Below are 72,089 nucleotides of genomic sequence, written 5' to 3' on the forward strand. Positions count from 1 at the left end.
AGGGTGAGGTAGAGAGAGAGGAACACTAACCACCATCACTTTCAGCCCCACACTCTGTCAGTCTCAGAGCCCTGGGAACAGCATAGCTGATAATAGCATAGCATAACTATTAAAGCTCTCTGGTTACATGGTCTTCATGTTCAACTAGAATCATGTTTCACTCATCTGCACTTGTAAGATTTTCTCATCATGTCTCAAAGTAAAGGCTTTAAGAAAGAAAGAACGGCCAACAGAAACATGAAAAGAGGCTCAAGACCGCTAATTATTATAGAAATGCAAATAAAAACTACAGTGAGGTACCACTTCACACCAGTCAGAATGGCTATCATCAAAAAGTCTACAACAGTAAAAGCTGGAGATAGTATGAGAAAAGGGAACTCTCCTACACTGTTGGTGGGAATGAAAATTGGTGCAGCCATTATGGAGAACAGTATAAAGGTTCTTTAAAATCTAAAAATAATTACCATAGTATATGGCAATTCCACTGCGGGGCATATATTTGGAGAACACTAATTAGAATAAATACATGCACCCCTATGTTCATAGCTAAGACATGGAAGCAGCCTAAGTGTCCATTGACAAATAAGTGGTTAAAGAAGATGTGGTACATATATAAAATGGAATATTATTCAGTCATAAAAACGAATGAAAAAATACCATTTGTAGAAAACTGGATGCAACTAGAGATTATCATACTAACTTAGGAAGTCAGAAAGAGAAAGACAAATACTATATGATATCATTTATACATAGATTATTAAAAATGATAGAAATAAATTTATTTATAAAACAGAAACTGACTCACAGACATAAAAAACTAGTTTATGGTTAACAAAGGGGAAAGTGGAGAGTGGAGGGATAAATTGAGAGTTTGGGATCAGCAGATACAAACTACTATATATAAAATAGGTAAAAAACAAGGTCCTACTATATAGCACAGGGGATTCCACACTATTCAATCAATATCTCATAATAACCTACAACGGGAAAGAATCTGAAAAAGAATATATGTGTATATATATATATATATATATATATGAACCACTTTGTTGTACACCTGAAACTAACACAACTTTCTAAATCTACACTTCAACTTTAAAAAGTAGATTTAAGAAAAAGAATGAAAAAATTTGCCTAGCACAGTACCCATTTCTCCTTTCTTGCCTGCTCCTGGGCTATGACTTCTCACAGCTGAGGGCTCTTCATGTTCTGCCCAACCCTCCTTCCTTGCTGGATACCTGCTGGGAGACTCCTCTTGGGACTTAGGGCTGGGAGGCTCCCTTTGGGGACTGGGTAGGGGGGTTGTATGAGTCTGTGACAGAGGTTCCAGCACAACCTGTTCCCTCCCATGGGCAGCTCTCCAGGGTCCTGAACAGAAGTCTGATTAGGCAGGGGATAGCAGGGGAAATGAACCCCCACCCCCATTCTCCCTGCAATTTCCCTTCACTACAGGTCCATAGCTGGATTTGGGGGCTGTGCCATATTCAGGGAACCTTAGTTTCTGAAAGATCTGAGGTCATTTGAAAAATCTAACCTGCTTCCTGTGAACATCTCAGCGATGTCCTCAGGGTCGGGACGAAAGGGGATTAACTGTACAAGTTGTAGTGGTTCAGAGAGCGGGGATGGAGAAACCACAGAGCCTGGGACCTGGAAGAGAGGTGTGGCCACTCATGATACATATACGTGAAAGAGAGAGAGAGAGACAGAGACAGAGAAAGAAAGACAGACAGACACACACAGACTGAAATATTCCATGGGTGCTCAGAGGTCTCACCATGACAGCCTTCGCCCCCGGAGACCAGACAACTTGCCTCGACCCCAACCTCTCATTAAGCATCAACTAGACATCTTATTCGGAGAAGGCAATGGCAAGCCACTCCAGTACTCTTGCCTAGAAAATCGCATGGACAGAGGAGCCTGGTGGGCTGCAGTCCATGGGGTCGCACAGAGTCGGACATGACTGAAGCGACTTAGCAGCAGCAGCAGACATCTTATTGAATCAGTGGATTATACAGATTTCTGTACAGATGTCTTTGATGGAGCCACTGGAAAGAAATAATAAATTACAGCAAAGTAACTTGCAAACATGAAAATGTGCTTAAGCGATTAATAAGGGACATACAGGTTCTTTGTTATTTCCTGGACTCTCTAGGACCCAGAAGAAAATGTTTGAATAACGGTTAAGCTGCTCTTGTCTCTGGCTGTTACGATCCATCCTCGGGCCAGGTTCCCCAGAGATTCTGTGGTGTTTTATTTCTGTGTGTTGCCCCCTCTCTTCCCTGGGTCCATCTGGTTTCCCCTGGTGCGCACACCTCGCCGTGGTGGGATGATCACGTTTGCTGTGACTTTGGGAGATGAAGGGCCCTAGACTCCAGCCCCACGTCAGTGCTCAAGTAAGGGGAGATAAGCTGTCAGCGCAATACACCTGGTGTGTCAAGAAAATCCAAAACAGAAGCTGACCGGCTCCCTCACTCTGCTTCACAAGTTCTACTCTTGCTCCTGGAATCCTGGTTGGAGCTGCCTCCACATTCTACTGCCCATCAGAAAAGCTCCAGGTGAGGCAGTGCGATGTGAATATCATGAGCATTTCATCAAGTTAGCATCTCTCTGTTAGAACTGCCCATAAGCTACTTATACCAGGTGTGGAATAAATCACTGGAGGAATGATTCAGGGATTGCATTGTAACTCTAGATCAAAATGAAGATCCCGCTGCTTTGGGATGCTGGCACATTGATAAAATATGGCATTTCTATCTGATCTGGTTATTTAAACTAGAAAGGATTCTAGTTTTTTGTTTTGTTTTCTCAGCTTATCAAAAGTTGCTTTCAAAATTGTGTTTAGAATTATGGTTTATGCTTAGAAAGGTGGTGATCAGAAAAAGACTGTAGCTCCCACCCAGATACTATGGAAAAAAGCCAGACAGACTGCAAAGCAACAGCTTTTCCTGACTTCCTTAGAGAGTTGAGCTTGCACAGCAAACAACTCACCTGAAATGGAGAAGGACAGACAGATAGACAGACACTTTCAGAGAGAAGAGGGGCCAGCACTTGCTGAACTGGATGCCACCAAAGGAAGCTGGTAGGAAGATTAAAGTCAAAATTTCCCAAATAGCCAAGAGTTGAGCCTGGAAAATTTGAAACGCCTAACAAAACACTGCATGGGGGATAGCAGAGAGGTTCCAGGGATACATTGCCACACAGTCCTCACACTTCAAGGGAAGCTATATGTTCTTATTCGAAGGTGGACTCATTATTTAAAAGTGAAAATTACAAACCATAGTTCAATATTTTAAAATGAGGTATTGAAATGAAGCAGGACTCTGTGATCCTTCCCGACCATGTCCTCAGCCTGCCTTTCGTCTATGGAAAGCTTCAGCCAAAGAATAAGTTTAATCGGAGAAGGGAGAACATAGAGAAACAAAGGAAAACAGTCAAAAGAGACAAAATAATAATAATATGCTCATTAAGCATGGTCAAGGATATTTAGTTCCTTCTCAAGGGCTATAAGATAATATTCTGAGCCATAGTCTGTGAACTGCTTTATAGATACTGAAACCCCAACCAGGTGGGAGAAGTCAACTACATGATGACCAGACTGTAACCATGACATAAGCTGCCACAATTCCAAGAACTGGCTTCAAAAAATGGAAACAAACTGATTCTTGAATGAAAGCTTGTACCTAAAACAATCAATGCTGATCAGACAACTGGTGACCAATTTCAAGATGACTGTCAGAGCTGACAGTGCTCTTTCTGCATGTAGCCCCCTCCCTCCATCTATAAAAGCTCTTGCTCCCTGACTGTTGGTGGAGGGGTCAGCCTTTGGACATACATCTGGTCCTCCCCTTCACTCTGGCTGCCAGCATCCAAAATAAAGCAAAGTTTCCTTTCCATTAAACTGGCCTCTTTATCAGCTTTTGAGCAGTGAGCAGCCAGACTCTGCTTTTGGTAATAGTACGTCAACTGAGGAAATAAAATGGGATAATAACAAAAGTTCAATTAAACTCAAGAAAAGGCAAAAAAGAGGGAAAAAGAAAGAATAAGGGGAACAGATAGAGAACAACCAGCAAGACGGCCGATATGAATCCCATTCCATCAATTGTCATTTTAATGTTGAGTGGTCGAAACTCATCAGTTAGCACCCAGAGATCATCAGATTGGATGAAAATAAGCAATAACTGGCTATAAATGGTAAAAAATAAACCCACCTTAAAGATAAAAACATGTCTTTGTTAGGAGTCAAAGGAATGAGGAAAGAATACCATGCAGATAGCAAACAAAAGAAAGCTGGAGTAAATATCCTGATTTCAGGCAAAGTGGACTTCAGGACAGGATGACATCTGGGGATGAGTGGGCTGCTCAGTTCAGTTCAGTCACTCGGTGCTGTCTGACTCTTTGTGACCTATGGACTGCAGCATGCCAGGCCTCCTTGTCCATCACCAGCTCCCAGAGTTTACTCAAACTCATGTCCATTCTATCAGTGATGCCATCCAACCATCTCATCCTCAGAATCCACCTGCAATGCGGGAGATCTGGGTTTGATCCCTGGGTTGGGAAGATCCCCTGGAGAAGGGAAAGGCTACCCACTCCAATATTCTGGCCTAGAGAATTCCAAGGACTGGGGTCACAAACAGTTGGACATGACTGAGTGGGCTGTTACAGGATGATAAAAGGGAATGTGCACCCAGAAAATGCAACAGTCCTAAATAGCTGTGCGCCTAACAACACAACTTCAAATTACACCAATTAAAAACCAATAGAACTGAAAGGAAAAACTGGCAGCTCCACAGTTAGGTGAGGAGACTTCATCAATCCAATCCCAGCCACCATCAAGCAAGGATAAGCAAATCAGTAAGGATATTGATGACTCAAACAGAGACTACCAAGAGACTCAACTTAAGGACGATCTAGAACACTCTGCACAGTGACAGCAGGACACAGTCGTTCTCAGGCACGTGCAGAACTTTCACTAATTTAGACCATATCCGGGCCATAAAAGCTGGACTGTTAATCATGAAGGTACATTCTTGAATCATTATGGAATTAAACTAGAAATCAATATCTGGAAATTATTCCTGAATGCCTGAATATTTGGAAATTGAACAACACATTTCTAAATAAGCCATGAGTCAAAGAGAAAGTCTCAGGAAGATTAAATCCATACAGACAGATTATCACACACACAAGTCTATGAATCATAAACACACAAGTGAAAGTGAAGATATATCAGTGAGGTGAGCTACATTTACAGCAGTACTTGGGGAGTTCAGACCATCACATGCACGCAGGGAAAAGAAGAAACTGCAAACTCTGGAGGGCGTCAGCCCTGGGGTCTCTGCAGGGAGAGTAAAATGCTGGGGGGTGGGCACATGAGTGCCTTTTGTTATTCATCCTTAAGCTGCTCACCGAGAGTCCCTGTGCTTAGTGTCCAGACCCTGGATGAGGATGACACGCGTCTCTGCCGGTGGGAGGCCATCAGATTGTGAGGTCTTCCTGCTGACCCCTCCACAGAGGAGCCCAGGGCAGCTGTCCCAGGTGATGGGTTAACCCCTTGTGAGCAGATGGGGGGGACTAAAGGTAACACCCCCTCAGGAAGGATAGCAGGGCTCCAATGAGCCCGGAGGACATGGGGTGCGGGGACCCTGCTGAAGCTGGACTCCACGCTGCGGTGGGTGGGGGTGAAGGATCCAGGCAGGGCAGCCTCGGATCCCCGCTGTCACTGACCCAAGTCAGATGAAACACCCAGATTACCAGGGGCATCTGGGAGGGGGCAATGCTGTCGGGCCCTCCAGACCTGGGGGGTTAGGTCAGCACAGAGAGAGAATAGGGGTGGGGGACTTACACATTTAACTATTTCCCTTCCACTCCCACCCACTGTCCATGCTCTGATCAGAAGGATTTAATTATCGGGGGGACTGGAATCTGTCTGAGCCTGTGTATCCATCTGAGTGACAAGGTGAAAGGTCCTCCCTGACCCCAGGAGCAGGAGGGGAGTGCTTCCCACCCTACTTAGAATTGCTCACGGGGACCTCTGTCATCCTGTGAAAGGCTGGGGGTAACATGACTGCACATGGTCTTCACGCAGCCCTGGGACAGGGGACAGCCTGGACTGAAAGCTCAGGGTCACGTCACCACAATAACGTGCCACCTCCCAAAGCTGAAAGCAATTAACTGAAGAAGCTGGGTCTGTGCTTGGAGGCACAGAGGGGTAGGCGTGGTGGGTTGCTAACCCTTTCTCATACAGCTCCCAGGGTTTCTTAGGGATTGGGGGTGGGGGCTGGCATCAGGCTCCGCCCCTGGGCCGTCATGTGATATGGATCTGGCCAATCACCTGTCCCCATCCCAGCCTCAGTGATTGGCTCTGGCATAGGCACGTGACCCACAGAAGCCAATCAGAACCTGTTCTGTGACTTCCACTGAAACTGCTGAGAGCAGCACCTTCTTCCCCTCTGCACCACACAGGACATCCTGAGATGAAGCCAGTGCGGTATCAATGGGGCCACAAGCCAAGTGGGAGAGGCCGCCTGCTGACATCACTGAGCACATGAAGCCAATCAAGGCCGATTTCCATTTTCTAGGAATGAGCCTTCCCTAGTCAAAGGAGTTCGGAGAAGGCAATGGCAAGCCACTCAGGTACTCTTGCCTAGAAAATCCCATGGACGGAGGAGCCTGGTGGGCTGCAGTCCATGGAGTCGCTACAAGTCAGACATGACTGAGCGACTTCACTTTCACACATTGGAGAAGGAAATGGCAACCCACTCCAGTGTTCTTGCCTGGAGAATCCTAGGGACGGGGGAGCCTGGTGGACTGCCGTCTGTGGGGTCACACAGAGTCGGACACGACTGAAGTGACTTAGCAGCAGCAGCAGCAGCAGCAGTCAAAGGAGTTGGAAATGGTTTGCTCTCATTTAGAAACTCCATCTCTGTAATTTTGTTTTCTCAGCACCATGAACCCAGAAGCAAGTTTCTCTGGGTTGAAATGTCTAGCTTGTTAACTAGCATCACAGGCCTTACAATTTTATCCTTGTTGGTCATGAGGGGGCTGGCGGGCTAACATATTTTGGAGACCCGCACCCCTCTCCCCAAATATGACAGGTACATGTAAAGGGACCAGCAGGCAAGGTGGTCTCTTCCCACGGTCCCTACGCAGTCCTGGGTCCATCTGGTGGATCAGAGGATGCTGTGGGCTGGTACTGAGTAGGAAGTAAAGGTCCTGCCTCTGGGATGTCAGGTAGACCCTTCCTGCTGGTGAGGATGGATCAAGTCCCACCAAGGAGACATGGGGTGCTCACGGGCTTTCAGGAGGGCTTGACCTGTGCTTTCAGTGTCGGCCTACCCGTAAGTGTGTGTAATACACGACCATCCGCGGGTTGGGGTTGGGCTGAGCCTGACTTCCTCATAGCCTGGGAGGAGGTTTGAGTGAGAGCACGTGACCCTCATCATTTCAGACTCTCTGGAGGTAGCAGTCATGCACCCAGAGTAACCGAATCCCTGTCCGTGAATGAATCAACCCACTTCACGTCACAACCATCCCGACTCCCTGAGGCTGTCTGCAGGCTGCTGGCAGCTCCTCTGCATCTCACAGCTGGAGGAAACTGCAGGAGGAGTTGGACGTGTGTCACTCCCTGAGGCAGGTGGCTGTGTCGACTGCTAAAGAGGATTCTGGATGGGGAAGATGGTGGAGGATTTGGTCTGAAACAAAATTGCCCTTGACCTTCGAGAGTTTATGAGACGTGATTCCAGGGGCTCAGACAGGACCGCCAGCCACTCCACTACCTCATTTCTCTCCAGAGCTTCAAAACCGCCAAGAGCCCAGAGGTCCCAAGGACACGTCCACTCCCTGGATCCGGGGACAGCCCCGGGGGTCTGGCACACCCGCCGGGATCTGACCAGGTGCACAGTGCAACCTCACTGACTCAGGAAGTGGTTGCACCTGGTCACTCACTCACATCCACTCACGGAGCACAGCCCCCTTCAGTTCAGTTCAGTTCAGTCGCTCAGTCGTGTCCGACTCTTCGAGACCCCATGAATCACAGCACGCCAGGCCTCCCTGTCCATCACCAACTCCCGGAGTTCACTCAAACTCATGTCCATCGAGTCCGTGATGCCATCCAGCCATCTCATTCTCTGTCGTCCCCGTCTCCTCCCACCCCCAACCTTTCCGAGCATCAGAGTCTTTTCCAGTGAGTCAACTCTTCGCATGAGGTGGCCAAAGTATTGGAGTTTCAGCTTTAGCATCAGTCCTTTCAATGAACACCCAGGATTGATCTCCCTTAGAATGGACTGGTTGGATCTCCTTGAAGTACAAGGGACTCTCAAGAGTCTTCTCCAACACCACAGTTCAAAAGCATCAATTCTTTGGCGATCAGCTTTCTTCACAGTCCAACTCTCACATCCATACATGACCATGGGAAAAACCATAGCCTTGACTAGACGGACCTTGGTTGGCAAAGTAATGTCTCTGCTTTTTAATATACTATCAAGGTTGGTCATAACTTTCCTTCCAAGGAGTAAGCATCTTTTAATTTCGTGGCTGCAATCAGCATCCGCAGTGATTTTGGAGCCCCCCCAAAATAAAGTCTGACACTGTTTCTACTGTTTCCCCATCTATTTCCCATGAATTGATGGGACCAGATGCCATGATCTTTGTTTTCTGAATGTTGAGCTTCAAGCCAACCTTTTCACTCTCCTCTTTTACTTTCATCAAGAGGCTTTTTACTTCCTCTTCACTTTCTGCTATAAGGGTGGTGTCATCTGCATATCTTGATTCCACCTTATGCTTCTTCCAGCCCAGTGTTCCTCATGATGTACTCTGCATATAAGTTAAATAAGTAGGGTGACAATATACAGCCTTGACGTACTCCTTTTCCTATTTGGAACCAGTCTGTTGTTCCATGTCCAGTTCTAACTGTTGCTTCCTGACCTGCATACAGGTTTCTTTTTTTCTTCCATTTTAATTACATGTTTAATAGCTCGTGGTTGCTGTTTCTTTATTTTCCCTCATTCATATGTACCTTTTTTACTTTGCATTGATTTTATTTTTATTTATTTATTTATCTTATTGGAGGAAAATTACTTTACATTAATATATTGGTTGGTTTTGCCATACATTGACACGAATCCGCCCCGGGTGTAGATGTGTTCCCCCTCTTGAACCCACCTCCCACCTCTCTCTTCCCCATATCCTCCCTCCAAGTCATCCCCGTGCACCAGCCCCAAGCATCCTGTATCATACGTTGAACCTGGACTGGTGATTCATTTCACATATGATAATAAACATGCTACAATGCCGTTCTCCCCAATCATCCCACCTTCACCGTCTCCCACAGAGTCCCAGAGACTGTTCTATATACCTATGTCTCTTTTGCTGTCTCGTATACAGGGTTATTGTTATCGTCTTTCTAAATTCCATATATATGCGTTAGTATACTGTACTGATGTTTTTCTTTCAGGCTGACTTCACCCTGTATAATAGGCTCCAATTTCATCCACCTCATTAGAACTGATTCAAATGCATTCTTTTTGATGGCTGAAAAATACTCCATTGTGTATATGTACCAAAGCTTTCTTATCCATTCGTCTGCAGATGGACATCTAGGTTGCTTCCATGTCCTGGCTATTATAAACAGTGCTGCAATGAACATTGGAGTACATGTGTTTCTTTCAATTCTGGTTTCTTCGGTGTGTACGCCCAGGAGTGTGATTGCTGGATCATATGGCAGTTCTATTTCCAGTTTTTTGAGGAATCTCCACACTGTTCTCCATAGTGGCTGTACTAATTTGCATTCCCACCAACAGTGTAAGAGGGTTCCCTTTCCTCCACACCCTCTCCAGCATTTATTGCATGTAGACTTTTGGATAGCAGCCATTCTGACTGGTGTGAAATGGTATCTCATTGTGGTTTTGATTTGCATTTCTCTGATTATGAGGGATGTTGAGCATTTTTTCATGTGTTCGTTAGCCATCTTTGTGTCTTCTTTGGAGAAATGCATACAGGTTTCTCAAGAGGCAGGTCAGGTGGTTTGGTATTCCCATCTCTTTCAGAATTTTCCAGTTTATTGTGATCCACACAGTCAATGGCTTTGGCATAGTCAATGAAGCAGAAATAGATGTTTTTCTGGAACTCTCTTGCTTTCTCCATGATCCAGCGGATGTTGGCAATTTGATCTTTGGTGCCTCTGCCTTTTCTAAAACCTGCTTGAACATCTGGAAGTTCACGGTTCACACACAGTCCCCTTCACAGCTTGGCAAACCCAGGAAACACATCATCCCCTGTAACCCCACAGCGCCCCCAGAGGCAGGCATTGTGATGACACCCACCCAGCAGAGGAGGAGGCTGAAGCCCAGGGAAGTCAGGGGGACCCAAGTCCATGCTCCTGCACGTGCCTTTCTGGCCCCAGTCGTCCCCTGAGACCTCCTGAACCAGGAGACATGAAGTGCCCCAGACACATGACAGCGCCTCTAAGAGGCTCGTTCCCATCTGGAACCCACACCCTGGAGAAGAGCCTCATGTCTGAGGATGGGGCATCTCCCATGGAAACACCTGGCAAGTCCGCTGGTCCCTCTGCAGAGGGGCAGCTCTGACCCACGCTCCCTGAGAGGGTGACATCTGTGCAGGAGGAAGCCCGTGCTTTCCACCGTTGTCGTGCAGTGTTAAGTGGATGAGTGTCCTCAGATCCCCCATCCCCACCAGACACTCAATGACCCTCTGGACACTTGCTGGGGCTGCCTCGCTCCAGGCTAACATCAGACACAGACCCCAGAGTCCAGACACCCACCCCAGAGTCCAGACACCCCTGCTGTGGACAGCCTGTCACCGGCAAGCTCCCCATGGGATAAAACAGAACAAATACAATTGAGATGCATCTGAGGAGAACATTCTTCTTTTACTCAGAGCCTCAACTTTGGAAACCTTCTAGAACTGCAAGGAATGGGCCAGAACAATGGTGGTTTAATCATTCTTGTTTCAGTATGAACTCTGACAGTGCATTTTTTAAATGCTTCATCTTCAGATTATTGTTTCGTTACAGTAGAAAAGGCCAGATTCCTCCTATTTTAGCAATTCAGCTGGTAAATTATCTCATCCTGAAGTTGTAACAATTGTTTGTCTGCCTCTCTTTTAAAAAGCTTTCAATGATGTTTCATCACTGAAAATGTGTCATCATTGTGGCTCACCAGCTTGTCTGAAGAGAGGTATTAACTTCTTAAAGACATTTAGGCAAAACCTTTAAAAAAAGAAGAAGAAAAACAGAAAAATCTTCTGAAAACTTAATTTCTCTGAGTATTGGAAAGAGACCTGGGCCCACAGCACCATTGCATCCCCTTTGTGATCGGCAGACATATGTTATAGTTTCCAGATGGCGGTGGGAGATGTTGAACCACGTTAATTCCCAGCCCATTCTACCCAAACTATGGGAATCCTAAGCCTCACCTGCCTGGGGCACAGCAAGCCAGATTCATTTGACTCATTCACTTGACTGTAGTTTATTCACCACTTATTTGTACCAGTACTGTGCTGACCACCACAAATCAGCGACAGGGTCACAAAATTGTGTGTGACCAGATGTGTGTGCCTGGGAGGAGCTGAACTGAAGCTGGCTCTCAATCTTTCTGGTCCTTACTGCCCAGGGCTTGCAAAAACAAAGCAAAACATACGCACTCAGACCAAAAAACCAGCCTTAATATCCCCTATTCCTCAGACCCTGAGGTGACCTCATCCGTGGCAGTCATCCTCCTGCCTGACCTCACATCCTCTCTGCAGCTGTCCCAGGCAGATGACATAGACTTGATACAGACCAAAACACGAAAACCCACAAAACATCAGAGCAGGAAAGCGTGTGGACTGACTCAGGTTTCTCTTCAGTCAGTCTTCCTTTCATTCTCTAAACACAGACTTGACACTTGACAGATGCAGACACAATGTGCCAAGAGCTGGGGTCACAGAGCACAGTGAGATAAGACACAGCCCTCCCGAGATCTCAGAGTCTAATTGCTTAGATACCACACATGCCCCACGTAAGGATAATGAATGGATGACCAAGTCAGAGCAGATGACCTTGCAGTGAGGGGAGCAGGGAGACCAGCCCATAAGAGGCCCGAGGAAGAAGGAAGGAGCAGACCAGACGATCTGGAGCTTGAGGGGTGATGGGTGTTTGTTGGTGTTGCTGAGTCTACATGTGGTCCACCTCCTTCTAGGAACCGACCTGCATTTTCCTTGATGAACCATCCCCTCCATCATTCCATGTGGTCAGGGGGCTTTTTCCCTTCCTCATCTAAGATGGTGATGTGACCCAAGCCCAGATAACTATATCATCAATTCCCCTGCCAGAGATCACCCCAGGGATGGGCATGGAGCAGTGAGTGGACCAGTTGGATGCAGTTTTCAATTGTTCAGTGAAACTGTTGAGAAAGAAAAATGCTGAGAAGACTCAGATGCTACTGAGACTCAGACCCAGGCAGCTATTTTGGTGCCAGATGCAAAGCGCCAAAGCACACATGGAGAAATCTGATACATGAGATTGAGAAAAGAAGACAAGATCTTGAGACTGTCACTTGAGCCCCTAGATCAAGCCACACCTGAAACCATCACTCTGGATGCTTTTGTTACATAAGGCAGCAAATTCTTGCTTCTGCAGAAGCTACTTCAGCTGTGTTTCTGTCACTTGAGATTGAATAAATGAAGTTTTCCTGGTGTTTTTCAGTTCCATGTTAGAGTCTGTCTGGGGATTGGGAGTTGGAAGAGAGCTCTCATACCAAGAATAAAGTTTTTAAAACTTGCTGTGGATCAGCATTTCCCAGAGCTTCCAGTCATCCCGCAAAGAAAGGGCCCTCTATTCCAAAAGAGCTCTGAGACCTCTGGTCTGACCATAGGGAGCTTTCCTCTTTCTCTTCCAGAGGACGCTGTGCAGCTCAGAAGCTTTTATGAGCTAAAGTGAATCTCAGGGAGACAGAGAGGCAGACAGCAGTGTTCCTGCTCCAGATGTCTGGGGAGTTTGTTTTGGAAAGGACACATCGGAAACTCACCTCCACCCCCAAGCCTCTGTACACCCACATGGATTTCGAGGATCTTGACTGAGAATTTGGCTTATTTTGGAAAACAACCCACTTCTGGCTCCTGGGAAATTGGCAGGTGCATCCCCAGGGTCTTTGGTCTGATCAGTGCCCTGAGCACAGCCTCCCCTCTGCTCCCCTGCAGGGAGAGGGGAGAAGAGACAGCAAAGGGTCCCTTTCCACCCACTGACCCTCCCCTCCAGAGGGTGATCAGGAGGAAGGGGTCCTGACCAGGACACTGCATCTCTCACATCCCTGGAAGGAGGAGGGAGACAAAAGAAACCCCTGAGTCAGTACCTGGGGTTAGTTGTGCCTCAGGGGCCAAGGCTCCTGTCTGCCAGAGGATGTGCTTGGGGAATCACAGCTGGTCTCCTGGCAGGGGGAGGAGGAGAGGGAGGAGGGAAAGGGGAGGGGGAGTAGGGGGGAAGTAGGGGAAGGAGAAGGGGGTGGGTGGGAGAGGGGGAGGGAACAACAGGGAGAGGAAGAAAGGGGGAGGGGGAAGAAAGAGGGAGGGGGAGAGGAAGGAGAGGGGAGGAAGGGAGCTCCTGGCTCCAGGGGCGCTGGTGACAGAGTCAGCTCCATAGGCCCTCCTGACTGTCAGCTTTAACTTACCACCTTCCTGGAGAGCTGGCCTGACTCTGCAAGGCTCCAGATTTACATATAAGACAAGACAACTCATTACAGGAAGTCTGGGGAAGTCAGGAGAAAAATACCCAAAATACCCACCGTGTAGCACACAAAAAATGTCATTTCGTCTATTGCCTCTCAGCACTTTTTTTCCCCCAGTATATGTGTATTTTATGGCTGCAATCTTATTTCCTAAAGTTTGACTGCTGTTCTATCTACTTCACATAGAAGTGTTTTTGATGTTGCATTGTTTTAATAACAGTGATTAACAATGAGCTGATGAGACCTCGGGCTGAACAAGAACAAAGTGAAAAAAACAAACCAAGAGGCCTTTGCATCGTTCGTCCAGTGGGGTCCCCTTCCCCTCCTGCCCCACCAGCGGCATCAAGAAGAACTTGAGATGAAGGCACAGCCCCCTCCCACCTGCTCCATCCAGTCCGCATAAGAGGAAGGGAGGTGAGAGGCAGAAACAATTGCCAACGGCCTGGCCAGAACCTTGCTCTATTCCGGTGGTCCCAGCGCTGCACCCCTTGTTAGTTCAGAGCTGAGAGAGGCCACTGACATGAGGGTCAGAGTCCCCACCCACACTGTGCTGATGAGCGGACAGACGGGTCCAGTTCAGTCATCTCTGAGGACCTGGGGTCCCAGGACCCAGAGATCCAGCTGCTTCCTCTTGGATGAGGACGGAGAGGGGGGATGTGGTGGTCCCTGCCCCTCGCCCTGGAGCAGGTGGATGGTCCTGTGCTCCTGGGAGGCTCGAGGGTGTGGGAATCGCCCTGTCACCTGTGCCTGGGTTCAGAAGAGATGACGAGAGTGTGACGCAGCCAGAGAGAAAGAAGAAGGAAAGATGGAAGGGAATTTTAAAAAGAAGAAAAATAGAAGGAAAATGAAAGACAGGAACCTAGGAACCGCATGATTTCTGTTGGATGCTCTAAGTTCTTCTTACAATAGTCATCAATCTGCTAATTCTCAGAATAAAGGCAATGTGATTCCCAAGATTGTGCTCTTTTGTGGTTTCCTTGACTTCTATTTGATACAAGCCCTCACTGGTTCAATAAATTCCTAACTGCCGAAGGGAACCAGAGCCAGCTTCTGTTGCTTATACCCCCGCCTTCTCTGACACTCATGTCACAGGTTTAAAATCCCTTTGAGATCAGGTGTGTGAGCTCCTTGATGGGACCTAATCATAGCAGCAGTCCACTTACTTAAAACACTGGATCTGTGCCAGGTGCGGTTTTAACGTGTCCAGGTACGAAGCCACCTGATGGACAGCATCCTGCCCGCTGTCTACACTCCTGCCCCATTGCACAAGTGAAGACTGGGGCCACGTCATGGATAGAGGGACTCACCCCAAGTGACAGAGCTGGCACGTGACCAGTTCAGGATTCAAGCCCAGACGTGCTGGGCCCAGAGCCCCACCTTGACCCAATATGTTAAGGTAGGTGGGGAAACCTGAATTTTATTTCTTTTCATTGTCATGGGGGCTGAATTTTCTTAGAAGGCGTCTTGTATCCCTCTTCTCTACATCTGGTACATCAGCGGCTTGCAGTGCACAGCTGTGTACTCAAACACCTGTATCTTTGGCTTTCAGAGAAGTGAAAGGGGCCTGTCAGCCCCCTCAGCTCTGTTAGCTCCAGGGGTCCACAGGATGGGTGGGAAGACCAGTTAGGAACCACATGAGGCTCAGAACAGAGGATGTCTTGGGTACCAAAGCATCCAGAATCCATTCATTTATTTCATTTTAATTTTTTTGGAAAAAATGTAAGAAAGTCTTTTTTGAATTTGTTACAATATTGCTTCTGTTGTTTTTTATGTTTTGGTTTTTTAGCCTTGAGGCATGTGGGCTCTTAACTCCTCAACCAGGGATCAACCCACATTCCCCTGCTTTATAAGGTGAAGTCTTAACCACTGGACTGCCAGGGAAGCCCCCAGAATCCATTTAATGACCTTTTTCAGGAGTGAATGGAGAAGGCAATGGCACCCCACTCCAGTACTCTTGCCTGGAAACTCCCATGGACAGAGGAGCCTCGTAGGCTGCCGTCTATGGGGTCACGCAAAGTTGGACACGACTGAAGTGACTTAGCAGCAGAAGTGAAGGAAGAGGCAGAACAGACATTCCATACACGTGTCACACCCAAATGAGCAAGTTTCCTGCTGAAGAGCGTTCTTCCCCTATCTCAGTTGTTGGAGTAAGGCAAGAAGAACAATATCTGAATACACTTACACCTTTTCAACTTGGCTCCTGAGTTGTGGCTGTTTGCAGTGTCATTTAGCATTTCAAGTTTGTTTTTTCTTCCCTTTACCCTTCTTGTGGAATTAATCAGTGTGTTTTAATTCCATAGGCCCCAATCCATACATGTTTATTTTCTTAGTCATAACTGAACTCTATCCAGATAACACTTACAGAAAATAATTTTCTTATTAAGGAAATTAATCAGATAGGAAAGCAGCCATTGCTAATGGTAGAGTGTCTGGACATATCGATGGCCTGAGGCTAGTTTGAAGGAGTTAAGGTATCAGATAAGTAAAGACTGTCTTCCCCTAATCGATACGTCAAAAAGATGCAGTCTCCAGGGACATGTGTACCAGACAGAGTGGCTGTTAACAGGAGTTAGATAACAAGCCGCTGCCTGAAACTGGCATTGCCAAACTGTCTCAGCCATGCTGTTACTCTGTCACACTGGAAAGGGAGTCAGAACAACAACGTGTAAAGCCACAAAGCCCACCGCACCTCCAGCCATGTGGAATATCCTTTCCGCCCTACCTCTATTTGGAGGGTAAGATGAACGTTCCTTTACTCTTCATGGAGTATTTGGAGTTCTGTTCTGTCAAGTACCTGATCACCAAGTCCAGAGGCAGGGGATGAAACCCAAACACCCAGGACTGGGGGTTAAAACTTCAGTGGGTAAGACACTGCTGTTCTCTGGATTTTGCCCTGCTGTGGGTGCAATTATCAATCCACAGCAAACACAGTTTTCTAGAGCAGCGAGACTGCTAACGTGTGCAAACTCATTTGGCCCCTCAGCACCAGGACCTTCCTCTGCTTGTCTGTGGCTCAGAGTTTCCGTGGGATTCTTGAACCAGGCTCTAGTGGATCTGACCTGCTGACCTCAATACTTCACAGTATATTGAATCCCCACTCTGTCCACCAAGCTTCTCTGTGCCTTGGGGAGGTGAATAGGTCATGAGGGTGGAGCCATTGTGGATGGGCTTAGTGCCCTTATTAAAGATGCCCCAGAGAGTTCCCTGTTCCTTCTGCCATGTGAGGGCACAGCCAGAAGTCAGCAGCCTGCAGCCCAGAAGATGGCCTTCACTGGAGCCTGTCAGGCTGCCACCCTGGTCTTGGACTTCAACCTTCAGGACCATAAGTAATAAATGTTTGTTGCTTGTAGATGCCCTGCCTGTGGGGTTTTGTTACAGTGGTCCAGGGGACTAAGATTCCATCCATGAATCCTTCAAGGCATCTTGGATGGATGCGGTCCATTCCGAGGGCCTGAGAGTGAAGCTCCTGGCACATACCACCTCCATTGAGGGACGGGCTCACCAAGGGAGAGAGCATGGCCAGCTCAGGGCAGTTTCCTTGACTTCAGAACCACTCACATTTTGGTGTCCAGGATGGTGTCTCTTGGTTTCATCCTGCTCCCCCAAGAGTTGGCGTGATCCTGCCTCACTTGGGCCATGCTCTCTCCTGGGTTCACATCCAGACACACGCTGACTTCCCACATACAAGCCGCCCAGAGTCACAGTGACTCTAACATTAGCTCTGACATGAATCCTCAGGCTCGGCCTTCAGTCCCCTGGGTTTCCTTTTCTCCTGTGTTTCTGAGCTCTGGAAGTGACACCCCGTCCCCCGTTGGCTTCCTGAGGTGCCTGCTCTGATCTTAATGTGAAATAAACACTCCAGGTGTAGTCTGGGCGGGAACCCAGGACACAGGTATTCTTCCCAGGGCTCATCCAGGGTCTCTGAGATCCAGGGGTAGATTCCGACCTCCACCCACATCAACAGTATCCCAGAACTGTTGACTCTGGACCTCCTGGATTGTTCTCCAGATGGCTCTTGCCCATGGAATAAATAGATTATGTATCAGTCCTTCCAGACAGCATGGTTGAATTTCTCCAAGGCCTTCTGCAGACCGTGTTTCAGCTTCTTATTCATTCTCCACGTAAGAAGAAAGGAGCTGAGCTTCTAAAATGGTCCTCTTGACCTTTTCACACTGACTTCTCTACCTCGCTCTCTTCCTCCCGAATGGTTGGAGAAAAGCCAGGACCCTAGTGAGGCCGGCTCTGAGCAGTGAGCTTCAGGATGATGTCCTTCATGACAGTAAAAGGTTAGTTGAGTCCCCAGGCACTGATTCTTATCATTTGGGTCTTGTGTCCAGTGGTCCCTCTCAGGAGATACAGATTTTCCATAATTAGAAAAAAACAAACCTGTTTTCTAATTGATTTAACTGTTTTACAGTCTATGTCTAACCAAAGGAGTTTATGATGAATACAGATAAGCTCTCTCTATCTCTCTCTCAGGCTATCTCCAACTGGGTAAAATACTGTTTTAATAGCACACACTACAATAGCAGACCTCTGAACACACCTTCTCGGCTGGAGGATTTGCAACTGATGACTCTCAGCTGGAAAGACTTTATTTTCAGTGAGAGACTTTATGTTCTTGGGCTCCAAAATCACTGCAGATGGTGACTGCAGCCATGAAATTAAAAGATGCTTGCTCCTTGGAAGAAAAGCTATGACTAACCTAGACAACATATTAAAAAGCAGAGACATTACTTTGCCAACAAAGGTCCATCTAGTCAAAGTTATTTGGTTTTTCCAGTAGTCATGTATGGATGTGAGAGTTGAACTATAAAGAAAGCTGAGCACCGAAGAACTGATGCTTTTGAACTGTAGTGTTGGAGAAGACTCTTGGCAGTCCTTTGGACAGCAAGGAGATCCAACCAGTCCATCCTAAAGGAGATCAGTCCTGACTATTCATTGGAAGGACTGATGCTGAAGATAAAACTCCAATACTCTGGCCACCTGATGCGAAGAACTGACTCATTGGAAAAGACCCTGATGCTGGGAAAGATTGAAGGCAGGAGGAGAAGGGGATGACAGAAGATAAGATGGTTGGATGGCATCACTGACTCAATGGACATGAGTTTGAGTAAGGTCTGGGAGTTGGTGATGGACAGGGAGGCCTGGCATGCTGCAGTCCATGGGGTCACAGAGTCAGACATGACTCTCAGCTGGAGGCATGGCCCCCATGGCGATCACACTGCATCCCACAGGAGATGGTATTTTTCTTTCTGTAATAGTTTCATTTCTATCAGGAGGCTGCTGCTGCTGCTAAGTCGCTTCAGTCGTGTCCGACTCTGTGTGACCCCATAGACGGCAGCCCAACAGGTTCCCCCGTCCCTGGGATTTTCCAGGCAAGAACACAGGAGTGGGATGCCATTTCCTTCTCCAATGCATGAAAGTGAAAAGTGAAAGTGAAGTCGCTCAGTCGTGTACGACTCTTAGCGATCCCATGGACTGCAGCCCACCAGGCTCCTCCGTCCATGGGATTTTCCAGGCAAGAGTACTGGAGTGGGTTGCCATTGCCTTCTCCCTATCAGGAGGCAGTAGGCTTTAAAATGCTGTGAAGCGCTAATCTGCCTAACACCTGGCCCGAGGGCTGAGAATGATAACAAGTGCATTTGTGCTCTAACATGTTTCACATTTTGTTTTCCACCAAGACCATCAGTTCCACTCAGAGTGGAAAGGGGGTTTCAGGGGCCTGCCCTCAGCATCCCAGTCTGCCTGGGAGGGTTGTGCCTCTTGAACAGCCGTGACCCTTATCATTATGTTCTGGGTCACGTTTCTGTCCTCTCCTTGGTTCCACACTGTCCCCTGCGAGCTGCTCTAGTGGAGAAGCTCACAAATAAAAGATCAGCGCCTACCTCCCTGGCCCTGGTCACAGGAAAGTCTCAGGGTTCAGCATCCACTGACCTGCTTCCTGGTTCACTGCACCTTGATTTCCCTGTCGGGGTGGTGTCTCCCCTTCATGCGGGTCTGAGCCCACCATGGATGCATCTGTCTCCTGCCACAATGATAGGCTGGCAGTGACGCCATCAGGTCAGAGAAGGGGAGCCTGGGAACCTGGGAGGGGCCCTGCGTGTCCTGCTCGGTGTGAAGGAGGTGTGACGTGACCCGGTGACTGTTGTGGCCACCCCGTCTGAGAGCAGCATCAGTGTGGTGACTTGGAGCTGAGCACGGATTCTGATGGCATCACTTCAGCCCTGATCCAACCTGCCCCTTGCGGGTCAGAGGAGCCTGTGTGTGTCCTCTGTGTATATTGCAGTTTGGGGCAGGTTTGCTTCATGCATGACCAAGAAGTCTTCATATATACAGATGACAGAGAAGGGGAGGGAAGACTCCAGCTCCCTCCCCAGTATCCGCAAGAAGGGCGTGTGTCACTGCTGGAGGAGGAAAACGGGTTCTTCAGAGTCATTGCCACCAGGAAAGCCCAGGAGCCTCCTTGGCTCCTCTGTGATGGTAAACAGGAGCAGTCACTTCGCCTCCAGGAAGACCAGTTCTCCTGCCCACAACAGAAGGTGAGCTGAGTCCAGGTGCGGATGAGAGTCTGCATGGCTGTCGGTGGAGTGCCCCCAGGACAGCTCAGGACCCCGGCCATGCCAGGGCTGAACTTGGTGTGGGGTTTTGGGCCTCCTGTGGCTGCAGCCCCACCCCATCCTCCTCTAGCCCCACAAGCTGACAGCTGTGACTTTGGGGCCTGTCATGAAGACACTGGTCTCCATGGAGATGAAGGGGTCAGGGTTTCCCAGGCTGCTGGGCCATTTGGATCCATGGACAAGGACGTGGTGACTTATGTACATGTCATTCAACAGTGGGAATAAAATGTCACAGACGTAAATCAACCACCAACAGATGGAGTCAAGGAGACCCTCCATTGTGAGAATGCACAAATCGCTCTGAGAACCTGATGCAGGTGAGATGGACATAAGCCTCGATCACACTCAGCACACTGACTGACCTGTGCTTTTCAGCACAAATATTAAAAAAGATTAGACAAATAAGAAGGTGGCAGGTACACTTTAATGTTATAATTTACTCTGCAGGGGTTGTGGTCTGGTGACTCTCCATGTGATCATCCTGCTTTCACAATTATAATTAACTGTGAGAATACAAATTTATGTACATTATATTAATAATTACCACTTCATAAAATTTATGTACACTTGTAACAACTAAAAAGTTCGGTGTGTCAAAAAAATAAGTATTTATTTGCCATGCTCTTACTGTGAATTGCAGTCATTCCCCAATATCCACAGGGGATTGGCTCCAGGACCCCCCGAGGACACCAAAATCCACGGATGCTCAGGTTTTTTATTATATAAACTGGCATAGCATTTGCATACAACCTACTTCCATCCTGCCATGCTTTCAATCACCTCAATTTGTTTATAAAACCTAAAACGAGGTCCATGCTATGTACACAGTTGGAAATACAATTTAAGTGCTGTGTAAAGAGTTGCCAAAGCTATGGTTTTTCCTGTAGTCATGTACGAATGTGGTCCTTCAAATTGGTGGTGCCAGAGAAGACTCTTTATAGTCCCTTGGACTGCAAGGAGATCAAACCAGTCAGTCCTAAGGGAAATCAACCCTGAATATTCATTGGAAGGACTCATGCTGAAGCTGGAGCTCAAATCCTTATAGCCACCTAATGCGAAGAGCTGACTCACTGGAAAAGACCCTGATGCTGGGAAAGATTGAAGGCAGGAGGAGAAGGGGGTGATGGAGGATGAGATGGTTGGATGGCATCACCGACTCAATGGACATGAGTTTGAGCAAGCTCTGGGAGACAGTGAAGGACAGGGAAGCCTGGCGTGCTGCGGTCCATGGGGTGTCAGACACAACTGAGCGACTGAACAGTAACAACAAACAGCTACCTGTGCAGCAAATCCAAGTTCAGCTCTTTGGAAACTTCTGGAATTTTTCCCCTGATATTTTCCACCAAAGGTCAGTTGAATCTGTGGATGCAGAACTCACAGATGTAGAGGGCCCACGATGTATTAATCTTGTTACACATATTCTTCTTAACAGATGATAACAGATAACACAAGTGACTGATCTTCCCAGAAGGTTTATCTTCAAATCTTTTAAAATGAGTGACTGAACCAGCCTGTTTGATGAGTGAATGTCTGTGCTCAGTAAATTACGAGCTCAGCAACACATGGCATTTTCTTCCTGAGCCTGAACAGAAACATGCAGGCTGACACAGCTGAAGTCAAGCCCCTCCTGCAGAGAAACAGTGAAGGAAGGGGTGCAGGAGTATCCACATGGAGCAGCACCTGGGCTCGGGTGTCTCACACCTGGACTTGGTTCCTGCAGCCACTGCAGCCACACCATGTCATTCAGCTCAGTTCAGTCACTCAGTTGTGTCTGACTCTTTGTGACCCCATGGACTGCAGCACAACGGGCTTCCCTGTCCATCACCAACTCTCGGAACTTGCTCAAACTCATGTCCATCAAGTTGCTGATGCCATCCAACCATCTCATCCTCTGTCGTCCCCTTCTCCTCCTGCCTTCAATCTTTCCCAGCATCAGGATCTTTTCAAATGAGTCAGTTCTTCACATCAGGTGGCCAAAGTATTGGAGTTTCATCTTCAGCATCAGTCCTTCCAATGAATATTCAGGACTGATCTCCTTTAGGATGGACTGGTTGAATCTCCTTGCAGTTCAAGGGACTCTCAAGAGTCTTCTCCAACACCACAGTTCAAAAGCATCAATTCTTTGGTGCACAGCTTTCTTTATAGTCCAACTCTCACATCCATACATGACTACTGGAAAAACCATAGCCTTAACTAGACGGACCTCTGTTGGCAAAGTAATGTCTTTGCTTTTTAATATGCTGTCTAGGTTGGTCACAGTTTTTCTTCCAAGGAGCAAGCATCTTTTAATTTCATGGTTGTAGTCACCATCTGCAGTGATTTTGGAGTCCAAAAAAATAAAGTCTCTCACTGTTTCCATTGTTTCCCCATCTATTTGCCATGAAGTGATGGGACCAGATGCCATGATCTTAGTTTTCTGAATGTTGAGTTTTAAGCAAACTTTTTCACTCTCCTCTTTCACTTTCATCAAGAGACTCTTTAGTTCTTTGCTTTCTGCCATAAGGGTGGTATCATCTGTATATCTGAGGTTATCCATATATCTCCCGGCAATCTTGATTCCAGCTTGTGCTTCATCCAGCCAGGCATTTCACATGATGTATTCTGCACATAACTTGAATAAGCAGGGTGACAATATACAGCCTTGACGTACTCCTTTCCCAATTTGGAACCAGTCTATTGTTCCATGTCCAGTTCTAACTGTTAGAACTTCTACGTTAGCCTTTTCAAACTTCTGATTTCCATGTACAGAGGACTATTACCTGCAGTTCATTTTATAGATATGTGTTGAGTTCCTATTGCATGCTGTATGCTGTGCATTGCCTGATGAACCAAAAGCGTGATCTGATAACTTAGCAGAGAAAGCAAACAGGAACTGAGTGACCACAGGAGGCACGTACGTGTCAACAAGGAATGGGGGGCAGCACAGGGATGCCCACTGCTCCAGGAGGGTCACCCTTCTGGGAATGACAACAGAGCTGAGATGTGGTGGTGACCAGCAGTGACCATAAAGGAGAGGAGGGAGAGTGCTTTGGGCTGAGTGAAGAGCATGTGCAAAGGCCCTGTGGCTGAGGCAGAGACAGAAGAGGAAAGTGGTGCAAGAGGACGCTTAGGGAACCATGCTGGGTTTGGAGCCACAGGAATGGGTTTGACTTCACCCCATACGTGACTGGAGCTGGGGAGGACCCACAGCAGAGGAGGCAGATGACCAGATTTCTTTCTTCAAAAAGTCATTCGATCTGCCCCAGGGAGTAAAGAGGGACAGGGGAGTAGCTGTAGAGGTCAGGAGTCCAGTTAGGAGGCTGTGTGGGCACCAGGCAAGAAATGATGCTGTGGGGATGAGGAAAGTGGGATTTCAGGGAAACAATGGACATAAAATCAAATGTTAGTGGTGAGTTGGATACGAGGAGAGTAAAAGAAAGTGAATAAAAGGAATGGGTTGTCTTGAATTTGTATAGTTCTTCTGTGTATTCTTGCTACCTCTTCTTAATATCTTCTGCTTCTGTTAGGGCCATACTGTTTCTGTCCTTTATTGTGTCCATTTTTGCATGAAATGTTCCCTTGGTATCTCTCATTTTCTTGAAGAGATCTCTAGTCTTTACAATTCTATTGTTTTTCTCTATTTCTTTGAAGATCAGTGGGTTGTGCTTCAATTCAGCCAAGTGGAAACCCTGAGTGAGGTCTGGAGAAAGAGGCTGGAGATTATCCTTGGCCTGTGGACGCTGCACTGCCCATGAGACACGCAGATGCAGACATCAATGACAACTGGATTCATGAGTCTAGCACTAAAAGGTAGGGATATTCTAGAGACATGACTTCGGGATCCATTAATGTACAGGCAGTCTTGAAGGCCCGGAGAATGCTAAGATTAACTATAGAAAGAAATACAGTAATGAGAGAAGAGACAGGATGCATTTCTGTGGACTATTTAACATGCAGGTAGGGGAAGTCGAGTGTGAAAGGAAACTGAGAAGGACGGGCCAGCAAGGTGGGAGGAAACCAGGCAGTGGGCTGTTGCGATGTGTAAAGGATGCAGGAAGTGAAACAGCAGGATTCTATGGTCCTCCCTGCCCTGCCCCACCCATATCTCTGTCTGCCTTTTTTCCAGAGAAAAACTTTAACCAAAGAATAAGTTTAATCAGAGAAGTGAGAAAATGCAGAAGCAAAGAAAAACAATCAAATTAGGCCAAAAATAATAGTTTAACCATTAAACAAAGTCAAGGACATTAAGTCTGTCCTGAAAGGCTATAGATAATATTTTGATTCACATCCTGTGAAGTGAAGTGCAAGTGTTAGTCGTTCAGTTGTGTCCGGCCTTTTGTGACCCCATGGATTGTAATCCACCAGGCTCCTCTGTCCGTGGGATTTTCCAGGCAAGAATACTGGAGTGGGTAGCCATTCCCTTCTTCAGTGGATCATCCCAACCCAAGGGTCAAACCCAGGTCTCCTCATTGCAGGCAGATTCTTCACCACCTGAGCCACCAGGGAAGCCCCTATCCTGTAAGCTCTCTGGTAAATACTGGAACCTCCATCAGGAGGAACACGTTAGCTGCATGATGATCAGACCGACCTAAGCTGCCACAATTCTGAGAGCTGTCCTCAAAGAAATGGGAACAAACCAACCTTGGAACTGAGGATTAAGTACTGAAAACAATCAAGATGGTGCTGATCAGACCACTGAGGACCAATTTCAAGATGACTGTCAGAACTGACTATGCTGTTTCTGTATGGAGCACCCTCCCTCCACCTGTGCACCCCTGAAATTCCCCTTTAAAAACTCTTACCCACTGATTGTCAGGGTCAGGGAGGGGTCAGCCTTTGGACAAAAGTCCACCCTCTCTTCCAGTTGCTGGCCTCCAAAATAAAATATAACTTTCCTTTCCACCAACCTTGCCTCTCAAGTGTTGGCTTCTGAGCAGTGAGCAGCTGCATGTCACTTTCAGTGACAAAAGGATGTTGAGAGAAGGAAGTGAGCACCAGTGTTGAATCTGCTGATGGACAAGACACTCAGGGAAAGATGGACTAGTGAGGGGCAGGGTGCCAGGGACCTTCACAAGAAGGGTCTGGCTTGAATGCAAGGAAAGTACCAAATGGAGTGGATTCACTGGCGAGGAGAGGTGGAAATGGATACTTCCAAAGGATACTTCCAATGATACCGGCTGTGAAAGAAGGAAGGAGGCAGTGGCTTCATAGAGGTGTGGGGCCAAAGGAAGGATTTTTCAAGGTCCAGTGCCATTGGGAGATGGTGGTAGGACATACTGGAAAGCAATGGGGTAATTACCACCAAGCAGCAGTGTTCAAGTTCCAGTGATTAAGGAGTCCAGGAAGCTAATAGACCAAGTGAGTGGGCAGGGATGTGGTTCTAGGAACAAGGACTGCATTTAAATGCAGCAGGCACTGCCAGTGGCTCTTGCCAGGGAAATGCAAGATTGATGCTAAAAAAAAAAAAAACCCTCAGATTTTTTTTCAAGAAAAGCTGAGAATCCTGCATTTTTCATTGATTTTTCAATAGGAAAATACACCTGCAAGGCAGCCTGTTGTGTAGCGCCTGGCACCTGGGCTGTGATCACAGGCGGGCATGGGGGGCGGGGGGAGAGGGGGGACCGGGGCTCCTGTGTGGACCACGTGAGGCAGAGCCTCTCCTCCGACCCTTCTAGATGCTTTTGTCCCATGTTTGCTTGTGCTTCTCTGAAGAGTGCTGGATGCTGCTTCTCTGAGTCATTAAGGACACTTATTAAATGTCAAATGTCTTTATAAGTCAAGAACCCCTGCCCGAGATCACAGCCCTGGTGGCAGGCACTACACAACAGGCTGCCTTGCAGATGTATTTTCCTATTGAAAAATCAATGAAAAATGCAGGATTCTCAGCTTTTCTTGAAAAAAATGTATTTACTTTTTTTTTTTTTTAGCATTGATCTTGCATTTCCCTGGCAAGAGCCACCGGCAGTGCCTTCTGCATTCTGTTCACCACAAGCACCAGCAGGTCCTGAAGAGTTTCACCAGCTCCACGGCACCTCAGCCTGGACCACGAAGAACCCGCCAGGAGGAGGAAGCGGTCTGTTCCGCCTCATGCTTTCCCACCAGAACGCATCTTTCTCCAGACACAGGAAATGTGTCCTCAAGACACTAAAGACCCCACCCCCTGGAAATCCTGGAGGGCAAAATCACCGTGAATCACCAATGGACCAAGACCTGTCAGATAAGTGCTTTAGGAGCGGATCTACTCTTCAAGGGCACGGTTCTATTCACGGCATTTGACTTCCCTGCAGGATAGGTCACGGTCCATCTGTGGGGCCCATCTCACGTGTTTTTCCAAAGATGGTGATGAAATAGCCCAGAAGGAACATACCTGAATCAGTGAATACGCTTCACTCCTCTTAAATTCAAAATGGATTTTGATTTGAAAACCTGGGCATGCTGATTGAAGCTTCATTTGATGGTCTGAAGTGAGGCAGGATGGGAAAAAAGACATACCTTTTTCTTCTCTGTCTGATGAAACTGCAAGTTTGAATCTCACTCTTGGTGGAGAGAAAGACCAGACTCGTGGTTCATTATCTGAATGGAGCTTGCCAGTGTTGGTTGCCCTTGTGTCAAATACACTACCGAGGCTGGTGGGTCTGAGCACATTTCTGGAGTTGATGTCTGGAATCTTCCATTTTAATGAGGAAAGAGAGAAGAAGGAGCTTTCTGTTACTTTAAAAAGTCTCTTCTCCATTGAGCCCTGAGCTCTGGGTTCTGGGTGCATCATGTACTTTCTGTTTCTGGGGAGATACCAGAAATCAACTTACTTGGGTGTTTCACTCTATTAACCCCTTATGTGAACTTGTGGAGGCCTTGCCAAAACTGAGTGAAATCAGCTGAGGCAGTCTGTGCTGCCTGCAGACAAAGGATACTGATGGTCCTATTGGCTGTAACGACGGCAGATAGAAAACAATCTCCATTTTTGTGAGGACATTCCTCACTAAATAGGTTAGGAGAAAGCTTTCTAAAGAGTGAGTGGATGGTTCACATCCACATTAACAATGACTTGAATATTTTCATCCATTTAAGAAGAAGTTCATTGTAGAAAAAAATTGAAGTTTAGATATAGCAGGGCAAATGTAATGGCTTATTCTAAGCTCTCAAGTGTTTCTCTTAGGCAGAAGGCATTCCTTCACTTGCCATTGGCTGTTACACAAGATGACTGAGAACTGGCCAATTTATCCCCACTCCCTGCCAAAGCACATCTCCCTCCCCCTAAAACACATTATTTCTATTCATAGAAGCATTCCTAGCTGCTACAGAACTGTGTGAAATCTTCAGTTTGGCCTCAGATGCTTTTTACCCATCAGTACCCTGAGATCTCCAATACTTTGAGCATGCGATGTGAAGAGCCGACTCATTTGAAAAGACCCTGAAGCTGGGAAAGATTGAGGGCGGAGGAGAAGAGGGCGACAGAGGATGAGATGATTGGATGGCGTCACCGACTCAGTAGACATGAGTTTGAGCAAACTCCTGGAGACAGTGAAGGACAGGGAAGCCTGGCGTGCTGCAGTCCATGGGGTCGCAAAGAGTTAGTTGTGACTGAGCGACTAAATACACACACACACTCTGATATCAGTTCTCATTGCCTTTGGAGGGGCTTTTCTGCTACGGATCAAGAAAAGGAAGGGCCTCCTGGGGGAGCAGAATTCCAAATCAGGCCACCACCACCATCGAAGTCTTTATGAGCATGTGAACAGACAAATATCCTAAATGAAAAACCAAATCATGGAAGAGGAGCTCACCTGTTTGTGCTTGAGGTAGATGATGTTCTCTCCAGCAAGAGACTGCCGCATCCTGGGAGATCCCGTGGTTCTGATTCCTCTGGGGAAATATAACTGGTTGCCGGCATCATGGAATCTTTGAAACTCACTGCCTCAGCAATCCTTGGAAATAAAAGGGACATTATTACAAAACAGTAAAGGAAGGCATTCAGCTGGAAAATGGGTTTTAAATTTAATATTAAACTTCAAATTATTGAGACAGTGATCTTTTTTAGATGAATTTTTCAATTGTTACTGAACCTTAGTCTATTTAAAACTTTATTCTGCCACCTATAGGGAATACTGAGAGAGCCACAGTGTAATCTTGGACCACAAATAAAAATCTAGTTGAGGCTCAGGAAGCTGTCAAATAACAGAGTTAAGACGCCTGGGGACAGAATCTCAGCAATTTCACTCAGTCAGCTGTGTAACCTTAGGGAGCTCACTCACATTGTCCGAACTTTAATTTTCTTAATTACAAAATGGTGTGATAAATAGTAGCTTGCTGGTGGATGGGAGGAAGAAAGAAGTGCTTTTTCCTCTACACATCTAGCTTCCTTGGCTGGAGCCCTGGAAATCAGACTGACTAGATGGATTAATAGGAGAGAAACAAACAGAAGTTTATTAGCAAGGGCATCAGAATACTCGATGAGTAATTCAGAATAGTTATTAGTAGCTAGGTTTAGAAAGCATCTTAACTAAAGGAATGATAAGCTTTTGGAGAGGTGACAAGACTTTGAGTTTCTAGGCTGGCAAGTTGTAAGGCAAGCGCATGGGGGAACTGATGGAAAAGAAAGAGTAGTCAGTGAGTTCTGTCAGGCAGATTCCTCCCAGGATGTCTCTGGGTGGTAGGAGTCTAGGTTTGTCTCTGGTTCTTCCTAGTTAGAAAGGGGATGAGAAGACAACATTATAAATGTATGTCCTGCTTTTAGGAAACAGGTGGCGGCCAGAAAGCTGTTTTGGTATCTGCTTCTTCAAGACCACCTTCAGGATGTCAAAACAAAACAAAACACAAAAACAATCCCCCTCCCCAAGAAAGCCCCCCTCAAACAAAAACAAAATAAAAAACACAAATGAAGCAAAGACTGCCTTCAGCTCAAAATGGTCCTTACAACCAGGTGGCATCTTTTGAGGTGGCATGTTTTACTCCACTTCAGTGGAGATCTGCTGTCTTGTCACTCAGGGGCTCTTCACGGTTTTTCTGTAAAAGTCTCTCAATGTCCCCCTTTCCCACTCGCAGCCCCTGTAATGTGAAGTTGACTCCATCCTTGGTTTAGAAGCAAGCCTTACTTTTCAGGCCTGACTGAGTCAGTGCTCTGCATTCCTTGGGGCTGTGGTTACTGTTCAGGGATGAGCACACAATCCAGTAAGACCCAAGAAGGGGTGATAGGATTAGGTAGAGGATGCTGGTTCAAAGACTCACACTTCTCCTTGTTAGATGTCAGCCCTGAATAAATGAGGTCTGGGAGTGACTTTCACACTTGAGGGGAGAGACTGACTGAGAAGGGAGCCCAGCTTCTAAAGAAAACTGAGAGATCTTGCAAAGTGACATCAACTGCATGCTGGATCAAGCTGTTCCTGAAGCTAGTGCATCCGTGAACCTTTCAAAGCACATGTGCCAGGGTTGGGGTGGGGATACACTTTTTTAAAAGACATTTAGGTTGAGACTTTTTGTCATTTATAAACCAAAGTACCCTGTCTGGTATATAAAATACTTGTCTCATGGAGGTTTGAGGCAGAACTAAGATTGTATTGACTAGGTATACAGTAGGTACTAAGTAATCTGTAAATGATTACTGAATGAGTTAGGAGCCGAGACATTGCACCAGTATCCCTGAGACATGGAAACATTTGGGCCTCCACAGAGGTCACCATCGACTTGCTGCCTCTCTCATCTGGACACCACGTGCCTTCGGCTTAGCTCTCCAAACAAGGATGGAGGTTTCTGTTCAGTTACAGATATTGACCAACACTGACCCCAGTTCTCATCTAACATTTAACAAGACCCTGGGAGCTTGCTGTGCTGTGCTTAGTTGTTCAGTCGTGTCCGACTCAGCAACCCCATGGACTACGTGTAGCCTGCCAGGCCCCTCTGTTCATGGAATTCTCCAGACAAGAATACTGGAGTGAGTTGCCATGCCTTCCTCCAGGGGATCTTCCCTGGGATCTTCCCGGGGATTGAATCCAGGTCTCCAGCATTGCAGGCAGATTCTTTACCGTCTGAGCCACCAGGGAAGCCCCCCTGGGAGCCTAGTGCACCATATCGTCCCTCCTTTGACAACTAGTTTTCTCTAAATAATAACCTTAAACACAGTGTTCAGTGACACTGCACTGTGAAGAGCTGAGGGGAGCACAGCTTACACCCCTGTCCCCAACACTACCTAGTTTCCTTACACACTTCCTGGTTGAAGAGCAGCCCCCCAGGAAGCATGCCGGGATGTCCCACTGGGAGGACAGCTGGAGCTTCCTGAACCAGTAGGCATTAGGAGACTCTGGCCAGGGCAGGAATAGAACCAGGGTCCCTGAACAGACAAACCCCTAATCCATCCCAAGGATACCCTAAGAAGAGGGGCTGCGGATGGCCAACACCCTTCAATAAGCATCACAGAAATCCCTGAGAACTGAATTTGACAAACAACTGCTTTTCCTCAGCTAGCTGCCTCCCTCCTCAATTCCCTGCTCCAACCTGCACAGGCTGGAGTCATGCAGGCCAAGGATGGCCCCTCCCTGTCTGGAAAGGGGGCCCGGGAGGGTGACCTCAGGCGCCCAACAGGCTACAGGCTGGGGAGGAGCCCATAACTGTGCTTGACTTTTCAGTCAAGCCCAGCACCATGGGACTGTTCTGAACAACAGCAACAAAAACACTGAAAATCAAACATGCTGCAGAATCACAGCAGCTGGGAAGATTGAATGCATGAAAACAAATTATGTAGGGTTTTTTGGTTTGCTTGTTTTGCCACATTATGCTGAAATGCACATAAGAACAAGCAGCATTTATTGTGTGTTTACCCTGTGTTTAGTGTCCTAGGATGACCAGAGAATGTGGGTAACGTCATCACCCATTTCTCAGCCTGGGAGGTGACCACACACAGGTCACAGAAATAAGCCAGAGTTGGCCCACATCGCCCAGGCCAAGGGGCTCCAGGCTTTCTAACCTGGACAAGGAACCACTGAGAGACTCAGGTCAGGACAAGGTCCCAATCCTGCCACCCCCCATACCCTGGGAGCTCAGTGTTGAGATGGGGGCCTTAGAGGCTGGATGGAGCAGGGATCCCCCAGTCACCGCATGGAGGACACCCCTGTTGACCACACGGCACTCGGCAAGAATGAGAGGCAAGTGTCTGTGGGAGCCTCCAGGAGGAAGGGTCTATTTGTTATTGCCGCAAAAAAGGGGACAGACTGGCAAGTCTGAAAAACGAGTGAATCCCACACTCCCGTGCAGACATGGGTTGGGTGACATGCTCCTCAGGAATGAGAACGGAGGTCCCTCAGCCTCCTGTCTGCCCATCTAGGCAGCGCCTCCATCCAGGCAGCCTCCTACCCATGCCCCTGGGCTCAAAGAGAATACACTCACCCCGCTTTCCTCGGAGTTGGCACAACCTGGACTGAGCCAGACTCATGTAGTCTGTCCAGGCTTCTGTGATGAGAAGGAAGTAAATATCCTGTGTACAAACATGAGTTAGGCATATTATCCTGTTATTTGCAGCCAAGAGCATCTCTCTGAGAGAGACTTGGGTCATCTAATTATCCCTGTGCCACAGATTGGGAAACTGAGGCTTGCAGGGTTTGAACAACTTGCTCAAGGACACAGAACTTGGGGCCATGTCCAGGCTTGTCTGATTCTAGAATCACTGGGCTCCATCCTACAGCTCAAGCACATCCCCTTATAGCACTTTTCAGAACCTCTCAACCCAGCCTCTTGAAATCAGTAAGTTGTTCTCGGTCATCCTGGATCTCTAGAACCTAGCTTGTCCTATGAATGAAATCTGAGAATTCCGAATGAGAAACATTGTCAAATGAATGATAATTCAGTTCAGTTCAGTTCAGTTCAGTCGCTCAGTCGTGTCCGACTCTCCGCGACCCCATGAATCACAGCACACCAGACCTCCCTGTCCATCACCAACTCCTGGAGTTCACTCAAACTCATGTCCACAGAGTCGGTGATGCCATCCAACCATCTCATTCTCGGTCGTCTCCTTCTCCTCCTGCCCCCAACCTTTCCCAGCATCAGAGTCTTTTCCAGTGAGTCAACTCGTCACATGAGGTGGCCAAAGTATTGGAGTTTCAGCTTTAGCATCAGTCCTTCCAATGAACACCCAGGATCGATCTCCCTTAGGATGGACTGGTTGATAAATCTTCTTAAATTATATTGTATGAGTAAATATTATTAACGTATGAAATTAAACAAAATTTCTAAAATTTGAAATGTCCTGGTATATTGTCAGTCATAGTTGTAGTTATTATCTTAAAATGTTCTCATCAAATATGGCCACATTTCCTCAACAGTCACATTGTAATCAGATCTTTAACCGTGCCTGTTGAGTCTTTTGTCGTTTAGAGACAGCTATTGTCTTACTCTGATTTTTTTACCAAAATATTTGTAGATGGCTTGCTTTTTTGCTAGAAAGACTCAGTAGCAAAAGGGCTTCCACCTTAAATGAAAGTAATTTCAGAAACAGCTTTCTCATACAAGGCTACTGAGGAAATAGTAATAGGGTATTTTATCACTGTTTATGTCCCACACTCATTTGAATCTCTTCTAAATTCTCACCACATTCACACAAGTCTGTAAGCTGACTAACTTCTTGTGAAATATCGTTGCTTTCCACACCTAATACTTCTTTGGTTCCTTGTAATAACCTTGACCTTGCGACTTTGCTTCCAGCAGTACAGAAAGGAAACAACCACAAACACATTTTGTTAACAGATTATTTTCTTGCTCCCAGGAAGGACTTACAAGAAGCCCCTATTGATAAGGCTGATCTAATTTAATTTACAGAGGAGTCCTACTTAAAGGGTGAATAGGGACATTATTAAGGTGAATACACAATAACATCCACAGTGGACATAATTGAAAACTTATTTATCAGAAACAAAGTCAGCATAACAAGCCAAATTAATTGCTTTAAGTCTAGCTTGTCAACTATCTAAAGGCGAGGACAGCAACTAATTATACTGACAGCTGCGCTACTTTTGAAGTGGCACACAGCTGGAATGCTATAAAAACAATGAGCTTTTTAACCTCCTCAGGACAACTTATAAAGAAAATTTTTTTAAAAAAGCTTACAAATATACAGCTGCCAAACAGTTAGCAATGATTAAAACAGTAAGGTATTCAATTATTAAAAACTAAAAGAAATCAGTTTGCTGATGCTGCAGCCAAACAGGAAGTTTTAAATATCCATCCTGCCAGTCTTGAGAATGTCCACTGCTCTCCATTAACCTTGCTAACCCAATAAAAGATTTCTCTCTACGGGCTCAAGAGATCACCACTAAAAAGAGAAACAGATATAGCAACAAAAAGGGGGAATTTTGACCCAGCCATACAAATATGGTTTAGACACAATGAAACAAAACTTGCTGTTACTCAAGCATGTATATTCTTTAACACACTGTTGGTTCAAAGGAAATGTGTCACATTATTGACACAGTCTTATTGAAATATTTCTGAAAAATGGGAACTACTTTTACAGCGAGTTCCCAGGAGATGGGAAAGATCACGGGTTACAACCTAGAGATTTTGTTTATTGGAAAGGACATCAAAGAAAAGATTATTTACAGACAAGATGGAAAGAACCTTATCCGGTATTATAATCGAAGCCATGTACAGCCAAACTGAAAGACATTAATTTATGGATTCACATCTCTCATTTTAAAAAGGCCCCTCACCTGAGTGGAGTTTGACCTCTGTTTCTAATACCTGGCTTCAACTAAGCCAGGTATCATCAAGCGAGGAGAAGAAAATGACAGCAGTACCAGACAGCTGACCCACAAGTCCAGACTAAGCCTGTGAGACACGTGCTACCAGTTCAGTTGTGAAGCGAAGTTAAAGGCATTCAGTCATGTGCAGCTCTTTGCGACCCCATGGACTATACAGTCCATGGAATTCTCCAGGCCAGAATACCAGAGTGGGTAGCCTTTCCCTTCTCCAGGGGATCTTCCCAACCCAGGAATCGAACCCAGATCTCCTGCATTGCAGGTGGATTCTTTAACAGCTGAGACACAAGGGAAGCCCAGTGTCTTGTCTCTTTATCAAAATTAAAAGTTGTTTCATTTCTAGCTATGTTTTTGTCCTAATGTTTAGGATGTAAAGAAGACTCTTTAGTAACACTATCACAAAGTATAGCTACTAGGAGCAATTTAATTGATCGTTGGATTTGTCATCAAATTCTTTGGTCAATACAAGGCCAATATGAGCCTGTCATAATTCTTTTCACTTACTTCAGATATTCCTATAATTTACATAATGACTTCCCATCAGAATACACCTCCATATTTGTTTACTACATTCAATTAATCTACTAAATTCTGAAATTTTTATGATGAAACATGATATTTCAAAACCAAACTGTTCTTGATTTTTAAGATTGATTTGCAGGAAAAAACTTAATCTAGACAGTGTTGCGCTATTATATCAGATGAACCTTCCAATATAACCCAGTATTGACTCACACACAAAATCAAATTTTTCCATTGAAGAGTCCTCTTTCTAAATGAATCTTGGATAAATGGTTCAGTTCTGGGGATTCATGACTGAAGTCTCTGCTTCTTACTTTGTTATTTGTTGTTGGCTATATTGATTGTGTTCTATATAATTTATAAAATAATAACCTCTTGTATGTCTCAATGTGTATGCAAAACTTAACTAAAATAATGAAATCTAGATGACTTGAAACTATTGATTATATCTATAGTTTTATAATAATAATGGGCATGCACAATGCACATCAAGGATAAAATTGGCATAAGTCCTACTGGGCAACTTAAAATGGACTCTCAGACCTTGTCAAGCATTCTACTAGACTAACCTTTTAAAAGGAAAGAAAGTACTGGGCTGTTAAGATCGGGCACCGAGGGACATGATGGAACCAGAGCAGGTAAACAACTACCCTGGCTTCGGGGGACCAAGGATTTCATCACCTAACGTTTTCTATTGAAAGATTAATGTTCAAGGCGGGGGTGGGGAATGATGAAATAAAATTTATATTCTAAGGTAGGAAAAGAAAATACTAAACATAAGACTCTCTCTCTGTGTTTGCTTGGAGCCCCCCCGCCCTAATGTGCAGTGTGTACCTGCATCACACATTAAGCAGAGTCCCTCCAAGATGGGAGTGCCTGCTCAACCGTAAATACTGTTTTTTCTTCCTTTTGATGCTACCAATGCACCTTCTTAAAAGAATGGTGTATTTCCCCAGCTGCGCAGAGGATCATGATGACTTGCTCTTCACTTTCTGTGCGTTTACCTGGACTGTGTATCCTTGGTGAACTTTATATAAAATAACAGCATGTCATTTTGATGGATGATCCTTTGCCTCAAAAATGTATATGACTGTGCCTTTAGCTTTTAACAGGTGGGACAGTTCTCAGAGCTTTCTTCAGAATCTGCTTCCCAGGTTATAATCCTGTTTGGCTTGAGTAAAATTCCCTTTTTTCTTCTTATCTTGATGGTTAACTAAATTTTTGTCAGCACTCTTCTTAATAACCATAAGGGGTGGGATTTGAGTGCATCCAGTCCAGTTCAGAAAAGGTGCAGAGTATATGCTCCTCAGATGTATGAATATTATAGAACTTTCCTGAATCGAGGGGATACCCTGGTGGCTCAGATGGTAAAGAATCCACCTGCAATGCAGGAGACCTGGGTTGGATTCCTGGGTCAGGAAGATCCCCTGGAGAAGGAAATGGCAACCCACTCCAGTATTCTTGCCTGGAGAATCCCACAGACAGAGGTACTTGGCTGGCTGCAGTCTAAGGGGTCACAAAGAGTTAAACACGACAGAGTGACTAACAGTTTCACTTTCTCCTGAATCGAGGAAGCATCAATGTCACTTTTACCAAGTGTGGAGGGCGAAAATTTGTACCCACATGATTCAGTAGCTGAGCCTGCTCCAAAAGGCTGCTCCATTGACAATCCGTGATGCTGAGCCCAGATATGTCCTTTAGACAAGGATTTGCTCCAACAGCTGCTAGAACCAGAAACAATGACACTTCTTTCTAAAGTTACTTAAACTGTAAACTATCAGAAACGTGGGATTTGAGGCCTTCAGAAATACAAATACGAATGACATCTTGGTTTCAAGAACATAGCTCTCTGAATCCTAGGCAATAAAATGCAGTAGGTTGGTATTTTCTTCTACAGGACACCCTTTTTAGCCTTTATGTCACTTCTGTGAAAAAGACCGCTTTCCATTTTCTCAGTGGAAGCTAGAAGATGGAGATATCAAAGGCTACAGGGGACACATGCTGTTTTCACCTGCATAGAGTCAGTTCCCTTCTCAAGACCAGCAAGTCTGGTTGTTCTTTGGGGAACTCCTCCCTTCCACCATGTGTTTTGGGTGAACCTGCCCCCTACTGCTAGTTCAGGGAGGTGGATTGTGACCTAGGATTAAGCCCATCAGCATACCATCAGCATATACACACCTCTCCCCAACCCTACCTTCCCAGGCACAGTGACTGGCTCTTGGAAGACCCATGGGGCACCTTTGTTAATAAAAGTCAGGCCTCAGACCTTTTTAGCAACTGTAAGAGAAGATCAACTATTTTCTGCTGAATTTGCCAAAAGGTAAAGACATGGATACTGTTCGTGGAGTTCTCAAGGCAAGTATACTGAAATGGTTTGCCATTCCCTTCTCCAGTGGACCATATTTGGGAAGACTCTTGAGAGTCCCTTGGACTGCAAGGAGATCCAACCAGTCCATTCTAAAGGAGATCAATCCTGGGTGTTCATTGGAAGGACTGATGCTAAAGCTGAAACTCCAATACTTTGGCCACCTCATGCGACGAGTTGACTCACTGGAAAAGACTCTGATGCTGGGAAGGATTGGGGGCGGGAGGAGAAGGGGACGACAGAGAATGAGATGGCTGGATGGCATCACCGACTCGATGGACATGAGTTTGAGTGAACTCCGGGAGTTGGTGATGGACAGGGAGGCCTGGTGTGCTGTGATTCATGGGGTCGCAAAGAGTCGGTCACGACTGAGCAACTGAACTGAACTGAAAGACATGGAGCCGTGAAGCACATAGCAGGCATTTCAACTCCACTGGGGAGACTGCAGCTGCTGAAAAGGAAGGAGGGTCTAAATAAAGTGAGGGCTCCTTGGTGATGCCATTGGAACTCCTGGTAGATTGTCCCTGAAGCAACGTCTCTCCTTCCACCTCTCTTGCGTGCGTGCTCAGTCACTTCAATCATGTCCAACTCTTTGTGACTCCATGGACTGTAGCCCATCTGGCTCCTCTGTCCATGGGATTCTCCAGGCAATAATACTGGAGTCTGTTGCCATGACCTTCTCTAGGGGTTCTTCCCGACCCAGGGATTGAATCCACATCTCTTACGTCTCCTGCATTGGCAGGCAGGTTCTTTAATGCTGAGCCACTGGAGAAGCCTTCCTCCTCTCTTACCTAAGTCCTTGTCAAGATGGATTCTTTTTGTCACTTGAAATCACAAGACTCCATGTCAAGGGAAGGACTCAAGGTCAGAACCTGGGCCAGGGCAGGCAGGGGTCTGGATACCAAACCTGTCCCCTCCCATCCCTGAACTACTCATGTTGTTCTCCATGTCAGTACAGTGGACTCTGGGGCAGAGTATTGCATGTGGAAATTAATAACAAGTATCGGTGTGTTTTGCATGAACATGCATTTGTTTGCTGACAGAGTTAAAATGGAACTGTGGGGGCAAAGGGAATGAATTAACAGACAAACAAACACTCTTTAGTTCTGTGGGGGCCCTGCTGGGGGCCTGCTGTGCATTGTCCTGTTTTATCTTCACAGACCCTATGGACTGGGTAGTCTCATAGCCTTCCTTACTGCTGGGGGACGTCTAGCTGGAGAAATGAAATGTGATTTCTTTTTGTCTTGCTGTATCTCACTGTGCACACTGTTCGCTGAGCCCAGGGCAGGCCAGGAAGCTGGAAGAAAACTCGAGGAGCCACAGGAACTACAGACATGTTTATTCTCTCCTGACTGGCACAGCAGCCATAGCAACAGACACACTGTATTCTCTCATGGCGTACCCAGCAAATGCGGCCATAACGCAGCCATAAGCCAGCAAGGGCTTCTCAGGCGGTGTTTATATAGGGCACTGCGCATGCGCCATGCTATAAGTGATCTCAGCTGTTACATAACCATGTGTTTACAAAACGTGGGTGAGAGCGAGAGGCCGTGGGTTGAGAAAGCCTGACCACCGCCATCTTGGCTAATTTGTTCTTTCCCTACACTTAAAAAATTTTTTTGTTGTTGCTGATGTATAATTGATTTATAATGTTATGTTGGTTTCAGGTGAAAAATGGCTTCTTAAGCCCCATAGCTAATCTTGGCAGAAGGAGGATTTAGGTTCACCTGCCTGCCGGCCCCAGCAGACCGGAGAAGGAAGTGCTGAGCAGGAAGGGGCCATCCTTGGGGCTCTCCAAGGGCCCATCAGAGTGTCTGCAGGCAGTAAAATTCTTGATCAAATTTGTTGATCAAATTCACTAAGGAACCCACACTGTTTGCTACCCACAGCTTTCTGTAATCATCCATCATGTATACCTCGAAACCCTATATAATGTTCAGCAGGAGGATATTAATCTCATTGCATCTCTGCTAAGTTGTCAATTCCTCTATTTCAGGGAACAGGTTTTTTAGAAAAAACCTTATTAATGAGCCTCATCAGGACACATCTCAGCCTGGACTGCTGATGGCTGCATCAAAAGAGAGGGAACAGAGAAAGACTGGGAAGCAGGGCCTGATGTGAAGTTTCCACCCCCCCACCCACAGGAGCTGACCTCAGGCCTGGCCCACAGCCCCTCCCTTCTCATGTCCCAGCAGCATCTGCAAAGGACATGGTGTTAGCATTAGTGTCAAGGAGGAGTCAAGGCCCAGGTCTTGATGATAAACTTCTCAAAAGCTCCATTTCCACAGTCCTTGGTCTGGTCCTGCTCAGACCCCACCACAAGGTTGACATCTGCCTCCCTGCAGGCATGAGACATTTACCCCTTGGGTCAGAGGTGCTTAGGGTCCCAGTGACATAGACTCTCAGATCCTCCCTGTGTTTCCCTGTGACCAGCAGGTGGGTCCTGCAGGGGCCTGGGAAAGAGCAAAAAGGCTCCATTGTGATGTAGGGGGAATGAGGTCCCCAAGCAGTTTCATTCCCAGTTGTGAAGCACGTCCCTTTCTTAAGACAGTAGGTCACTATTAACCTTTTCTCAGTCCCCTGGCTACAGGAAAGAAATTGCACTTCACCCACATCAGCAATTCAAAGAGAATCCGGTCTGTTTTAACGCAGAGGCACAAACTCATATGCCTACAAGCAAAGGTGGTGCTCAAAATGATTGATAGCTGGCAAGGTACAAGCACTGAGAGATCAGCCTGAAATCAACACATCCATATTCCAGTGCCCAGAGCCTGGGCCACAGAGACCAGAGAAGGTAAATACCAGGATGTCGTTTCCATGACAACAGTGATGCTAAGGAGCACCTGACTGACACGAGAGGCAGCCGGGACTTAGCCTATCATCAGAGCAGAATAAACCCTGTATATTAGGTTGCTTTATTCCTAAGAGAAGTTAAAAATTCATGATTTTTAGGTGAAATTTCCTAATGTGTTGTGTTCAACACTATTTGGGAAAAAAGAACAGCACTGCACCATAGGCTGACAAACTGCAGGACCCTGGAGCCCATTTCTGGATGGCTTTGCCCCAGACCAGTCATGCTGTGTGATGTATATGCTGTTCACCAGCATGGTGGTGTCAGGTACGGCAAGGTCAAAGGTCACAGCTGACATGCTCCAGAGGACAGTTGCAAACCTGGGCCGTCTGGCTGTAGAGTCTGTTTTTGGATCGCTGAGTGATACTGTCTCCCTGAAATGAGCTGGGAAATGATCCCCATTTCGCATTCAAAGGTAGAATCTCTGCTGGAAAAAACCTTTGACACCCCACCCCCACCACTCTACCCCTCAGTCTTGGTTCCACATATGACCGCCCCTCCCTTAGCATCCCTCGCCCCGAAAGCCTCTCAACCCTGGTCACCTCCCTCTGCGCCACAGTTTTCATTCAGACCTTCACTAGCCCCCATCTCTGACCTTGGGCCCAGCAGGTGACCTTGGTGCCTACTTCATGGAGAAAAACAGAGCCCTGCAGACACACCTACACTAACTTCTCCCCTGCGCCCACCTGCTGGTCATCACTTGTGGGCCTGGCCCATCCCGTGGGCTGTGGTGTCTCCCTCCCCTGGGGCTGCTTGCCCTTCCTGTGAGCAGTGCTCCTCTCCCCTAGCTTTTCCAATCAGGCTTCAACGCTCTCAAGACTCTCCCGTTAGTGATCGTACTAGTAACCACAGTGATGACAACACTTCCCTGGCAGGTCTTGTAAGGATGTGTTCCCAACCTGTCCTTCCTTCCCTCAGCCAGGGAAATCTAATCTCTCCCCCTGTGCTCCCAGGACAGCTCTGAGCACAGTCACCAGTGACCACCTTCTTCCTAAAGCCAGTGGGCTTTCAACCTTGCCCATGTGGTTCCCTGGCTAGAAACCCAGCCAACATCTGGTCTGACACCCAGTCCTGTGGACCCACCTACTGCTATTTCTCACTCTTCCCTCTTCTCTCCAGCCCTGCTGCGGCCACTTTGCTGGGAGCTGGTGCCACCTCTGACCGGGGTCACGGCAACAGCCTCAGCTCATTGCCTTGCTGACACCCATGTGCTTGTGAATCAGCTGGGAGCTTGTCCCATGCAGGTTCCGATTCAGTACTTCAAGTCGGGGCTGTGCAGGGCCCCAGTTTCTGATCACTGCCCAGTGAGACCAACGCTGCTAGCCCAGGGCACATGTTGAGTAGCCAGGTTCTGACCAGTCTTCCTGCCCACAGCTCCACCCATCCACCATTATGGTCAGAAATGTCCTTCTGACCTTTCTGAAGGTTAAACAGGGTCATGCTCCTTCTCTACATAAAAGCCCTCATGCTGCCCACAGGTCTCAAAAGGAAGCACCTCCATGGGTTCATCCCATGGTGCTCCCCACCTCAAAGTGGCTGGTGTGTAGTTAACATCGTCCTGTTCCACAGACGTGCCCTGAGCCCTCCAGGAACCCCTCCATGCTGTTTTCTTTTCCTGAAGCTTTCCTCCTTCCCTCCACCTGGCCGACCTCTGTGTCCTTTTAGACATCAGCGGATCTTACCTCTTGGGGAAGCCTTTCCTGGACTTTCCATATCATCAAGTACCCTTCGTGTGTGCCCATTGTGGCATTCAGCACAGAGCATTGCAGTGGCCATGTTACTTGTCTTTCATTAAAAGCAGGCTGTGAGTTCCTTAGGAACAAGTTTCAGCCAGACCAGAACACTGTGGGCAGTGGAGGGATCCTGTGGATGTTTTAAGTAGAAATGAGAAAAGAATTGACACCCTCCCCACCAGACCCCCAGGACATTTCTCATCCTTGCCTTCATTCCTCCTCCCGTCAGACACCCAGCATGGAGCTCCTTTCCCTGGAGACACGTAAAGGGTAATTTTAGCAGAACATAAAATGGCCTTTTTCCCTAATTAACAGGTGCAGGGGCTTCTTCTACTACTGTGCCTGCAGGTTTCAGGCTTGACAGCTCAGAGCAATATCCATGATTGCAATAGATGCTGAATATAACAAATTACATCATTTCAGACTAGTCACACTTAATCGTGCTAAGCTTTCATTAGAAAAGTGGACCATTGAGAAGTATTTCTAATAAAGGTGTATTAGATGCATGCAAAGTCTCTGTGCTTTCATTCATGTTTCTGTCATAGTCAATCAACCAGCAAGTATTTTTTTGAGTTCCTACTATGTGCTGGGGGGGACAGCAGTGAGCAAAGTAGTTCAGGTGTCTGATTTGTGGGGTCCACATCATAGTTGGGGTGGGATACAGAGTCACTTGATGCCTGATTGCTCCCGGATGCACAAGGCACCAGATCACCCATCCTGCCTCAGGGCTGGTGCTGCCACAGGGATGCCTCTGCTCTGAGACCTTGTCACCCATGATCACCCATGATGGCCCATGTGATCCCCACCCCCTGTCAATGGCAGTGTCTCCTGCCCCACAGAGATGACCAAGTATCTCTCAGGCCTCAGTGAAGGATGTACACCTACAGGGCTTGTGGGGGTAGTAGTGAGGAGTGTGGGACATGTCATTCCTTGTGAGAAAAGTACTGTAACAATTCAATCTGCCCAAGCCTTGGGATTCTGTGTGTGCAAATGACCACACTTAACAGTACAAGGAGATGCACACTTGTCATCTCAATTCCTGCAGGTGTGAATCCTGGCACAGCATGGCTGGGTTCTCTGCTCCATGTCTCATAAGGTATAAGTCAAGGTGCTGTCAGCCTTGTTCTCATCTGAAGGATAGACTGGGGAAGGAGCCACTTAGAGTTGTTGGCAGAATCTTTTTCTTTGTGGCTGTAGAATTCACACAAACTGGATTTAGAAAAGGCAAAGGAACCAGAGATCAAACTGCCAATATCTGTTGGATCATCAAAAAAGCAAGAGAATTTCAGAAAAACATCTACTTTTGCTTTATTGACTACGCCAAAGCATTTGACTGTGTGGATCACAACAAACTGTGGAAAATTCTTAAAGAGAGGGGAATACTAGACCACCTGACCTGCCTCCTGAGAAATCTGCATGCAGATCAGGAAGCAACAGTTAGAACTGGACATGGAACAAGAGACTGATTCCAAATTGGGAAAGGAGTACGCCAAATCTGTATATTGTCACACTACTTATTTAACTTATATGCAGAGTAAGTACATCATGAGAAATGCTGGACTGGATGAAGCACAAGCTGGAATCAAGATTGCTGGGGGAAATATCAATAACTCAGATATGCAGATGACATCACCCTTATGGCAGAAAGCAAAGAAGAACTAAAGAGCCTCTTGATGAAAGTGAAAGAGGAGAGTGACAAAGTTGGCTTAAAGCTCAAAATTCAGAAAACTAAGATTATGGTATCCAGTCCCATCACTTCATGGCAAATAGATGGGGAAACAATGGAAACAGTGAAAGACTTTATTTTCTTGGGCTCCAAAATCACTGCAGATGGTGACTGCAGCCACACTTGCTCCTTGGAAGAAAAGCTATGACCAATCTAGACAGCATACTGAAAAACAGAGACATTACTTTGCCAATAAAGATCTGCCTAGTCAAAGCTATGGTTTTTCCAGTATTCATGTATGGATGTGAAAGTTGGACTATGAAGAAGGCTGAGCGCCGAAGAACTGATGCTTTTGAACTGTGGTGTTGGAGAAGGCTCTTGAGAGTCCCTTAGACTGCAAGGAGATCCAACCAGTCCATTCTAAAGGAGATCAGTCCTCAATATTCATTGGAAGGACTGACGCTGAAGCTGAAACTCCAATAATTTGGCCACCTGATGTGAAGAACTGACTCATTTGAAAAGATCCTGATGCTGGAAAAGATTGAAGGCAGGAGGAAAAGGGGACAACAGAGGATGAGATTGATAGATGGCATCACCAACTCAATGGACATGAGTTTGAGTAAGCTCTGGGAGTTGGTGATGGACTGGGAGCCCTGGCGTGCTGCAGTCCATGGGGTTGCAGAGTTGGACATGACTAAGCAGCTGAACTAAACTGTTGAATTCACAGCATCTTATTTTTTCAAATCCAGCAATAGACTGTTGCTTCGAAATTGACTTGGGGAAGACCTGGACCCTTTGATTTTTTTAACAGCTATCACTTTATTATTGTCTCCTGAGGCTTTTGTGGCTGCCTGGGCTCAGCGAGATGGTCCTCACTCAAGGTCCTGACTAAAGGTCAATCATGCAGTTGTGGTCAGACTGCAGCTGAGTGACAGTCCTCCCGGAGACGTCCTCAGGTTCATGTCTGATGGTCAGTGCTGGGGTGTTGGCTGGGGCCTCTACACGTGACCTGTCCTGTACCTGGATTTTTGCATGGTATGGAGGCTCAGTGAGTTCCAAGAGTAGCTGGACTCTCCTTTAAAGAGTTCACCTGATTAGACCAAGCCTGCTCAGGATCACCTCCATTATGATGAACCCAAAGCCAACTTATTAGCAACCTTAATTGTATCTGGCACATCCCTCCTTTGAGAAAAACTGAATCTAATCCTAGGAGTGACATTCTACCATATTCACAAGTCTTCCCCCTAGAGGTGTGTACACCAGGAGGTGGAAATTTGAGGTACATCTTATTATTCTTCCTAGCATAGATGCAATCCTTCACAGCATCTCAGGGAAGTTTTGGCATCTCAACCTTATTAAATGTAGACCGCCACTGAGTCCAGATTTCAGTCAAGCAAACAGGACATGGTTAGAGCCACTTCCAGTGTGTGTGTGTGTGTGTGTGTGTGCGTGCATGTGCGCGCATGTGCACTCTGTCGCTCAGTTGTGTCTGATTCTTTGTGACCCCATGGACTGTAGTGCATTAGGCTCCCGTGTTCATGGGATTCTCCAGGCAAGAATACTGGAACAGGTTGCCATTTCTTGCTCCAGTGGATCTTCTCTACCCAGTGATTGAACCCAAGTCTTTTGCCTCTCCTGCCTTGACAGGCAGATTCTTTACTGCTGCACTCCCTGGGAAGCTTCTCCCAAATTCTGAACCCTGAACCCTCATCCCCACGGTGGAGGTCAGTGGAGGAGCCTCAGTGTTCAGGCATTGCTATCCACAACATCTCTCTCTCTAGAACTCTTTTTTAAAATATATTTATTGATTTAATTTTTGGCTACATTGGGTCTGCATTGCTGCATGCCAGCTTTCTCTAGTTGTGAGTGGGGGCTACTCTCTAGTTGCGATGTGTGGGCTTGTCATTGCGGTGGCTTCTCTTATTGCAGAGCATAGGTTCTAGGGTGCATGGGCTTCAGTAGTTGTGGCTCACGGGCTTAGCTGCCATGAATCAATCCATATCCCCTGCATTGGGAGGTGGATTCCTAACCAATGGACCACCAGGGAAGCCCCCTGCCTAGAGCTCTTACCCTGCTGAGTGCATAACACATTCCCTGGCCTTTCCCTGAAACTTCTTTGCTCAGAGAGAGCCGGCTCCCTGGGGATCCAACTCAGCTCATTGTGCAAGTTTTGAAGAAAATAACTCCCAGGAGAGTTAGAGAAGAAAAGTTCTACAAATCTCTCAGCTGCTTTTAAAAATTCCTGTCACGTTATTCAAAATGACATTCTGTCTGGGCCAAATGGCCTGCTGTCCGCGAAGAAAAATTAAATATTAAACATGAACTGTAGAGTTAAGTGATGATGGAAGGCGAGTAATGGGATCCACAAGCAGAGCTTACGTCGTATTCAACCCAAACTGCAGAATAATTGCTCCTGTTGGAGCAGCGGCTTCAATTTAACCTCAGCTCCACTCAGCTCCCTGGAAGGAACTCAGAATCAGCTCTGCTGCTGCTGCTGCTAAGTCGCTTCAGTCGTGTCCGACTCTCTGCGACCCCATAGTCGCAGCCCACCAGTTCCCCTGTCCCTGGGATTCTCCAGGCAAGAACACTGGAGTGGGTTGCCATTTCCTTCTCCAATGCATGAAAGTGAAAAGTGAAAATGAAGTTGCTCAGTTGTGTCCAACTCCTCCGTCCATGGGATTTTCCAGGCAAGAGTATTGGAGTGGTTTGCTGTCGCCTTCTCCCAGAGTCATCTCTAGGACTGGAATTTTGAGAAACTTTGCTCCCTTCACTTTGGGGATTCTTAGTGCGAAGAAGAAAACAGATCTGATAGAAGGAGGAATAAGTGCCATCTTCAGAAATTATTTTGATGTTTAGAACTTGTATTGAGCGTTTAATTGAAGTTCATCCAAAATCAAAGTGAGAGAGGGTTTTTTCCCTCTGCAGATAAAGAAAAAAAAAAAAAAAATCCAGAAGCCACAAAGGAAAACATTGGTATGGTTGTGTACCAAGAACATTTGTGCTCAAGCTGACTTGAGGCGGTGCTTTGTCCTGGCACAGCTGGCCTTTCACCGTCAGGAGAAGGTGCGCCCCCCACCAGCCAACTCTAACAAATGCAGGGGTCTCTTTTCCCAGTTGTGTGATTTCCAGAAGAGTAAAACCTCAGAAGCAAGAAAGCAAATGTCCAGGACCACTAACACTAATATGAAAACTCTTAGCTCCCAACAAACCACTCTCACTTCTTTTTGCCCCTCCACTACCCCACTGGGATTTTGCATTGTTCAAAGGTAAAAAACAGCAACAAAATCAGCGCAATCTCCAGGGTTGATTTTTTCCCGGCTCTTGGCTGTGCTGGGTCTTCGCTGCTGTGCGTGGGCTTCCTCCGGTTGTGGTGAGCGGGGCTGCCCTTTGCTGCGGTCGTGGGCTTCTCCCTGTGGAGGCTTCAGTGGTTGCATCACGTGGGCTCTCGAGCACAGGCTCGGTAGTTGTGGTGCATGGGCTTCGTTGCTCCACAGCACGTGGGATCTTCTTGGACCAGAGATCGAGCCCGTGTCCCCTGTATTGGCAGGTCAATTCCCAATCACTGGACCACCAGAGAAGTCCCTCCAGGCTTAATTTTTAAATTTCTTCTGTTATTTTCTCAGAACTTCACATATCTCATATTCTTCACCTTTTTTTCCCCCCCAGGTTGCATGTAAAGTAGTGGATCTTTTCCGCTGGAGCAAGCCCTGTTGGAGATACTATCATGTTCCCTTCCATCTGGGTTAAGGTCTGACTCAGAAGGACAACCGGGCATCTGCATGTCTGACGACAGTGCCCGGATGGACATGGACACTGTTGTGTGACCCAAGAACACAGTCCTGAAGTTGGCTCTTGCACCCTCATTTACCAGCTGCAACTATTCACCAACTGTTAAAAACTGCCTGCCCCTCAGCAAATTATTCCGTCATCCTCTGGTTCTCAAACATGGTGTTAAATCTGCTTCACTCTGGGGGAACATTCACGGGTTCTGTAAGGTCAGTGGGATCCTTAGGACAGATAGTACCTGAGTCTGGGGCACTCTATGGCAGGGGTCTGCAACCTTTATGGCACTGTAATCGATTTCCCGGAAGACAATTTCTCCAAGGACTTGGGGGGATGATTCAAGCATGTTACGTTTATTGTCCACTTTATTTCTATCATTATTGCATTATCTCCACCTTGGATCATCAAGCGTTAGATCCCAGAGGTTGGGGACCCCAGTTCTGTGTGGTTAAGGAGAATTGGCCATCTGCTGACAGTGACTGGTGCCCTGCCTTATGTCTTTACTATTTTGAACTTCCTTTTTAGACAAGTCAGTGAGTCAGGTGAAGTAAGATGAACTGTCCCCTGAAATTCTTTCCAAGTCTAAGAACCTGTGATAACATTTACTATTGAACAGACTTGTGGGGGACCATAATGTGTGGGTGGTGTTTTATGAACCATAAAATATAAGTGAAGTAGGAGATGAATAATTCAACGATCATTGGGTCTTGTCCCTTTGGGTAGAGTTCCTCGGGGAACACCACTTGTGGCATCAGATCACGTTTTCCAATGTATGTTCAGTGTAGGAACTGTCAAATCTTTCTTTGCACACACTGGCCAGTTGACTGTAGAGGCATCTTCTTCTTCCCCATCTACATGTGTCTTCCCTTCCTCATTCATATGGTTCATGTCACAGACCCTCAAGTTGTTCCTGCTGTGTGTGTGTGGGCTGTAGAGTCCTACAGTGGCGAATGGCAAACTGTTTCATGTTGCAATTTGAATATTCTAGATTCTAGATTCTATAGCAGGTACTCTGGAAGGTACCACAAACTCCCCAAGCATCTGGTCTTTCTGTTTTGTTTTGTTTTTTTGAGGGGGAGGAAGTGATTGTCAGTTATGCTTCCTAAGGCAGCTTGTTTATATGATTTCTCCAAATACTAGTAGCTTGTTTTGTTGATGTCTGTTGCCTTTTCCATTCAGCAAAACTCTCTGTGGTATAGTTTGTTATGGCCTTTTCATATGCCCAGATGGCTTGACATTTTTGTTTTACCATAGAATTCACTGGGTGAAAACTATAAAAGAAGAAAAAAGATCTAACTGTTGGATATGCTCAGCAAAGATCATTAAATCAGATGAGTACAATTTCAAAGATTCTCAGTTAGTAGCACTGCAGTCTCAGTGCAAATTTTTCCCTGAGTTTATATCTGAGATAGGTTATTTCTAATGAAAATACCATTGGGACGAGAGAATTTTATTTCCATTCCATTGCATAGGATGTAGATTTTGTTTTAATTGTTTCATAGAGAGTCAGTTAAATGGACAAATGAAACAGAAGTAAAAACAGATTAGAGACATTTGCTTTTTGCCATGTGATCATTCTAAGCAATCCTGGGAATAAGTAGTCTTAAATCTATTTTAGAATTAAACACAAATCTATATTGATATTTTATGTTTATTGCCTCATTCTAATTTCTGTGGCTGTTTCTAAGAAACTGTGTATAATTTATCATGAAATGAAATACTGTGTGAGTCATTTCTTTTAAGCCTAGTTTTGGGTATTGCTTCACGTACCCCAGTACTTCCTTACTACTGTTTTGTGTTGGGAGTAGAGAAGGAGCTGGTTGATGTAGAAACAGTATTAGGATACATTCTATGGAAAGCAATGCAGATGTTTGCTTTGGGAACTTCTGTATTTAAAAGTTTTGGAAGAACTGAGCAGGTGTTCCCCAAGTTCTGGCATGTGGATTTGGGGGCTCCATCATGAACGGAAACACATTTCAATGACTGGCCTCCAAGAGGAGATCAAAACTGTCTCTATTTCATTCAGCCTGCAAAACAAGGTTGAGATTACATGGCTTGTGACCAGTAAGATCCAACAGGAAAATCCCCATAGCCAGTCTGCTTCTTGCGGAGGGTTACCACAGCTAATTAATACATCTGAAACCTAATTTTGCTCTTTGACTCAAAAAGCAGAAGCTGAAGTCAGGAGTGGGGGCAGACAGTGGCAGATGGGAACCTTGGGACAGTCTGTGGGGTCCAGCTGGAAGGCAGTGCTCAGCCTCCCCTGTTCAGTGTGGACAGCCCAGGTCTCTTCCTCCTAGGAGGGATGTGGGAGCTAGTTGTGCTGGTATCTCTGATCATGAGGGACTCAGGCACCGGGCCTGTCACGGGGAAGCTTTGGGGACTCAGCTGCAAGGAATTTCATGTTGGACTTTAGTCACTGTGGTTAAATAGAGTATGCATGTATGCTCAGTCGCTGAGTTGTGTTCGACCCTTGGTGACCCCATGGACTGTAGCCCGCCAGGCTTCTCTGTCCATGGGATTTCCCAGGCAAGAATACTGGAGTGGGTTGCCATTTCCTTCTCCATGGGATCTTCCTGACCCAGGGACTGAATCTGAGTCTCCTGCATTGGCAGGTCGGTCCTTTACCACTGAGCCAATGGGGAAGCTAAATAAAAAGTGCCAGGAATGAAATGGCTCTGGCTTCCCTCACCTGACGGGCAGGGCATGCACAAAAAGATGCCTGTGAAACCTTGATGGGGGCCCTTCCTGTCTGAAATCTTAATGTGAACTTCTGACGGTCAATTTCAGAAATTAATCACATGTCTTTTGGGACAACAATGGGGAATGAATGTCCCCACTGTTTCTAAGGTTGAAGACAACTATGGGAAAGGCTGGGATCTGGTCCATTGGAATGGTTGGTCATAAGGAGCTGGGAACTCTGCTCGTTCTGAGTGGTCTCAGATGCAAGCATCCATAACATGACTCCTGTCTGTAGGGCACAGTTGGTTAGATTTTCAGTGACACCTGACAGAAGTGGCCCAACCAGAGCCATTTCTCTGAGAATTTGGCCCTGTAGCCAAGACATGCTTTTGCAGTCTGAACCTGTTTCTTAGATCAAGGTGACTTCAAATCTTTTTGTTTGGGACTTCCCTAGTGGTCCTGTGGCTAAAACTCTGAGCTCCCAGTGCAGGAGGCCTGGGTTTGATTCCTGGGCAGGGAACTGGATCCCACATGCCACAACTAAAGATCCTGCAACAAAGATCAAAGATCCCATGTGTTGCAACTAAGATGCAGCACAGCCAAATAAATATTAAAAAGAAAAACCATGTCTTCAGGCTTCTGTGTATGTTGCTGGGGGGTTGGGGGGGCAGGTCTTCTGCATGCAGATGGAACTTTGGAGGAATCTGGTCAAGAGGAGGAATAAGAATGAAGCAACTGTTGGAGGAAACCATAGCGGGAAGCCAAGGAGAGTTGGCCCTTCTCTTCCAGAAACCCTCTACTTTCCCGACTTTTCTGTCATTAAACTTTCCTGGTTTTTCTCCCAGGTCTCTGGACACTCTTCTGGGTTCCCCTTGCCAGCTCAACTTCCTTCCTTAAACAACATCTAAATGCAGATTCTCTTTGCGTCTCAACCCTGGAAACCTGCTCTTTTTTTCTGCACAAACAATCCATTCAGACACGCCCAGGACGGCTTGTCACTTTTTTCTCTCCCTTGTGGGCCATTCACCAACAACAGTTTCTGACAGCTTGCTTTATTCTCCCAATTTTTTTGTATTTTTGTATTTTCTCCCAATATTTTTGTATGGAATCCTCTTCTGAGTCTGAGATGGTGCAGTGAAATTGAAAGGTCTGATCTTAGGGAGAATTTGTGACCTTGAGCATTCTCCTGCTACAGGGACTTGAAATAACCCTCTGGGGGGCTAATTTGACCCCATGATGACTGTATTCAGAGCAACTTGTTAACATGTCTCCTCATGGAGAGACCTGTGGCCAGAAGGCTCACGTGCTGGGTTTACCACGGACACAATTGCACGACAACTGTACTCAGTGACCAGGCTGGTTTCCCCAGCTGCCTAAGGCTTTCCAGGCTTCATAGGTGACTTGTCATGACATCACTCATCTCAAAAGAGAACGTAGCATTGAGAGGCCTCTCCGTAGGACAATGACCTTGTTAAGGGAAGATTGGAGGGATAAAACTCACCTGCTCACAGGGCAGGCAGGTAACAAATGACAGAAATCCAGATGAAGAGGGCACTGCCTGGAGAAAGTGGTCTCCAGTCCGCTCCAGACTATCATCAGATATGACAAGGGATTCAGCTCAGTTACATCTTCAGCTGGAAATCCAAGTTTAATCTGAGACCCTTGATTTCTAAATACTGTCAGTGTGTCTCAATGAGTGTTCATTTTTTATGACTATGCTTTAATCTGTACAGACAAGTTCCTGTGGTAGATTTCACAACTAATGAATTAGAGTAGCCCTGCAGGGAACCAGTGTACATGTGAGGCAGACCTGGAATGAAGCATTGCCTTCATCCCTTCTCCACTAGGTCTAGAAATAACCCCCCAGGAAAACTGCTATGGTCATATTTAAGTCAGAGGTCGACTGCAGTCCCCTCCTGTATGACAGAGTGAGCATGCTCCCCGTTGAGACTGCCAGAAAAATATATTTGAAAAAACACATAATTTAAAGTCCCCAGAAATGTTTCTAAGGTCAAATGAAGAAATATCCGTTCAAGAAATCTAAGGAAATTCATCAGAAAGTTGAGAGCCTGTGATATTTGAACCAAGACTGCTTCCCTGTCCTCCTCTCATTTCAGAGATGGAGACTCCAGTCCAGATGGGCAGAGCCAAGAACACAGAGTTCTCAGCCCCTCAGTCACCAGTCCCTGAACCCCCAGTCTACCAGCCCTTAACCCCTAGTCCCTCAGCCATCAGTCCCCAACCCCCCAGCTTCCCAGCCTTCAACCCCTTAGCCCCCTGCAACCACACCCCTAGCTCCCAGCCCCTCAGCCCCCAGCCCCGAGCCTCCCCAGCCCACAGACTGTGGACTTGCTTCCCAGGAGGAACCACCTTCAGATTTCCCATCCCACTCCCCTCACCCGCTCCCCGTTTCAGAGGCCAAGCCCCCACTTTAGAATACAGCTTTCCTTGGGGGCCGCACCACTGAGAATACTGGGACCCTGATTGCCTTGCCCCAACTGTGAGTTGGTGCTTTCGCACCAGGAGGGGCAAGCCCCAGGGGCTGCCACTGTTTCCTCCTCATTCCATGGGTGCTCCACGGCCAAGGCAGGGTGGCCACACAGAGGGGAGGTTACCATCAACCCAGGGTTCATTTCCAGAGCTGAGGCTCAGAGATGATGCTTAGGATAGGGTACTGGGGGGTCCAAACTCTCTTCTGAAAGGAACAGACTCATTTGCAACAGAGCATGGGGAAGGGGAAGCCCAAGGGTGCCCTGGAGAACTGGGGAAGTCGCAGTGAAAGGTGACCCCATAGAGGTCGATAGCTGATGGAGACAGACCCAGGCTGTAGGCTGGCTGCTTTGCTGGGTAGCAGGTGTGGGCTGTTTCTCAGAACAGGAGTGTCAGGGTGGGCTGGGGAGACCCCCCCCCAGGGTGCCTGCTATAGAGGTTAGCAGTCTGCACGGGTGAAGTCCACTGGGGTGAAGCTGTGAAGGGGCAGCATGGTGCCTGGTGCCCAGGTGTGTGCAGTGGGGTTGTGGATCAGGTAGGAGGGAAGGTCCTGGCTGGGAGGCAATGAAGATGCCGTCTCTTCAATGTCACGCCTTAGAAAGTGATTCCGGTTTCAGTTCCTCTGTGACCAAACAAAGTTTTGGTGTCCCTGGCTGTCTAGGTGTTGGGTCTAAATTAGCTGCTGTTAATGAGTGAGGCCCAGCAGAACAGAGGCTCATGAAATTGAAGACACTCAGTCATGTCTGACTTTTTGTGACCCCATGGTCTGTAGCCTACCAGGATCGTCCGTCCATGGGATTTTCCAGGCAAGAGTACTGGAGTGGGGTGCCATTTCCTTCTCCAGGAGATCTTCCCAACCCAGGGATTGAACCTGGGTCTCCTGCGTTGCAGGCAGACGAGTTATGGTCTGAGCCACCAGGGAGGCTGAACAGAGGCCCAGGATCTGTTTATACAGTGTAACCCTGACTGCTCCCCCTTGGGGGCTTCCCTGGGTGGCTCAGCAGTAAAGAATCTGCCTGCAATGCAGGAGATGCAGGAGACGTGGGTTCAGTCCCCGAGTTAGGAAGATCCCCTGGAGGAGGGCTTCCATGATCTGGGGCAGAGATGTCCTGAGGGCAGTGGGGTCGGGGCAGGACTGTCCAGTGGCCCACAAGGTGGATAATGGCTCTTCTATGTCCTGGTCTGGAGAAGGCAATAGCAAGCCACTCCAGTACTATTGCCTAGAAAATCCCATGGATGGAGGAGCCTGGTAGGCTGCAGTCTGTGGGGTCGCTAAGGATCGGACATGACTGAGCGACTTCACTTTCACACATTGGAGAAGGAAATGGCAACCCACTCCAGTGTTCTTGCCTGGAGAAACCCAGGGATGGGGGAGCCTGGTGGGCTTCCGTCTATGGGGTCACACAGACTCGGACACGACTGAAGTGACTTAGCAGCAGCAGCAGCAGCAGCATGTCCCAGTCAGGAAGCCTTTGCACTCCAGGCTCGGGGGTCTATGGGGAGAAGCCCAGCCTGCTTTCAGCCCCCAGGACCTGGGCTCTAACCAGGGCTGTGCCCGCAAAGGACCTTTGTGATAATTCATCAGCCCAGCAGGGGGCACCTATTACTTCCACTCCAAATGGCCCCAGGTGAGCTGGAGGTGGCCCAGGTCCCTGCGCCCTAGCTCTGCTGTCCTTCTCCATCCTCCTCTGCATCGTCCACCCCATTGATTGTATCACATGGCCCTGTATTGCATTTCTGCACACGACTCCTACATGTCCCTACTCTGTGCCCACCCAAGGGTCTACCAGCCCTAGGGGACCCCAGAGCCTGTTCTGAACAGGAGAGGGTGAGCCTAGGGTACTGTTGGGACCCTGGGCCATCTGGTGAAGCAGAACCCCTGCCCATCTCTACTCCAGCCTGGCAGGATGGTGTCCCGGGTCCTGCCTCTTCCCCCCTCCCCCACTGTGGAGAGCAGGCCGACTTCCTCCAGTCTGAGTCTTGAATTATGATATTTTCCAAAATCAAATTACTTTGCCATAGGCGCTTCACTTAAAAACCAATTTCTCTAATTGCTCATTTTGGGATCTGATCTGGTACTCCTCCACTAGGGTCCTGCGGCTAAGGTGTTAGCAGAAATTAAATATTTGTGTCTGCAGATCCTGTCCCCCTCCCCAACATACACCCCAAGCGTCTGTGCTCCTTCTGCCAAGGCGGCTGTCCCCACTGCTCATTGGTTTTCTGCTGTCAGGAACCTTTCGCATTTTCCTCTTTCCTGCCTGGGTTGAATGGGACCACACCAGTCTGAGAAAGAACAGTATCATGTTCAGGGCCATCTGGCTGATCCACGTCATGCTGATAACACAGAGAGCCACATACCATAAGGCAGGTGTGTGACCGCAGTGAGGAACCACCCATGGCTGATGGAGCTGGAGGAGGGTGGCTGCCATGGCCCCCAGATGATGATGGTCATACGGGTCTAGTGTTGCTAAATGTCTCAGCATGTCGAGAGCCCCTGGAAAGCCATAAGACCCCTTGGTTCACACTGGGCTCTGCGCTGGTGTTTCTCCACCTGATTCCAGGGAGATAGCAGTGAGCAGCAGCTTGACTCGAGATCTTAGTTCCCTGAACGGGGATCGAACCCTGGTCATGGCAGTGATAGTGCCAAATCCTAACCACTATACCATGAGGGCCAGTGGCAGGAGTCTGGGCCCTGAATTTCATCAGTTTAAAAGGGAATTTGACAGAGATGGAAGGTAGAGGGGAAAGTAAGCGTTTATTAGAAAAGCAGGATTCAGTTCAGTTCAGTTCAGTCACTCAGTCGTGTCCGACTCCTTGCGACCTCATGAATCACAGCATGCCAGGCCTCCCTGTCCATCACCAACTCCCGGAGTTCACTCAAACTCATGTCCATCGAGTCGGTGATGCCATCCAGCCATCTCTCTCTGTCGTCCCCTTCTCCTCCCATCCCCAATCCTTCTCAGCATCAGAGTCTTTTCCAGTGAGTCAACTCGTCGCATGAGGTGGCCAAAGTATTGGAGTTTCAGCTTTAGCATCAGTCCTTCCAATGAACACCCAGGATCGATCTCCTTTAGAATAGACTGGTTGGATCTCCTTGCAGTCCAAGGGACTCTCAAGAGTCTTCTCCAACACCACAGTTCAAAAGCATCAATTCTTCGGCGATCAGCTTTCTTCACAGTCCAACTCTCACATCCATACATGACCACTGGAAAAACCATAGCCTTGACAAGACGGACCTTTGTTGGCAAAGTAATGTCTCTGTTTTTTAATAGAAAAGCAGGATATATGTGCACAAATGCACAGGTGAGCTCAGAGAGAGCTGGTTTTTTTGGAAAGTTTAAATCATTTATAAGGGCACAGTCTCATGGCTTTTTGTTTTCCTCTGGCCAGTAATCTTGCTTTGACCCCACAGTTGATTTGTCTCTGGGCCCTCCTGTACATGTGCTGCATCCTCTAGCCAAAGTGCATTTTGACACAAGGGTCTTTGGGAAGCCAGCAATACTTGTTATGTGCTGGCATCCTCTCCCCTTATGACCTCAGAAGAGATTTTTCTGCACATGTGCGGTTGAGGCCTCCCTGACCCCAAGGATGAGAAATATGTGACCTCTTGATCTTTCACCCAAGCAGGGCTCAGTTCTTCCCTGCACCTGCCATGACTCTTATCTTAGTGTCCGCAGGAGATAAAGTCCAGCCATTTACTGTGTTCCTATTATTTCCATCTCAAAGTTCAGTCGGGAGGCTGGTTGTAAATGTCTAGCCTAGAACGCATCTATCTCCTGCCTCACACCCACCACCCCCCAGCCCTCTCTGACCTCTGCCCAGAGGTTCCTGTGGTGGCTCCCGTGACAGTAAATACCTGATAGGGGTCAGACGTGCATGGAGTGCTGACCGGTGACTGAAGCTGTGGGTGTGACTGAGGCCCCTCGAGAGGGACAGGTGGGGGGATGAGGGGACAGGGGCATGGCTCTGCCCAGCTCACCCCCCAGGCCAGAGACTGCAGGTCCTCCAGGCCTGTGATCTTCATGACCTCTACCTAGCGACATGACACAGCTATGCACTCATAGGGGACAGCCGCCTTTGCTGCTCTTGCAGGTGAAGGAGCCATGGACACCTGAGCAACACCTGAGTCCAGAACACACAGCCACGTGGAGCTCGGTCCTGAGGCCTGCCTGTCTTTGCCCTCTCTGGTCCTGGGTGCTGTCCCTCAGGTCCTTGCCACTTCCGGGGTGGCCGACGGCCAACAGCATCATCACCTGGGGCTCACCAGAATGCAGAGTCTTGGACCCTAGACCTGCTGGATCAGAATTTGCACCTTGAAAAGATTCCAGTGATTCACACACAAACTAGAGCCAGAGTAGCACAGCAGGAGCCCCCATCCCCCCTGAGACCTCGGCATGGCCTTGAGGGTCCCCAGCCCCAGGTCTCTGAGGATGCAGTGGGGACTCCTGGCTAAAGGTGCAGACGCTGACCATGTCCTCCTGAGCACCCACTGGGAAGGTAGTAACAGGACCTGAAACAAGCGTTAACCCAGCAGAGAGTCCAGGGGAGGAGGTGATGACGGGAAAAGGTAACTACCATCAGCTCTGTGAAGCTGGAACCCAAGCTGGGCAAGTGGGATGGGTCTTCCTGCCCTCAAAATCTGGCCAGATCATGAAGAAAGCCCCAAGGGCTCTGACTTGAGGGGTTTCCCAAGAAAATGGCCCAACAAATTCATATCACAGAGGCCACGCCTCAGAGCACGGAGCTTGCTACTAGCTTCTCCCTTCTGCAATTGGAAATAAGAGCCCAACAGACGGAGAAAAATGTGGAACATGAAAGCAGAGACTAAAAATAAATGGGGGGAAAACATGGTGTTTATGGAGAGAGAAGATAATTTCAAACTACAACTATTAACTAACGTCCTCAGGGAGATAAAAGAAAGACACTACGCCGTATAATAAGAATGGGATGCTATTAAAAACAGTATTCAAATGTGATTAAGAAGGCAAGAGTGTAAAAATACTGGACTATGAAGTAAAGGAAGTGTTCGTGGAAGACAGCAGAAAAGATGAGAGGAGCAGGAGAGGAGAGAGGGGCCGGAGGACCAGGGCGTGGTCCCTGCTCCATCCTGAAGCACATAACCCAGGGTGAGGGTCTCCCCCACCCTCGGTGTCATCCACCCAACACCCCTCCTGGGTGTGGTGAGTCTGTGACAATGTGGGTTAGACCTGGGACTCATTGGTCACATCAGGGAGCCCCATTCACTGCCCTGCCAGGACGTGAAGGTGCTAACTTTCTATTTTCTGAGTATTTCATTCATCCTCAAGTTGGAGACCACCTTGTTTATGCATTTCCTTTATTGTCAGAAATTCAACCCCACGTTCTCTGTCAGCTGACCAAAATCTTGCCTCCAGACATCCCACCCACCTACCCGCTGCTCTGTTGCCCTCACTTCCTAAGGGGCTCCCATGGATCCTCTGTCCTGTCCTGTCTGGGCTGGGTTCCCTCCATGCCCACAGCCCAGTGGCCCTCCAGGCTGCCTCTCTCCCACCATCCTGGTCAGGTCCCTTCTCTCTGATCCTTGATAGGCCACTTAGATCACGGTGTTCCTGGAGCCCCAGGGTCCTCAGGATGCCCTTTTCCATCATCCTGGGGACTCCCCTCGACCTGCCAGACCTCTTGCTCCTGGAAGTCCTCTTCTCACGTCAGAACTACTGACACCGCAGGGCTCATGCGCTGTGCATCTCAGGGACACAGTGACACCCCAGACCCTCTACAGGTCCACTCCTTTGGAACAAGAAAGTGAAGCTGCCCTTGATCTGCCTGCCAGACCCTGAGTGCTGAATCCACCTGCTAACAGTCCATAGCTTGGAGTTCAGGGACCATTGGTCTGGAAAGTGGAGTATCCTTGGCAGGCCTCTCTAAGTCTCCTGGGAGAAGCTGCCCAGTGAAATCCTATGGCCGGGGCTGTGGTCTGAGCCTGCGGGCTGAGCCAGGGCTGGGAACACAGCTGCTTTGGGGATTTCTGTGTGACAAATAAGTGCAGAAGAAAAAAATCCCTTAGTGTAATTTAAAGGGAGAGCTCCAAGTTTAGCCACTGGATTTCAATAAATTCAAGTAATTGACGAGAAGAGTCTTCTAACTCTTCTGCCCAAAGTTGTCCTCAGAGAGGGGTCAACTGGGATTCAAATATAGGAACAGCAAAGAGAGACAGACAGAGAGAACCAGAAAGAGCCAGAGAGAGGGAGACATACACACACACACACACACACACACACACGTGGTTTTGGTCTCCTCCCACACCTTCTGAATAAATCCTGATCTTATCTTCACACATTCAGCCTCTCCTCAACCATCAAATAAGCAAACCCACTATCAGGGTTTCAATGAAAATTGTTCTTTTCCTGGAGCATCTCCCTGGTAGGCAAATGAATGGAGCCAATAAAACCCTCCCTCTTCCTGGTAGTGATTGATGACTTCCTCCCACCCCCAGAACCTGGGGAGAGCAGCACATTGACTGCACCAGCTCTTGCTCTAAAGATCTTCATTAGGAGAAACTGTTTGTCACCGACTAGTTGGCCCAGGCCCTGGCAGGGCTTCTGATGAGCATCAGTGATGGGCGGGCAGGCAGGGGTGAAGGTGTCTTTCCCCTGGAATGGACTCTGCCCTCTGGTCCCTCTTTCCAACTGGAATGCTGGATTCAAACCTGCATTGTGTGGGGGGTCTGTTCACCTGACCCGCCAGTTTCCCAATAGCGGGGACAGACTGTGCTCTATCCTTGCACTGTTTGGTGGGTCCATGGCTGGAATCATGAGCAGGTCGTTTCCAGAGGACACAGGGCCTTATCCAAGGCCTTGGGACCAATAACTGCACTTCCCATTGACAGACCTGCCCAAAGCAAACTCAAAATTCCATCCTATTTCTTCCTAGAGTCCCCATCAGGGGAAGGGTACCGACATCTACTCCGCTGCTCCACACCAACTTCTAGGCATCCCCGGGACTGCAGTCCTGCTGGGTGTCCTGGCCTACCCAAGCCCCGAAGGACATAGACTCCTTCAGGACACAGTCCTGGCCCCTCGTTCACTTTGGTTCTTCATGGCTGGCATAGGACTCGCACACAGCAGGTGCTCCATGAGTGTTTCCTGATGAGTGAATGAACCCTCTGGGTTACCAACTCACCTGCTTCCTCTTTGGAGTCCTGTAGGGAGGAGCTGCAGTTCAGTTTTGCTGGAGTCACATGGACAGGAGAGGGTGCTTCAGGCACCCTGCTTCTCCTGTGCCCCTCTCACAGCCGGGGTCCTTCCCTCCAAAGCCTCCAATTTGCTGGGAGGTGAATGTTTGTGCTGCTATGAATATTTGATGGGCCCAGCTGTGCAGGAGAAACTCTAAGAGCCATCCATAATTCACCACAGGGGCAGCAGCCTTTGGCACTCTGAGCAGCCTCCTGTGCAGAGAGCTGCCTCCGGAGGATGGAAAGGCCTCGGGGGTTCATTATGCATCACACGTTCAGGGCCTGGTGGCCTGAAAAGCGATTCAGTTGTGCAAATGGTGAGGCCTCGGAAGTTCTGGTGGCCACGCATCTCAGACGGAGTCACTCTCAGACCTCCTGCAGTCTGCCCTGCTGGCATCACCGCCTGGTCCTGACCCTCAGATTCCATCATCCCATCAGGTGACCCTTTGGGTCCCTGTGTCCTGTGGGGCCCCTGCAGACAGCCCATCTCCCCACTGGAGTGTGGATGACACGAGCACCCGCCTGGTCACCTTAGTCTCCCCAGCAGTGATGAATGGACAGAGGAAGAAAGGAGGGAGGGAGGGAGAGAGGGAAGGGGGGAAGAAGGAAGGAGGGCCACTTGCCCTGCAAGGACCCAGGGCTCTTCCCGCATCGCTGGTCTTCACACATCAGAGGCACATGATTGACCAGGGAGGTTGTTGAAATGCAAGTGTCCAAGGCTCTCCCCCACACTCTGATCTAGAGTCTGGGCTGGACCCAGGCACCTGCATCATTCACAGGGCTTCTAATCTACTGTCAGGTGAGGTCCCCTCACAGGCAGCCCCTGGAGGAAAAGGCTCTTCCCCGGGAACAGTGGGGACAAGGCAGACAAGCCGTGTCCCTGCGCTCCTCCGGGCTGGGCTCCTGTCACCACCAAGCTGCTCTGGGCCTCCTCCACGCCTGCGCTCCCTCCATCCCCTGGGATCCGGATGAGGACGAGCCTCCGGGGTTCTTCCGTCCGGAACAGCCCCGAGGGTTCCTCTCCACACGAATGACGCTGGAGAGCAGATGAGAACGGGCAGACATCCCCAGAGAGAGGCTCCGTGGTTTCCAGTGGAGAAGGAGGTGTGTGTCCTGCAGGCTGCTTCCTCAGCAGCGCGGGGGGTCGGCGGGGCGGACTGGCCGGGAACCCGGGCCTCGGATCCTGACCCCCTTGCTCGGGCGCATTTCGTGCGGGTATCTGCGCTGCTCCCGCCCGGGGTCCAGGGAGGCGCGCTAGGAGCGGGGCTGGAGGAGCTCAGTGGGCGGTGGGCTGGGTGGGCGAGGCCAGAGCGGGTGGAGGAGAGAACAGGGTGCTCACGCCCGGCCTCTGCCCGCGCTCTCCCGGCAACAGGGGCTTCCCAGAGCTGACTCAGCTCCGCAGACGCAGACCAGTATGTGTCAACACACACACGCGCGCGCGCACACACACACACACACACATACACGCACACACGTGCACGCACACACACGCACGCATACACACACAGACACACGCATGCATGCACGCACACACAGACACACACGCACGCGCACACACGGACACAACCACACACACACACATGCTGCATGCATCCACCACATGCAGACACAAACCCATACACAGACTTACACAAAACAGACACATGCACTCATGCAAGCACACATAGGGGCATACCCATGTGTGCACACAGGCACACATATAGCCATGTGTACAGGAAGGCACGCAAACCCACCCGCACGCAAACATGTGCAGGCACACACAGACACACATAGTGCTGGAAACACCACCCCCACCTCACTGTCCACATCATCCACTTGAAAGGACTTTCCTGCCCCCAAGTTAGTCCACATCTGCTCATTCTGCGAACTTTAGAGTACCAGGCTCGTCTGGGCCACAACCATCTTTGTTTCCCCTAGAAGGAGCTACCACCAAACCTATGGAGCCTCAGAGCTCAACATCCCGAGACCCACTCTGTCCTGTGCTGGGGAGGGCTTTCAGGGGACACAGGAGACCATCAGGTCACATCTTTAAAACATTTGGAAGCCAGCTTTTCCCCATATTGGAAGATGGACAGCCACAGGACATGTCCCTGACCATGCCAGAAAACCGAGGGCTCAGGGGGACGTTCCAGAACCTTCTGTCAGGAGGAAGTGGGGGCTGCTGCTGCTGGTAATGGAGCTGGACAGGCCTGAGAGGAACAGGATGACCTGGAGAAGCTCTGGGTACCCTGGGCAGGTGGACAGTATGCACCCCGATTTGTTGTCGTTGAAGGCCTGACCTGCTCAGAGCAATCGACCGTTAGGCCGTGCATCCCCCAGTTGATCAATCTGTGCATCGATAGTCAATCGTCAATGTGAGCACAGCCATCCTGCGAGGACGGGAAGGTGGTAGAGGGCAGCCCTCCTGGACCTTGCCCATAGTGCCTGCCTCCAGGGCTGGTCTGTAGGGGTCCTGGGTGGAGGGGTCTGAGACCCCAGTGGCTCCAGGTGTCTGCTGACTCCTGGGCTCCTGTGAGGACTGGGAAGGGGCCCCTCCTGAGGGGGCTGACACACACCTCGGGGTGTCGTTGCACCTGCAGGGTTGGCCTGAAACAGAAACCTCTCAATCTGAACCCCCAGGCGGAAGGGCAGCTGCCCACCCGGGACACTCAGGAGAAGCCGTTCCTAGTGGAGGCCCCACCCTGTCCAGGCGCCTGGTCCCCGAATCTCGAGTTACCATGTCTCCCCATGCAGGTCAGCAGACCACAGACCCCGAGCCCCCCGCAGCCCTGCGTCTGGAGGGGTTGGGGCGGGAGGGGCAGCTGTGGGGTCCTCTCACACACCCCACCCCGTCTGCTCCCCTCCTGGCTGGGGCAGGGCCCAGAGGCTCCTTGCGAGGAGGGGCTGCAGCTGGGCCTTCCGGGGAGGAGGCGCGACTCTGAAAGGCCCTCAGAGAGCCACACAAGGCAGCCTTGTTTGGGAGCCGCCTCCCCGGGCGCAGGTCTCCTCCCTCCTGAGCAGGAAGGGGGCCCGGGACCGTGGTCAGACACCCTGCCCTGTGAGGGGGTCACCGCGGGGCTATTTCTAGCTCAGCCTCTGACCCCGCAGACACAGCGGCCCTGACTGAAGAGGCTGGCAGCTGGGAGCATCCTGCCGGGGGCCCCCCCCACAGCTGGGACCCCTCTCGGGGCAGGCATGACACAACGCACGGTGGGAGGGGCCCGCTGTGAGGAGGATGCGGTTGAAGCCTCTGCGCTGGCCAAGGGGGCCCCCTGGGGACGCTGGGGCAGACCGACCTTCCTCTCCAACCTTCCCTGGCTCCCCATTGCTGTGGGTGAGCCCAGGCCCCTCCTTACCCTGGCACCCCTGTCATAACCACCCTCGGGATCCTCTCACACCTCCCCCATCTCTGGAGGAGCCTCCCCAGGTGGGGTCAGGAGTGCCGCCCTCTGACCTCAGTCCCAGGAGACTTGGCAAAGATGTGCCCGGGGGGCTGCACAGGGTGAGGTGATGGTGACCCCTGCCCAGGCACGTGCGGAGCAGTGGGGTCACCCTGCCTGTAAATGCTCTGGTGCCTGGACCAGGGGAGTGATGGGCAGCGGCTGGCCCTGAACCGTCCACTCAGGGCAGGGCCAGCAGCTGACTCTAACTCCAGGGTCCCCCGAGCCCCCTCCAGGTACCAGCTGCGGAGGGTCCACTTGGCCTCTCAGGACTTTGGTTTCCTTATCTGTATAATGGGAGCAAAATCACAGCAGGGGTTTGCTTTGAGGATTAATGAGTGAACAGGTGGGAATGTTTAGTCCCCGCCTGTCAGGAAAAGCACCATGTGCTGCCCAGAGCCCTCAGTCCAGGTCAGTGATGATAATACAGACAGTCCCCTCCTCCTCCTAGTGAGCAAACAGTCTCTGGGCCATAAAGGGAAGGAGAGAGGACAGGTCTACTCTTGGGAAAATGTCCCTCTAAACTCTACATTCCTGTTTTATGGATTGAAATATAATAGGCCTCCAGGGAGTCTCTTATCTTTTGTAATGAGGAGGAAGCCCTGGGACTCAGCCTGGAAAGAGCATCTCTGAGGCTCTAGTCCTGGATGGTCCCTGCTTCCTGTCAGTACACCTGGAGGAGGCCAAGGAGCACAGAGTCCTGTCCACCCACCTCACCCCCTCCCACTCCTGTGCTCACCTGGGGTCCCAGGAGAGAGCATTTGGGGATGGACGCATCCGTCGTCAGCTCTGCCCTCGCGTCCCTCCCTTCTGCTCCTGGAGCTGCTTCCTCCAGCTACACAGGAATCCCTGCTGCCTGAAAGCAAGGAGTTGATGGAGGTTCCTGGGGTCTCTGCCCCCTACAGCTACTGATGGTGATGCTCCCCTGCCCTGAGACCCCTGGAGTCACTATGATCCCTCCTGTTGCCTCCATTGGGAGCAAGTCCCCCAGGGGTGTTAGGTCAGAGAGGATTCAACATGGGGAGTTGGGTGCTCCCAAAGCTAGTGGGTGGGCTGAAGGAGCCAGTGCAGATGAGTCCCCGTGAGGACCTGGGGTCTCTGCAGACCCGACGTCCAGGGAGCCACCACCCCTCATGGATGTAGACCCTTCAGACCAGTGGCATGGAGTCCAGCCTTCTCTGCTGCATCTCCACCAGCCACCTGCTCTGACCTATGTCCGGATTCTCCTGGTGTGAGGAAGCCCCTGAGACAGACCCTGATGAGGATGCCTCTGTGTCCGGCATGGATTCCGGGGGTGGGGTGTATGCCTCACAGGGGTCTCCTCCTCTCCCAGCTCACCCACAGCAGACCTTGAGCTGCAGGGGGCCCTAAGGACAAGCTGGAGGGTGTTTCCCTGGGGGAGGTGACTAAATGTGAGGGAGGACTTGTCTCAGAGTCACAGGAGGTGGGGCAGGGTCACCCTGGGGCTCAGATCCCAGCACAGTGTTGGGGGCAGAGTGACAGCCTACAGTGGGCAATGGCAGATTCAGCTCAGAGCATCAGGACTAAATGAATGAGCCCAAGAAACCCTCCAAATGTTCCCAGAGGTGATTTTGGCAACCAGGCCCCTGATGGGAAGTGTGCTAATGGCCAGCAGAATGAGAAAACACCCAAACTGGCTCAGCACAAGGGAAATGTAATGAATGACAGGTGGATCTGCATCAGGCAGAGTTTGATCCAGCAGCTCACACACTGACTTTAGGGCCTGATCTCTCCTTATCCTGTGTCTCAGGTTTCCTTGTCCATGTACCTTCCTGGCCAGCGTCTCCTCAGGGTTACATGCACTGAGACCAATTCTCTTCTACGAGTAGGTCCAGCCAACTGTCCACCCCTGAACCAACCGCTCAGGCCACGGGGATGTGATGCTGTAGACTGTGTGGGCCTGAGTCACGTGACCACCCCTGGGCCGGGGGTGGAGTTAGCCTCACGCAGACCACATGGGCAGAGTCGGGGGTGGACCCCCAGGGGAACCAGAAGAAGGAAGGAGCCCAGGTCTCTGCGGTCCCTCCAGGATTCTGGTGGAACCATCACCCTGGGCTTTAGAAATTCCTCCTGCAGAAGTGGTGGCCGCCCCCTCCCAGTGCCCGAGATGCCCAACAGGATTTTCTCTCCTCATGAGTCTTGGGGTCCCAAGGAAGCAATGCCTAAAACAGGGCACATGGATGGACCCCATAGACACTGTGTGGGGAGGAGAGCTGGCCGCCTTAACCTCGCATCACCCGCACCACCCCACCGCACCCTGGGCTGTCTCTCCATCAGCATCACAGGTCACCCTGGGCTGCTTTCTGAGGGATGGCTCCACTCTCTACCAGCCTGGAGGAGAGACACAGCCCCAAGCTTGCTAATTAATGAGACTCAGTGTAATGAGCTATTTAAAGGCAAACTTGTAAGGCTGATAACGGGATTTCTAATTTTGGAGGAGGGAAAGGGTTAAATTGTGTTGAGAGCAATGGAAGTTTGGGAATCCAAGATGTTTTCTGTTTCTGTGTTTCGTCCCGGTAATTAATTGGATGGAAGCTGTTAAACTTAACGAGAAAGCAGAGATAATGCAGGTTCACTGACTCTCTGGAAGATTAAGTTCATTTATCTCCTCCCAAACCGCCAGGAGCCCCAGTGTTGACACTGTTTCAGAAGAGAGGAGCAGAGCAGATCCAGCAGCATCTGCTGGTTTCCTCCAGCTCCATCAGTCCTGTGGTGGCGAGGTGTCTGCTCAGAGCCGTGGTCCGTGCTCAAACACTGGCATGTGATCTGGCCACGTCTGAGCCTCAGCTTCCTGGTCAGGAGAATGGGGCTGAGGGCAGGCTTCTCTGTAGGGTCTCTGTGGGCATTTCCCAGAGAGATGCCCTGAGAGCAGGTGGCAGGAGGCCAGGCACACCTAGTCCCTACAATGTTCCCGGAAGTGACAAGTTCCTATTTGTGTGGCTGCAATGTCTCCCCACAGCCCTTGCCATTGGCCCCAATATTTATTGTGCTGTGGGAGGTTCCCCCAAAGACAGGCTACAGACAAGCTCCAACCACAAGTGGGAGGATTAAAAAAAATAGGAAGAGAATTTGTGTTTGGAGTCCTAAAAGGTATCGAGTTGGCCAAAAATTTCATTCAGGCTTTTCTGTAAGATCTGAACAAAACTTTTGGCCAGCCTATAATGTCCAAGGGGAAATCAGAATTGTAGTTGATTCCTTTCATTGTTTCAGGATGTGGGATTGTTTTCTTTCAGGCCTCTTCACCTTGTCACACTTGGCCCCTAGAAGTCTGCATCTGGTCTGTGGACCTTCCCACCCCCACCCTGTGCCCCTCCCCTCCTTACACCTGTTTCAGCTCCCCAACCCTCTCCTTCCTTCAGGGGGTGGGTCTCCCCTCTGGCTCCCACCAGCCCTTCCTTTTACCTGGGACAAGTGGAACAATCCCCTCCTGTCCCCCTCCTCTCCTAAATCCTGCTCTGATTTAGGTCCTGGGTGTGGGGGAAACTGCCCCCTTTGCTGAGATACTTTCCCTGACAGCCTCCAGGCCATTTGCCTTCACACTGTCTTTTAAAACTACCTGCTCACATACTTTATCTCCTACCACATTGATATCCACTGTTTTTATTTAAAATGTGAATATACTGTTGCAAAAATGTAATTCCTCATGCTACTAATATCAACATTTATAATAAAACGGCCACATCATTCTTCTCAATGTATCTAGTTAGATACCGGAGACCATAGTGATGTGTCATCCGCTGCAAATTACATCATCTTTTAGAGTGACAGGAGGAAAATTTATGTTGTTCTTTTCTCTCCTGCAACTCTTATTTCACGGCATTCCATTTGTCCTAAGAAGAGCTCTGATGCTTCAAAGTATGTTATTGATTGCTAGATTATATTTCTCTATAAAAATTATTATATATGTATACTTAAAGTTTAAATAAAATAAATTTTGTGTCTAAACAGTGTCAAGTGTTAAAATATTCTTCTGGATTGAGTTTTAATTGCAATTTTAGTAGCAGACAATTCTTCGAAAAAGTACAAATATTTATAGAGTATGTTTATTTATATCATGTATAAGTATAGATCATATTTGTATAATAAGTATATAACAGATATATTTTTATGTAATACATAAGATAAATACTGACATTAATACATACATGTAATATATTTAGGTATTTAGTTTATCAAATTATTGTAATTATTACTTTTTTGAAAAAAGATAATGTGCCTTTATGAAAATGGTTTGGATGAATTTTTCATCTGTAATGGAGGCATTTCCTGTCTTCTAGGGGGCTCCCCAGGACAATGTACTAGGAGAGTACACCTGAGGAAATTCAGGATGGGAGGTTTCTCCTGACAGGATCTCACTGTCATTGGACCTTCACTGATGGCTACCCCAATCCTCCTTCCAGGAACCTCCATCTCTTCTTCCAGAGGAGCAAGGATGGGGTTGCAGATACCGGTTCTGGGAGCTCAGCGCTGCCCTGAGCGTAATGCCTGCACGCAGGGAGCCAGGAAACCCCGCAAACCCGCCATCACAGGACCCCGTCCCCCAGAATCAGACACAGATGAGATGAAATAAATATTGACTGAAATTCCTCTCAAAACACTGACAGAGAGAACATGCAGTTACAGAGGGGGTTACTCCAGCCTTGCTTGTGGAACATCCACTTGCTCCCAAGCCCTTCTTCCTTCCCATCTCCTTCCCTCCCTCCTTGACTGGACCCCTGGGGCAGCTTCTCCCCCTCCCCCTCAGTTCTTTGCCAGATCAACCCACCTCTCTGGCATTTTCCTCTTCCTCCTTCTTGGATCCCACTTCCTCCAGGACCCGGCACACAGGTCCTTAGAAGGGTGGGGTTGGGGGTGGGAGGGTTCACCCCATCTCACCCTCTCCACCCAATGCTCCCTGAGACCCAGGGAAGAAGCCTGATGCCCTGGAGCCCACACCTCCTCCCACTCCACGTGTGGTCAGAGAGCTGGGCACTGGGAAGGGACACACTCACCTGCTCCTGGCTTCCTCTTCATCTTTGTCCCCAGTGAGGGGGTACCTGCCTGGCCACCCACCTCTGGGCTCCCTTGGTTCCCAAATAGGCTTTGGTTGGGCCTCTTTAGACCTTATCTGTCCCTGAGCTCTGCCAGGGACTGCTGCTGTTCTGGGTGATTCGCACCTGATCCCATCAGAGGGGTTGTTGTCCTTGAACTCTTAAAAATGGGGTAGCCTGCAGCCTGGGGGTTATGCCCCCTTGATCCTCTAGTGGGGTCAGCATCTGACATGGGGCTCTGAGCAGGGCCTGCTGTCCAGGACTGTCCAGGACCCCAGGAGCCTAAGAGATGCCTCTGCAATGGGGGTGGGGAATGGGGGGGAAGATGAAAGGTGAAGGATGTGGAGGCAGAGTAAGGCTTCCAGGGCCAATCAGGCCTGCATTCAGGCTTCATCTTCCTTCTCTAGCCAAGGACACCATCCATTTAAATAAAGAATAAATACGCTGAGACATTAAATGTCAGATGCAACCTGCCGTACAGAAGTGAAATAAAACAAGTTTATTTTGAGATGAGCCATACTCCACGATGCCACCTCTGTGCTATTATTTTACTAAGAACAGCTCACCCCTGCTCACCTTCACGCACACCCCCATCCCCACCCAGATATAACGGGGTGTTGAGCTACTTACTGGTGCTGCCTCCTGTGGCGGGGGCAGGTACTGCACCCATGGGAGCTGCCCTCCCAGAGAACACCCTCGGCCTACGGGGGGCTCAGGGCTGGAGTGCTGCTGTGTGGGGACCCTCCTTGACCATTACACCTGCTCCTCCACCCAGATGACAGCACTCTTCTACTTTCCTGGGTTTTCTCCTCTTCTTCCAGTTTCTCTCCAGTGGGTTCTCAGGTAAAATACAGGTGCTCAGGTAAACTTAAATTTCAGATAAACACAAATAATTTTAATGTAAGTGTGTCCCACATACTGCCTGGGTTATACTTACACTAAAACAATTATTTGGTGTTTATATGAAATTCACACTTAATGGGTGTCTTACAAGCATGCAAGGATCTGCTGAATCCTAGACCCAGATCACCAGGCAGGCCAGAGGGCCTCCACTGTTTACTGACAACCTCAACTTTTGTCCCTGGCCTTGACCCAACCCCCCCCCCCCCATCGCCCGCTCCTCTGGATGGAGGATCTTTTTGACATGGACCCACCTTGGACATCTTGGAGGACCTCAGTTTCACATGCTTCCACCAAGCTCAGAATCCTACCCCCAGTCCTTTCCTTTCCCAACGTCCCCACCCCCATCCTCCCAAATCCTACACCAGAAACCTTGGGGACATGGCGGCCACCTCTCCCCGCTCCACACCAGTCACCAGTTCTGCGCATCCTGCGCCCCAGTACAACTCAAACCACTCAAGTTCCTCCTTCTCATTTATCACCTTCTTCATGCACCATCGTCTCTTCCCAGCAGAAGCTTCCAGACTGACTCCTTACCCTGTGCCACTTCTATAGCTCACCGGGGAAGGGTCAGGCAGACCCAGCTATGGGTAAGTCTGCTCTTATGTGAGACCCTCAGAGGCTTCTCCCTGCACTTGGGAGACCCTATGACCTTCATCATGTGTCAGGGGCCCTGCCTTCTTCCTCCCCCCCGCCCTCCCCCTCCTCCAAGTTCGTCCACGGCCTCCTCCCTTCCCTGGTCCTTACCAAGCTCTCCGGGCCTGTGGCCCAGGCAGCTGGGCCCCAACTCCCCATTCCTCCTTGGATGCTCTGCTCTTGGAGCAGCTTCACTCTTCCAGAGGAGCCTCCCAACCCCAGACCAGGCAGATGTCCTACTGACTCCTGGAGACTATCCCAACAGTAGTCATTAATTTTTTTTGTTGCAGAGAGAAAAACACAAACATGTCCCCTTAGGTTTGTTGATACTTGGAGTGGCTGAGAACTGAGAGGAATAACTCAGATAACAAGCTATGGGAGTGCCATCCAGGACACATCAGTCCATAAACATTGTAGGAGTTTATGCAGCTGCTGCAAAGAGTCAGAGAAATTCACTGACCTGGGAAGGGTGTCTCCAACTCATGGTTAAGTGACAGCACTGTAAAACAGATGGCGGAAAGCCCTCTGTACACCAGGTTGCTAATGGGGACCTCTGGGTACTGAGTCTGGGCGAGGGGTGTAGGTGGTGGGAAGAGGAGAGTGTTTCTGTTGCAGGAATAAGAGAAAAGAGACTTTAGAAAAACATTATAGTGAAAAGAAAAAAAAACTTAGACTGCAAATGTTTATTTATGGCAAGCCTGCAAATGTGTACAAATTAAAAATTCCTATGTATATACATCCCAGAAAGGAATAGGGACAAAGGAAAATATGGATTTGGTCTCACTGGAAATTTTTCAATGTTAGCTGTTTGTTGCTATTTCCAGATAGTTTCTTCACTAAGAAATTGATTTCAACTGGCCAGAGGGAGAGCGTATGGTGTTTATCTGTCACCCTTGCTGCTGCTGCTGCTGCTAAGTCACTTCAGTCGTGTCCGACTCTGTGTGACCCCATAGACGGAAGCCCACCAGGTTCCCCTGTCCCTGGGATTCTCCAGGCAAGAACACTGGAGTGGGTTGCCATTTCCTTCTCCAATGTGTGAAAGTGAAAAGTGAAAGTGAAGTCGCTCAGTCATATCCGACCCTTAGCAACCCCACAGACTGCAGCCTACCAGGCTCCTCCATCCATGGGATTTTCTAGGCAAGAGTACTGGAGTGGCTTGCCATTGCCTTCTCCGTCTGTCACCCCTACACCACACCAACTCCAGGGCCTCCTCTCTCCTACTAAGGGCTTTATTCCCAGCTCTCAAAGAGTAAATATTTGTTGGACAGAGCAATGAATGAGTGACTGAACGAAGGTTGCTGAGAGCTCAGGGGATAACTGACCTACCATTGGAACCTCGGCTCTGGTGCCAAGCCTGCCATGATAGACTCACCCTAGGTGCTCCATCCTGTGGGCTCCTGTGTCCCACCATTGATGGGACTGGGTGCTCACATTCAGAGTCCCCTCCACTGGGCCTTCCTACACTCACTGCCCTGAACACTGATGGCAGCTGGTCAGTGCTTTCTTACTGACCTGTTTCGGTTTCTCTTTTATTTGGGATATACAGTGCCAGGCATCCATGACCAAAGGCAAGTTTGGCAAAGAGTGGGCATTATTTCTACAGGGTTTCCCAGGTGGCGCTAGTGGTAAAAAGCCCACCTGCCAAGGCAGGAGACATAAGAGAGGTGGGTTTGATCCCTGGGTCGGGAAGATCCCTTAAAAGAGGAAATGGCAACCCACTCTAGTATTCTTGCTTGGAGAATCCCATAGACAGAGGGCCTGGCTGGCTACAGTCCATGGGGTCACGAAGAGTCGGACACAACTGAAGAGACTTAGCACATAAGCATGGGCGTTATCTCTGCAAGTGCCAGGTAGGAGTCCCAGCGGCCGGATCCCTTTAGATGAACTTGATCTTAACCTCACTGTGGCCCTGAGGCAATTCTTTGGATGTCTGGTCTGAGAGCTCTTCCTGTGAGGTTGTCAAAGGACGATGGTTCTCCTTAGCTGCAGGGCTGGAAGTGGGCACTGGGGATTTTTGAACTCCATTTCTTTTGGAAGAGAGAATTTAGGTCAAAAGGACTCTCTCTGAGGGCAGGCCCCCCTCCTTCAGTTTGCTCCCAAGACACAACCGATGTTATCAGCTTCTTATCCTTCCAGAGAATTCTCCCTATATACAAGGAAGTGTATACATCTATCTCTCATTTCCACATAAATGGAAGGGTACCAGGTACACTGTCCTGCATCACTGTTTCAAACACCCACACACACTGGAAAGTGTTTCCTTTCAGTACCTGGAGATCGATCCCAGTTTTTTCACCAGCTGAATAGCATATTGTATGGCATGGATGTTCCAGAGCTTGCTCAGCCCATTCCTGTCAGTAGATGTCTCTCAGGCTTTCAATCTTTTGCGGTCATAAATATCCACGCACCTGCTGTTTCTCTGCACCTGTGGGTGCCTCTGAGAGAAGCACTCCTAGCACACTGCTCGGTCAGAGTAACTGCAGTTTAAACTTTACCTTTCAGCTGACATCAGCTCTTCTTACCACACAGCTCTCTGCTGCTGTTCAGCTGCTCAGTCGTTTCTGACTCTTTACAACCCCGTGGACGGCAGCATGCCAGGCTTCCCTGTCCTTCACTGTCTTTCAGAGCTTGCTCAGACTCATGTCCATTGAGTCGGTGATGCCATCCAGCCGTCTCATCCTCTGTCGTCCCCTTGTCCTCTTGCCTTCATTCTTTCCCAGGATCA

This window comes from Moschus berezovskii, chromosome 19 (assembly GCF_049115385.1).
Source record: "Moschus berezovskii isolate FMDL1 chromosome 19, NW_MosBer_1.0, whole genome shotgun sequence".
Lineage (NCBI taxonomy): Eukaryota > Metazoa > Chordata > Mammalia > Artiodactyla > Moschidae > Moschus > Moschus berezovskii.